This window comes from Girardinichthys multiradiatus, chromosome 11 (genome assembly GCF_021462225.1).
Source record: "Girardinichthys multiradiatus isolate DD_20200921_A chromosome 11, DD_fGirMul_XY1, whole genome shotgun sequence".
NCBI lineage: Eukaryota > Metazoa > Chordata > Actinopteri > Cyprinodontiformes > Goodeidae > Girardinichthys > Girardinichthys multiradiatus.
Window position 1 is genome coordinate 19425851 of NC_061804.1, and position 52660 is coordinate 19478510.

Genomic DNA, 52660 nt, shown 5'->3' on the forward strand with positions numbered 1-52660 from the left:
ACTGCAGAATACAATCATGTGAAACATGCTGAGAGTTGCTTTATGAGTAACAAAACATTGCCAATGCCAAGTGTGGGATGCTCTGCCCGGGGAGATTTATGCCATTTTTTATCTTGAAGAGCGTCTGGTGCACTTCATTGGATATCCCAACAACTTGTACACATATAGGAGAGAGCCCATAAGAGTCCTGCCATGAGGAGGCTTTGTAAAGAGACCTAAACTTTTGATGTTTTTTTTATTAGTAAAAACAACAATGCTACTTCTTCTTTATTACTACTAATGCTTTGTTGCTGACAGGTGTTTTTTTTTTTTTGTTTACCCCTGGGATCACCTCATTTGCATTTGCACCCCCACAGAAACCACACCCTTGAATAACAAATTTTACTCCATCCTTGGCATGTAATGAGTAAACTTGAAAATACTTTTCTGCCGCCGCTTCTCTGTTGGTTTTTTAGGCCTTCTGTTTCATAAAAGTTCACCACAGATACATATGAGAAAAACACATCTGTGTCTGTGTGACGTCCTCTTCCTCAACTCGACTGATCTTTTTTTTATTAATGTACAACAAACTGAATTTATGTGGCTGGGATGAAAAAACAGGGTATCAGAACCAAGTTTCATTGTTCTCTTTATTTCAGAATTGTTTTTTACAAAATCGCATAATTTTCCTCATAGGCAATAAAAACAACAAATATGTTGAAACACATGTTAAGCTGAAGGATAGAATGAAAAATGCAAAGTCATTAACATTAAAGTTCATTATCAGTTATATGTTTTCTTATCCTCTAACATCACCATGATTCTTATCACATCTAAGAATAACGTAGAAAACAAATGTTTCTTACGGTGTCAGACAGGTTTGCAGCTGTTTATAACACCCACTCACATATAGGTAAATAAAATTAGGTGTTATATTTAAAAAACAAATGAGACTGAATACATTTTTATAGCTTAATTTAAAAATTCTAGTAGATGTGAGCAATGTTTTTTTTTCAACAGTGTTTATAAAGGTACAAGACAAAAATAACAGTAATCAAAACTTTGTCATTTTTCTTAATATTTCATGTTGGTTATATTTTAACAATTTCACATATAAAATCTGAAAGAAAGACGCACTGTACGCTCAAAACAACAACCACCACAGCACAGATAAAATACATTAACCAGAATTTTACAGTAAAAAGTCTTTGTTACTTCGCCTACATAAGAAGTGTTAAAAACCCCAGATCCTGACGTCTGAGTACAGTCACATAAACAAAAACTTTTCAAAGAATATACGAAGAACTGCACAGCCATTAAATCTGTTGTTCATCCTTCCCCAAAAATTACAGCTGCTGTATTTTTTTCTGCTGAAAGTTTGAAAAACAGATGAAAAAGCTAAAAACAAAAAACAAGATGTGCATGCGCAATTCAGTGTAAATGTATTAAGGCAATTTTATTGAAAAGCATCTTTTAACAGTTTGTCAGCATGCAGACAGGTCTGAAGGAGCTGCCCTGAGGAAGTCCTTGGAATCAGTCGCAGCCAAGAAGATTACCTATGATTCTCGTACAGTTAATGTCTAACACAGCATTTATGAACAAAACAGTATAATAAACAGCTTGGCCTTATTGATAGAATACAATTTGACTCGTTATTTTGGGTTCTCAGCCTGATAGTATGGTTCCACAGAGAAAATGCTCCACAGAGAAAATGCTTAGATTTGAGGACAGACTTTAATTAAGAACTAAGGAATAAAATTACTTCATTGCCTTCACTGCACTTGTTTACAACAGAAGGCAGATTTTAAGCAAGTGGGATGCTTTCAGATTAAACCAGTTCTAACATTGAAAATCAATAAAAATGTAGCTTTTGGAACATGTTATGACATTAGTTTCTAAGTCAGATAAGGTATTCACAAGCTGCAATCATACTATAGCACCACTGTTGTTTCAATGAGGTCACTTCCTTTCTCTCGGTTTCTCACTTCCTCCTTCGACCACAGTAGTTACCCTGACAGCCTCCACCTAATACCAGAAATAAACACAGTTATTCTCCAGCTGACATACAGTTACGACAACTATGCAGTTAGCGTGGTCTGATTACATGGTCATCCTGTATATTGTGATTATACTTATACTTTTGTTTCTTTTCATGTGATACATCACTTAGTAAATGTTTGTTGTTATGAACAGCCCTGAAGTTTGTTTTTGTAGCTCATTAACCAGTTGCAACAAGAAAACATTTTTTATATATCCTACTTGATGGGTACTTTTATTTCAAATGTATTTAATTGGTTTAAATACTAACAAGAGAACTGAATTGCACAAATACAGTTTATTGAGATTCACTGATAGATATACACTTACTGGCCACTTTATTAAGTACATCTGATCTATTGCTTGTTGACATAAATGGCAATTTAGCCAATAACAAGGTAGCGATTGAATGCATTCAGACATCTTGATGTCATGAAGATGACCTGCTGAAGGTGAAGCTGAGCACCAGAATGGAGAAGAAAGGGAGTTTAAGTCACATTATATGTGGTGTGGCGTTTGGTGTCAGTCAGGTTGGTCTATGTTTTTCAGAAACTGCAGATCTATTGTAATTTTCACAGACAACTATCCAGTGAGCGGTAGTTGTGTGGATGACAACGTTTTGTTGATGTCAGAGGAGACCCCTGATATCAGAAGATGAGGGTTACTTCCAGCAGGATGATGCACCAGGTCACAAAAGTCAGATCATCTCAACCTGTACCCCAGTTACCTTGTTGAATCTGTCACAAAAAATTAAGACAGTTCTGAAGGCGAAAGGGGTGGTCCAACCAGTATTGGCAAGATATACCTAATAAAGTGGCCGGTATGTGTATGAATCACTGTTATAGTAAGGTTACACAATTTGTCTGATTTTTGTTACCTCTGTAGCCTCCAGTTCCAAGTAAGGCCTGCATGGCTGCATATTTGGCTGCAATCTGTGCTTGGGCTGAAAGTTGTGAAATATGGAAACACTGATTTTTGCTTAATTACAGACAAAACACCATAAATAAATGCATAATAAACAAATTTTCAACAGTTGTTTAAACGAGATCCGATCTTTTTTTCAGTGAAATGGTTATATCATGTTTTAAAAAATGAAGTTAATATATTTTGTCCTTGAGCTAAATTTCTGAAGGAAACCTATTCTTTCTTTGTAGATTGTTGTATGCTAGTTTGTATTATGTGTACACATGCATCTGTTAATGTGGAATTGTGTTGTAAAGTACTGAGGCACAAAGTAGAGTACAAAGGAGGTTTCCTTACATTTTTGTCCACTCCCTGCATATCCTAGGGAACAATAGCAGGAAATGTCATAGTGAACAATAGATACTGTTAACAATCGTTTCATTGAGACATTTTTGTTTTATCAGTGATGTCACTGTTAATATGACGCAAATTTAAGATTGAGACAATAAGCAGATTTCTTCATAAGAAAGGACAGTTTGGGGACATTTTACCTGCATAACCTCCTGCCACTCCGCCATATCCAGGGCCAGCTCCCCCTCCTGGCACAACACACACATGACAAATTAAAACACTGGCCGAACTGTTAAGACAGGATTTTTGTGATTTGACTCCAAATGTGTTTTAAATGCTAGTTATTATAATGTGATTAATAACTAAAGTGGGATTTATTTTCAATGCTCTAATGAGCGAACCTGGTAGACCACCTGCTCCTCCAACAGTTTGACTTGTCCCTCCAAGGCCTCCTGTTCCTCCAGCTGCACTACCTGAGCAAGCAAGTTAAAATGAGTAAGTTATTTATAATGACTTAGATTTATCTGTGTGATAGAGCATATTACAGCTTTTTACAAAGTTGCAAATAAAATTAGAAGAACGTTAAGTTTAGCAGCATTGTCTTCTTGAAAGTTGCAGCTCACCTCCTCCACCTACAAATCCTCCAGTTCCTGCACCTGGACGGCTTCCAATTCCTGCAAAAGGTAGGTAATCTCGTTTAGATAAATGACAGGTAATTTCAGTTCCAGGTCACGTCAAGTTATATCCTCTACCAGAGATGTTGCCTTTAGGTTCTTTGAAAAACATGAGGCAAAAGCGACCAATGTCCGAATGACCCACACGCTCAATGATTTTTCTTTATTTCATGTCTGTTAAGGGCCTTAATGTGGTGTACTTCCAGAACCCAACCCAATGCAGGAAACTGGAGCGTTCTCAGTGATTAAATGTCAACATTTGCAAGGTTAGTTTGTCTTGTTATTTAGTGGATGTGTGAAAGGGCAGCTGCAGACAATGTTCAGACCTGAGGCTCAGTACATTGTCAGGAATTCACGTGTGACACTATCCTTAGTTCAATCTTTCAGGATTTTCCAGTTATTTTCCATTATAATAGGGGTTCTTTTTTATTTTGTGTTTTTTAAACAGCATATAGGAACATTTACCTTGTCCATAGCCAGTTCCACCCAGAGATGAACCATAACTAGACTTAGGGGGCTTTCTTGATCCAAGTGTTTGGCCACCAGGTCCAAAACCTCCTGTCACACTTCCAGCACCACCTGGCCCAAATCCACCAGTTCCAGTTCCTCCAGGACCAAATCCACCAGCTCCAGTTCCTCCAGGACCAAATCCACCAGCTCCAGCCCCTCCTGGACCAAAGCCCCCGGCTCCGGTTCCTCCTGGACCAAAGCTGCCAGTTCCAGTCCCTCCTGGACCAAAACCAGTAGATCCAGCACCCCCAGTGCCATAAACAGCAGGGCCTGTCCCAGTCCCACCTGGGCTGTATCCTCCAGAACCAAAACTACCAGGTCTAGCTCCAGTTCCACCAAGGCCAGCTCCTCCAGAACCTCCTGTCAGGAGAAAGAGTGTGTTAAAGATATAAACATAGAAATGAACAATTTATTGTGGATTAAAATTAAATTGGATTACCTGTTCCATAACCAGCTCCTCCATAACCTGAGTGTATGAAGATGAAAAGATGTTGGATCAAACAGTGTTTTGTTATTTTTTATTTCATGACCCATTGTTCTAGTTGTATGATCTGTACATACCAGATTTAGAAGGTTTTCTTTTTCCTAATCCTTGACCACCTGGTCCGAAGCCTCCAGTTCCTGTGCCAGCTCCACCTGGTCCAAATCCTCCAGTTCCTGTGCCAGCTCCACCTGGTCCAAATCCTCCAGTTCCAGTCCCAGCACCTCCTGGTATGAAGCCTCCAGTTCCAGTCCCGGCACCTCCTGGTATGAAGCCTCCAGTTCCAGTCCCAGCACCTCCTGGTATGAAGCCTCCAGTTCCAGTCCCAGCACCTCCTGGTCTGAAGCCTCCAGTTCCAGTCCCAGCACCTCCTGGTATGAAGCCTCCAGTTCCAGTCCCAGCACCTCCTGGTATGAAGCCTCCAGATCCTGTGCCAGCTCCAGATTTGGAAGGCTTCCTTTTCCCTAAACTCTGGCTCCCTGGTCTGAAGCCTCCAGTTACTGTACCAGCACCTCCTGGTCCAAATCCTCCAGTTCCTGTGCCAGCACCTCCTGGTCTGAAGCCTCCAGTTCCAGTCCCAGCACCCCCTGGTATGAAGCCTCCAGTTCCAGTCCCAGCACCTCCTGGTATGAAGCCTCCAGTTCCTGTGCCAGCACCTCCTGGTAAGAAGCCTCCAGTTCTTGTCCCAGCACCTCCTGGTCCAAATCCTCCAGTTCCTGTGCCAGCACCTCCTGGTCTGAAGCCTCCAGTTCCAGTCCCAGCACCTCCTGGTATGAAGCCTCCAGTTCCAGTCCCAGCACCTCCTGGTATGAAGCCTCCAGTTCCAGTCCCAGCACCTCCTGGTCTGAAGCCTCCAGTTCCTGTACCAGCACCTCCTGGTCCGAATCCTCCAGTTCCTGTGCCAGCACCTCCTGGTCTGAAGCCTCCAGTTCCTGTACCAGCACCTCCTGGTCCGAATCCTCCAGTTCCTGTGCCATCACCTCCTGGTATGAAGCCTCCAGTTCCAGTCCCAGCACCTCCTGGTCTGAAGCCTCCAGTTCCTGTACCAGCACCTCCTGGTCCAAACCCTTCAGTTCCAGTGCCAGCACCACCTGGTGTGACTCCTGCAGACCCAAAACCGGGTCCATATCTGCTAGGTCCAGTACCTGCTCCACCACCTCCTACTCCTGCACCTGGAAAATTGCAATATTGTGATATGTTTTGTGCTGCCTTGGCACTTTGAAAGCAATAAACTTTAGATGCTCTTCAAAGCCTCTGAAATAGTAAACATTCAATGCAATCAGTTTTCTCTTCCATCTTCATTATTTAATTAGTACCTACTTTTAGTAAAAGCAGACCACCTTTAGCAACATCCCTTAAAGGTTCATGCTTTACATGCAAATAGAGGGGCTGTTCAGAATGACCTGCACAGTAATCACCAACAAACGGGGTCAAACTGGGATTTTTACACATGCAAGAAATGCAGAAGAAGCATCTTTAATTCTAACATCTACTCCAAATTAAGTACAGGATTAGCTTTTTAAATGTTATCTATTGTATGTTGTCTATAGAGAAAACCGTAAATATGTTATTTTCTAAACAAAGGGAAGTGATGTTACATGATAATGTCTTTCTTAGGGTTGAGGAGCTTAATATATTAAGTACATTTCTTAGAGTTGTCATGGATTCTACCTTATTGAGTTGAAAAGTTCCCTAAACAATTACATTTCCTAAAAAAAAGTTTGATTTCATATTTTTAAACACATAAGATGGTATCAGTTGGTGCTGCTAGGATCCACAGGGTGTTAGAAAGTGTTTGCCCCATTTTAGGATTCGTATATTTCTTTAATCCATAATTTTTGGCTCAAACTTTCGTTGTTTGTTGCACATTTTTGGTGTCAGTTTCTGTTTTTTGGTATAATTAGACTTTTATTTATTATTTTATTTATACCATCAACCCGTCAGGGACTACAGATGGAAATAAGTTTACTGGTTAAATCTGACACATTTACTGGGTTTAACAACGATTATTACTGTGCATTTTCCTTTTTTATAACAATAAATAAAATGAAATTACCTTGTCCATATCCAACTCCACCCAGCGATGATCCATAGCCTGTCCACAAAGTTTAATGTTTTGAAATGTGTCACATATTTGATAATTAAATGTTGCTTTAGTGTTAAATGAATTTATTATTATACCTGGTTTTGATGGTTTTCTTGTTCCCAGTCCTTGACCTCCAGCAGTAAAAACACCAGGAATAGACCCTGCTCCACCAGGTCCAAAGCTGCCTGGACCAGTCCCAACACCACCTGGTCCAAAAGTACCTGGTCTAGTACCAACACCTCCCAGTCCTGTGCCAACAGAGCCAGGTCCGAGTCCAGCTTGACCAGTACTGCTGGGCCCATAACCACCACCAGGGACCAGGCCACCTGGACCAACTCCACCTGATCCAGTTCCATAGCTGCCGGGTCCAGCTCCTGCTCCATAACCTAAAATCAAATACTGTTCAGTCCCAGTTTTCTCCTTCTGTGAATAATCTTTATTTATTCAGTGCTGTCCTACTTTTTGAGAGTTTGCCAGTTCCAGTACCGGTGCCATATGTAGAACCTGGTTAACACAAATTACAAACAGGTACCCTGTTAGTCTTTGAACAAATCCAACTGTTTTATTAGACCTTTCAACGTTTGTAGTGAACCTACCATCAGGTCTTACACCTCCACCATATCCACCCAGTCCAACGCTGACTCCACCTGAACCTGGTGCTACACCTCCGGGACCCATTCCAACCCCAGGAGTCCCAACACTTCCAGGACCACCACTGGGTCTTCCATAGCCTCCAGGTCCGGTTCCAAATCCACCAGGACCAGTACCATAGCCACCTGGCCCTACACCATAACCTCCAGTACCATAGTTGCCAGTACTGGGGTAGAGTAGACCTGAGTTGGAAATAACAAATATGTTGTAGAGCAGTTCAAGCGATCAGTGATCGCCTAACTTCAGGGTGTAAGTTTACAAACCTCCACCTGGTAGAACTCCACCTGGACTGTATCCTGCAAGAAACAATAAGTGAGACATAGTGAATTACAGACGTTAGTTTAAGATGAATGAAAACACATTTTATAACTAAAACATGGTTGCTCCTTACTTTTTCCAGGCTTTGCAACTGCTGTTCCTATTCCACCAGAACCACCCGCTCCAGGTACCACCCCTGTGCCTCCAGACCCGCGTCCAACCAACCCGGTCTCACCTCCAACTCCTCCTGCCACCCCACCAACTCCACCAGGTCTCACACCTGCACCGCCTGTTAGAGTCCCTTCTTGTCCATATTCTATGTAAAAATAAAAAAAACTGTTTTCCTTACTTTATTTGGATTTCTGGTCCTTTGTGACATTAGTTCATTAGCTTGTTTGCCGTATACTTGACAAAACCAACACCTTTAGGTGGTTTAGCTGTTCCTCCGACTGCACCAGCTGATCTTTCTGGTTCGATTCCAGTTCCAGTGGCTGGAGTGTCCCCTCTTCCCACTCCCGTCTCTCTGCCTGAAACATTTCCTGCTCCCCCAGCCCTGGTCGGACTCCCTCCGACTCCTCCTGGCCTTCCATCACTGCTTCCTCTCCAATCTCTCTCCCCATCGGGACCTCCTTCCCCATCTCCCTCACCTGGTGTGTCACCTCTGGGGACACCTTTAAGACAGAAACCCAAATGATGACCAGATCTATTGTAGTTGTAGGATGACCAAACAGATTCCACAAACAGTGTCTTGCAAAAGTGCTCACACCATTTCCCCACTTTTGTAACATTTTGTTAGAATTGTATGTGTCATAGACCAAACAAAAGTAGTTCGTTATTATGAATTGGAAGGAAAATGCTACAGTTTTTCAAAATGTTTTAAAAAACAATCTGAAAAGTGAGACGTGCATATACATTCAAGCCTTCTGAGTCCATATTGTAAAACCACTTTTTACTGCAATTAGAGTTGGAAAGGTTTTTAGTATCTCTTTCAGCTTTAAACAGAAAAAAATGCAAATTCTTTTTTATAAAGTAGCTTAAGCTCAGTCAGATTGAACGGAGGTCATTTGTGAACAGCTACTTTTGCAGTATAGTTCTGCTTGAATGATTGTCGTCCTGCTTTAAGGTGAATCTCCTCCCCAGACTCAACTCTTTTGCATGTTTCCAATATTGCCCTGTATATAGCCCCATTCATCTTTCCATTAGCTCTGACCAGCTTCCCTGCGCCTGCTCAGATAAAACACCCCTACAGCCCACAGTATGATGCTGCTACCACCAAGTATTAGTGTGGGAATGGTGTGTTCAGTGCAGTGTTAGCGTTCTGTCGCACATTGTGTTTTTACATGTAGGCCATAAAGATAAATTTTAGTCTAATTTGACCAGAAAACCTTATTTGACATGTTTTTTACCCCAACATGACTTGCTGCAATCGTTAAACAGAACTTTTTTAGGCTTTCTTTTAGCATCGGTTTTGTTCTTGACACTCCTCTTTAAAGGCCAGATTTGTACGGTGTATGATTATTAGTTGTTTTAACAGATTCTCCTCCTGAGTTGTTGATACCCACGTCTCCTCCAAAGTTAACAAGAATCTCTTGGCTAATTCTCTTATTATCTGTATTTGTCGAGAGATTAAATAACACACATCTGGTGTGTGGAGTCTGTTTACCTTTGAAAAACATTGATTGCACTGAGGTATCGTAGTAAAGGGATCTGAGTACTACTGAGTACTATGTAAAGCATAGTTTTTTAAAAATTTTATTCATAAAAATACAATTATAACACAATTGTCCTTTGACTTTACAATTATAAGCTACTTTGTGTAAGTCACATTAAATCCCAATAAAACGCATTAGTTTGTGATTGTAATTTCAAAAAATGTCAAGAAGTTCAAGGCATATGAGTACTTTTGCAACGCACTGTTCTAATTGGATGGAGCCTGGTGCTTTGTATTTTTTACTATTGTATTTTTTTAGGGTATTTTAGTGCTGGAAATGCAATATGAATAGCTAAAAAGGTAACAGTCGTGTTTGTTACACCTAAACCTGACTTATTAACATCAAAACACCATTCTGTTCACCTGGAGGTTTGAGAGGTCTGGCTTGTGGGAGTACTCCACCTGAGAGACCTCCACCAGAACCTGCATAAATATTAAAAAGGGAAATCAAATCAAAATTTTCCTCATGGTTTAAGCTACACGTTGCTTGTTGACAAAATGTCCAACCTGAGCAAGGCAATATTGTATGAAGCAATTAGTGTGCACTGCATTGGTTAAAGCTCACCTCTAGGGGGAAGTCTTGTTCCGCCTAAATTTTGGAGAAAATATAAAGAGCGATGCCACAGTGACAAGATTTTACAAACTATTAACAGGTATGTTTTCAAGACTGATGCCTAATAGATCAACTTACCAACTCCTGTTCCTCCTGTTTAAAACAAGAAATATTTATAAAAATATGTTCTTATAAGTCATGTATGTAGTCGGTTCATGGGGCGATACCTACCAGCTGTTTCTACAGCTGCACCACCAACTGTGAAGGCAGAACATATTACATGTTACTACATACTACATATTATTTAGTAAGTATTAAAGTTTCCACATCTAAATACTTGGCACTCCTAAAGATATTTTTTTAGGCTTTGGTGAGATTATTATGTGGTGCAAGGAGGAAAAGCTTCAAGTCAAGACACTTTCATAAAAATTAAAATGATGTTGGACAAGATCTTGCTATCACACTTTCGTTTTTGTTCTGTTTTTAATTTTTTTTTAAAGCTAGTATGTGGGGGTCTGTCACAAATCAAACCTGTGTCCATTATCCCTAAAGCTAATTTACCAGGAGGAGCTCCAGTAGAATCTGTGAGAGATGAGAACAAAAAGTGTTGGTGGTTTTCTAACAAATGCTGTACTTAAAAAAATACATTTGATTTCTTGTAGATGTTATTTTAAGTGTTCAACACAGCTTCCCTGAGATGTCGCCAAAGGGGAAGAGATTTATTTTTTATTATATGATATGTAAAATTACAAGAGATGCACCAACAAATCAGCCAGAGATCAGAATCGGTAAATTTTCCCATAATCTGCACTAATCGGATTTTGTAAAAAAAAAATACAAGTAAGGTATTTTTTCCCACTTGCCATTAAATGCCTCCTTACTTATAATCCCACTATTTGTGTTCAATATATGCATCAACCAAGAACATTTAGTTTTTTAAATCTTAATTTCAAAAACAAAACAGTCAGATAAACGTTAGGAACATGCATTTAGGTATAAATGGGAGGATCTAGTAATTCTTTCATTTTCTTTTGGACCAAAGAACCCACAGCATAATATTTTTCTCGTTTATGTATGAATAAAAAACATCTATGTTAGTAAAAATTGAAATCAGCAGGTCAGACCTCAAAGAAAACTGGAAATATGTCTCTGCCAAGAAAAGCCTGATCAGTATGTCTTGTAAACACTGTCCGAGTCTCCTTCTTAAAAGACAACGAATATGTTTTTAAAATCAAGTCATATCCTGAAATTTAAAAATGTGTTAAATCTTAAGACTTCATCAATGCATGGGCTAAATGTGTCAAAACTATGATGGTGTGAAAGTCACAAAGATCATTTAATTTAGGGTGCATTTATATTGATCCAGCTTTGCATTTTCTGCTTTTCTGAAACTTATTTTATCCTCATCTAAATGTCCAATGTGCAATAACTTTATAGCCACACAAAATAAAAGTTATGTTTGAATCTGTACACATACGTTTTACACATTAAATGAAGGATATTTATTGCAGAAATGTGAAAAAGGTTGATACATTTTAAATGAATTTCTGTAAATGTTTTACTTTGATTGTATGAGTAAAAAAAAATTAAAATGTCCTGTAAATGTCACACAGAAACACTGACTGATCAGTCTACGAAAACACTGCTCATGTAAAGTGGATTTGTGCCATTTGATGGTTAGGAGATGCCCGCAAAGACTCTTAAGATGACATCATAAACTGCCTTCACTTGGACAACAATGAATAAATATGCAGCTCTTGAAGATGAACATGAAGAATCTCACCTGGAATTGTGGTCCCGTTAAATCCTATTTTAGAAAAATGATTCAAAGGACACAAATGAATTATAGGTTTTTTCTAATATTTACAAAATAATGTGTTTAAAACACCCAAGCATATGTTTCATGTGGTTTTCGTTTAGGGAGGTAAGTTATGGAATTACCTGGTTTTGCTCCAATAATGGGGATACCTGTTACATTTAAACCATCTCCATCTGCTCCCACTGGTCTGCCACCTACACCAGTCCCTCCTATTGATATATCACAAATTAACATTTTAATCTAGACAGAGGCACATTTAATCCAAATAATTGAAAGATAATAAGAATAAGATGCAAATGATTTTGTGTTAAATGTTTGATTTTCTGAGGTCTTGGCCTTGTGAAAATGGGTTTTCTTTGGTAACCAGTGAAAGATTACATCTGTTGACCCAAAGTGTTGTTTTTAAATTGGAAGCACGTGTCAGTTTAGCAAAATATATTGATGATGTAAAAGGTTGTGAAATTTCACACACCATCTCCTCCAGGAATTCCTGAGCCTTCTAGCACAGTGCCGGCACCACCGTCACCTAGACAAAGATAAAAATAAAAAAAAATGATAATAATCAAAAACAGAGGAATTAAAAGGGAAACAGTTGAGTTGAATCATGTTATAATTAATTTTTGTGTGTATGCAAAAACATTGTAAATACCTTCTGGTACTGGTGTTGGTGTGCCACCTGGAGCCCCTGGTACTCCTCCTGATCCAATGGACATGGTTTATCACAGAAAAATAATCCAATTACTGATTTAAAGTGGCCACAATAATTGTCCTTCATCTTTAAAAGAGAGGCTCACCACCAGGCCGAGGTGTTGTACTTGCTCCGCTGACACTTATGGTCCCATTTACTGTAAAACCGGTTTCTGCTCCTGTCCCAGGTCCAGCAGCACCTGGCTGGCCTAGAGTTTAGGGAGAAAAAGAAACTTATTAACAAATTCCTGTTATATTCCATTACATTTTTGACCTTTCTCTATCTATTTACCATATTTTGCTGCTTTATTTCCAGCTGTTCCATATACTGGGAACAACACAATAAAAATATTTTTATTTCTCAAGGAGATAGAAAAACAAAGTTTTAGTCATCTTTATATGATGAGTGAAATATTTTTTAAAACACATCCCTTTCTTTTATTCCTAAACTGCTGTCAAAGTCATGAGTGGACAAGATAACTGTAATTGTTGTTCACTGAACTCTGTAATTTGAAAATATCATTGATAATATGATTTGTATTGGCTGCTTTTAGCAGTAGTTAATGCAGCTGCACAAAAACATTTGACGTGGCAACAATGAAAAATGTGCAAGTTCTTGTATTTCTGGTCTGGTAATGTCCATTCAACATGTTGTGTCTGAGAATAGCAGCTGTAAAAGGCTCTGGTCTGGTCTATAACCAGACCCAGTGGATCAGTATTCTTTTTTACTTTTACACATGATCACTGAGCTGTACTAGAAATACAGTTACTTTAACAGTGTATCATTAAAGCAGCAAAAGACTGTTGATTGGAGCCATGACATACTGATATGTTTAAAAACAGACCAACATGTGAGACCTTACAAGAATACAAAAAAAACCAAGGTATGATGGGAGGTGTTGTCTTAAAATGTGCTTAGGCTTGTCCAGCCAGCCTATCTCTGACTGAAAAGGCCTATGTTGGTGGCACTGATTGTATGGCACTTCTGTCAGTCTGCCCCAGGGCAGCTGTGGCTACAATGTAGTCTACCACTGTCAGTGTGTGAATGGGTGGATGAATGGGTGGATGACTGTAGTGTAAAGTGCTCTTTCTCTTTCTGCTCTCTGTGGGGTCAGACGCTTTTCCACTCTCTCCTTGATCCTCCCCCATTTTTTGCCCTGCTTCAGCATTTTGTATGTTTTTCTTAGAGCCTCTGTTCGCATATCCTCCTAATGTTCATTATGGATTTGGTCAGCTGGTCTCTCAACGCAATCGATCAAATTTTCTCGACGGGAAGACAGGGTAAAGGGGAACCCTCATCCAGACTGGACGCTCTTCTCTGGATACGCAATGGATTCCTGGCAGTGGAAGATTGTGTGCCTGACAACAATGTCAGTCGAGGACGTGGAAGATTTGTACATAATTAGATTTCTGATAACAGGATTTCTGCTTTTTGGAGTTGGCGGTTACCTGGCTTATCGAAAGATTTGTAAAACATCGGCAGCTGTTCAAAGCACTCCAAAGATGCCTGGGATGTTTGAAGGGATCTTTAGAGTTCTCAGCACTCAGACTGATATGTTAAGAGAGCAGAATCGCAAGCTGGACGCGATCCTTGAACAGAATCGCAGGCTGGCTGCGTTTCCCGGACTCAAAGGTGATATGATTTGATCTTGGAGAAAGTTGTTTGCTCAAGATCTATGGAAGTACCAGAAATTTGGCTATTTGGATTTGAAATTGAGAATGCCAGTAAGACTTTGAAGGCAGGTGGAAAATTACAGCCAGCCTGAACCAAAACATTTATTGTTTGTCTAATTCAGGCGCCCCGATATGGCCTCCACAGGCTTCTTATCAAAACATTTCTCCTGGATGTTCTGTAAACACGACGCTCTGCCCCAGCAACCCCCCTCATCTGTGAACTGAACTGTATGGCCGTTTGATAAAACTTCCATCTGTTTTTCAAGGACAATGGCACCTTCGTCAGTGTTGACAGTCTAATTCTTTGCACACATGATTATACTTAAATATTGGCACCCTCACAAGTCCACCATGCCCCTGCAAAAGTTTTGCTTATGTGTGTTGCTTTCCCATGCTCCTTATTTTTACCTAAATGTTGGATTTCATTTTTTAATTTCTTCTCCTTTTCATAGATTTTTAGCTCCTTTTCATAGATTTTTAGATTAACCAGTGAAAGGAAAATATAGAGGACTTAATGATATAATTACCTCTTTAGAAAGATTGGTTTAGAACCAGCTCTTATCAGTAAAACCCAAAGGAATATTAATGTTATCTGTAGATTTTTAGCTCCTTTTCATAGATTTTTAGATTTACCAGTGAAAGGAAAATAATACTAGTCTCTAAAAAATTTGAACAAAAGTTGTTTTTATACCAGTGACTCAGCTTCCTTAGTGAGAACTCAGTGATTGCTTGGTTAAATTTCAATTATGGGACTACAACTGCATTATACCAGCGAACCCAAGGATCATTCTCTCTCGACACAAGATGCTTTCCCCTACGTAGAGGACTTAATGATATAATTACCTCTTTAGAAAGATTGGTTTAGAACCAACTCTTACCAGTAAAACCCAAAAGGATTATTAATGTTATCTGTATCATTGTAATGTTGGCCAGAGATTTTTAGATTTTTCAGAAGGATTGTAGTTTTTCTGTGTCTGTATCTGTGTTTATTTTCTTTGTGATTGTATTGTAATTGTATGTACAGCGCTTTGAGTGTCTCGTTACTGAAAAACGCTATATAAATAAACTTACCTTACCTACCTTACCTAAAATGCTTTGGAGTCCTCAGACTTGATAAAGCACTGTACAGGTGCAGGCCATTTACAATTTACATCAGTGTGCTTGTGCCCTTATAGCCACCAAAATAACTATTTCAACCATTAATCTTTTGGCTCCATAAAAGAGAATGGACTGAAACAGAACTTGTTTTAGGCTTTCATTTTGACCATGAGAACACAAAACTGACTAAACCAACCTAGACCTCCAGATCCAGGACCAAAGCTACCCGGTCCATAGCCACCTGTATAAGTACATCAGACCAAAGAATAGACAAAAAGCAATCAGATTACCCAAAAATGAGAAAAAATGCACCACCAACACAAATATATATAAAAAAGGACTCACCACCTCGTCCTGCTCCCCCTCTAAGTACTCCGCCCCCTCCTGTTCCAACTTGACCTTTCCGAAAATAAACATAAAAAAAACTGCAACTACTGCTATTTCAAATTTAACTATATATTTTTTTTATTGAAAATACTTTTCTATACCGTATTTAGAGGGTTTTGATCCAGGTCCATAACCTATGCATAACAGAAGGGAGAAACTTTAACAGGTTTGAATTTAGGTTACCTAAAGCTAAAATGTAAAATATAAAATGTGAACCTGTTCCATATCCAGCTCCTGGGCTTACACCATAACCTCCTCCTGGTACATAACCAGTCCCAGCTACTGAGCCACCTCCAGGTCCTCTGCCAATACCAAGAGCTCCTCCAGTCCCTGGACCTCCGAATCCAGACCCAGGAGGTCCACCTCCACCTGGAAGCCCTGGGGAGGAGAGCATTTACACCTATTTTATCACTGATTGATTTTTTAAATATATCCAGTCTTTGTCATGAAATTCAAATCAAGACTTCCAGGATAAATATTTTATAATTTAATATATATCATAATTATTGTTGAAGCCAAAAGCTAATGTAACACACAATTATTTTCCTTGTTTAAATGAGTCAAATAAATAATAAATCCCACCATATTTGAGAGACTTTGCACCACCAGGATATCCTGTAAAGTAAAAGAGACATTTACACATAGAAAAGCTTTTTGCATCAACATCATCGGTTTATTTAACTTTAATTCTCAGCTACATTTAAAAATTAGTTTTTTACCATTTCCCTTACCATTTCATACTTCTGTAAGTTCTTTGCTTAGAAAAGTTTTGTCCTGCTTTGAGAACCAGTGATTTGATCAATTTCAAGTAACTTTATATATTCTACTCAGTCTGCTGTAAGGAAACAGAGTTTTATGGTAACACCAGCAGGAGGTATTTTAATTTGTTCCCGGTGTCTTAATCTGTCATATTTCATTGGTCTCAACTGATCCAAAAGGGGATCAGAACCACAAGCTACAGTATGGATTTATGGTGTATTGAATAGTTTTCACAAAATAACATGCAATTAAATTAAATTATACATGCACCTTGAGAATTTCTGCGTCTAATTATCTTCATAAATTAGGAAAATTAATAACTACGAAGAAAATATGCAACGTGGGAACAAAAGGGTTTGCTTACGAGTACAAAATGTAAGTTAATTAAAGCACAGTTGTTTCAGACATTTTTGCAACATACTTTTTCTGTTTTTACCTCCTGCACTGCCTGGTCCAAAGCCAGCTGGCCCACCTCCTGTTCCAATACCAGAACCAAGTGTCCCTGCTATCCCAAGTCCTGATCCAGGCCCACCACCAGTTGTCAATCCACCTCGTCCAGGAATCCCTTCACCTACTCCAAGTCCAGACCCAGGCCCAGTTCCAACTCCAAGTCCTCCTCCTACACCCAGGGTACCTCCCACCCCTCCAGGGACTCCTGTGAAGAGGATTTATTTTATAAAGAGAACGTGAGCAAACTACGTTGTCCAAACATCTCATGTCCTTGGAGAAAGATATGGTTGGACAGAGCTTTGATAACATGAATGAATGTTCAGTCAGTGATAAAGCCTGCAGGATTAATTTGCCATCAGGCTTTATCGGTGGGTAAAAACTGCATTAAATCACAAGTCTACTTCAAGGAGTAAATATATTTCAAAAAGTTGCCTCACCATATTTACGTGCTTTGGCTCCTGCATATCCTGCAAATAAATCACAATTACTCCAAATGATCTGTTTTTAGATGTGCGTCAGTATTTGACTATATGTTTGTTTTACATTTTACCTCCTGGTCCATATCCTGGTCCAACTCCACCTGGTCCAGCTCCACCTGGTCCAACACCAGCTGGTCCATATCCAGTGCCAACTCCACCTGGTCCAACACCACCAGGACCAACTCCACGTGGTCCATATCCTGGCCCAACTCCACCTGGTCCAACCCCAGCTGGTCCATATCCAGTGCCAACTCCACCCGGTCCAACACCCCCTGGTCCATATCCAGTGCCAACTCCACTGGGTCCAACACCTCCAGGACCAGCTCCACCTGGTCTATACCCAGTGCCAACTCCACCGGGTCCAACACTACCTGGTCCAACTCCTCCAGGTCCAACTCCTCCTGGTCCATAGCCAGTACCAGCACCACCTGGACCAACGCCACCTGGTCCAATACCGGCAGGACCAAGCCCACCAGGTCCAACACCACCAGGTCCATATCCAGTGCCAACTCCACCTGGTCCCAATCCTGGTCCTCCGATTGCTCCACTTAGCATGCCTACAATTAGCAGAATCATCATGTTTGCAGAAATATTTTATATATTAATATTTTATAGTTGTTAAATTTTTTTATATTCTTACCATATTTACGAGCTTTGGCACTGGCATCATATCCTGAAATAAAAGCATAGTTTTATGGACAGGTCTTTGCTAATGCAATGAGTAGGAATTACTGAGCTCATGTTCTGATTTTTCATGGTCTTAAAGTGAAATAAGAGCTAAATTAATTTTCATTAACAGTACTTGCTCATTTACCCCCAGGTCCAGTTCCTGTTCTTCCTGTTCCAGTGCCGAATCCACCTGGTCCATATCCAGTGCCGACACCAGCCGGTCCTACTCCAGCCGGACCAAAACCACCAGGTCTAACTCCACCTGGTCCAACACCACCTGGTCCAACTCCACCTGATCCAACTCCACCTGGTCCATATCCAGTGCCAACACCACCCGGTCCAACTCCAGCTGGTCCATATCCAGTCCCAGCACCACCTGGTCCAACTCCACCTGGTCCATATCCAGTACCGACACCACCTGGTCCAACTCCACCTGATCCAACTCCACCTGGTCCATATCCAGTGCCAACACCACCTGGTCCAACTCCAGCTGGTCCATATCCAGTCCCAGCACCACCTGGTCCAACTCCACCTGGTCCATATCCAGTACCGACACCACCTGGTCCAACACCACCTGGTCCAACTCCACCTGGTCCATAGCCAGTACCAGCACCACCTGGGCCAAAACCGAGCCCTGATCCAGGTCGCAACCCTGTTCCTTGGCCTCCCAGACTCCCCCCTCCTGTGCTGGAACCAACTCCCGTTGTGCCAGGAACTACACCACCTTTAAAGATTAAAGGCATTTGATTGTGTTAATAAATGTAAAATCTACATACATAAGATGTTAGTTGTCTCAAGGCCTGTCCCACCATATTTGCGTGCTTTGGCTGAGCCAGGACCATAACCTGTGTAAAACACAACATCAACGTACATTTACTGAAACACATACTTGAAAATAACATGCACTTATAAATTAAAGGGATTACTGATTAGAAAAAATAATGCCTTTTTTAGTCGTATTGATTTACCTAAACCGGATATGCTGCTGCCTCCTCCGAATCCAGGTCCAACTCCGCCTCCAAGTCCAGTGCCAGCCCCTGTTCCAATTCCTCCTGTAAATCCAGGTCCAACTCCTGTTCCCACTCCAGGTCCACCACCCGTACCAATGCCACCTCCAAATCCAGGTCCGACTCCTGTTCCAGTTCCACTTCCCGCTCCAGGGATGACTCCTACTCCACCTCCAGGAAGTCTTCCAGTGCCTAAGGTGCCTCCCTGACCAAGATGACCTCCTCCAGCTCCAGCACCGCCTCAAGAAAAAAAAGGTGTACAAAAATACAGCAAGTCAAAATTAACCTAAAAGATGGCTATAATACATCAAGTTAACCTTTTCAGATTTCACAGGTGTTACCATATTTGGCTGCAGCTTTTCCTGGTTTCTTTGATTTTCCTGTCCCTAAATTAAAATAAAATGGTTTAAATAAACCTTTAGTTTGCATGATTACAGTATGTTTTTGCATGTATTATTGTTTTCTTGTAATGTGCAGCTACATTTTCCTGCATTTTAGGTTGCAGTGTACCTGATTTTGGTGATATTAGAGGGTAACCATGAAAAACTCCAGATATCTGTTGTCCACGACCATCTAGGATGAGAATGACAAGTTATACATACGGTCCTCTGAATTACAAAATGGGACATATTTACTGGACTTGATTAGTCTTTTAATTTTGCAATAACATATGTACTTGTTAACTTTTTAAACTTTGAGACACTTACTTCCTCCTTGTCCGGCCCCGTCTTGACCAAGTACTCCGGTCCCTGTGAGAAAAGAAGTATTATTTTTATTTTTGGTCTCTTACGCCGTACCAATACAAAACAAGTTTTCCCATCATTCATAATCAAAGAACATGTTTACATACCAGTTTGAGGCCCAATTCCAGATCCTGTGGCTACTCCAGGGAGAACCCCACGGCCTCCAAAACCTTATCAGAGGACATGGAAAAACTAACAGTTTTCTTTTCCACAATACCTGTTACTATGTTATGTAACATTCTACAAGAGTTGCAACACACCTTGACCTGGTACAAATCCACCCTGAAAAAGTCCAGGTACTCCGATGCCTATGTGGTTCATATTTACATTAAGAATATTTCAAGAATAAAATCTGTGTTTTTAGTCGATGATAAATTATAAAGTGTTTTTGTAACAGATTGGTGGAGAGCACATGCAGTGTACCTGGGACCTGTTTGGATGCTTTACTACCACTCTTTCCTCCAGGTCCTACACCAGTCTGAGGCAATATTGGAGCTGCAGAGAAAATACATTTGTTGTAGGCGGAACATTTTGTATGTAGAGTTTCAAAAACAGAGCAACACATTTTCTTTAAACCCTAAAGGTTTTGCAATTGAATCATTTTTTAAAGAAATGCACAAAATACATATAGTAAAATAAAAGTATAGAATGCCTTGCAAAAACTTCCAAACCTCTTGAATTATTTCTAACTTCTTCATGTTATGACCACAACTTTAACATATTTGATTGGCATTTGATGGGGCAGAATAATTTTAGTGGGGAAGCAAAATGATATGTGATTTTATTTTATTTTTTTTTACAATTAAAACTAAAACGTGATGCTTGCATTTGTATTCAGTCCTATTAGGAATGTACACAAGCTTTATAGACATAACTTTTGGCCCATTCTTCTTTGCAAAAATAGCTTAATCTCACTTAGATTTGATGCAGATCATCTGTTAGCATCAGTGTTCAAACCACAGATATTCAATCGGATTTAGTTCTTTATGGAAGCAAATCGTTACCATATTTCAAATGAAAAAGCATTTCAGAAATGCTTTTTCATTTTAAGAATGTGGCTGCATTATTTGACCCATAAATAAAATTAGTAATCAATCATCCTATTTGCATTTTCTTCTTCATGACTGCACATTTTATGCCATAATCAAAAAGAAAACAAAGCAGACATTGCTTTTTCGTTTTCGTGGTCTGCCCGCAAAGTACTGCCCAGAACTCGAAAACAAAAAAGCATTCCGAGCTGCGGGCGCAGAAGAGTGACGTCAGCAGCCGCTCTTCCTCAGCTCCCTGCTGACCGAGCTACCCATCTTGTTCGGTGGGAGGCGCTGTGCACATCTGCATTGCGTTACATTGCAAACGTGCCGAGAAATTGATTGAATTGCAGCAGGGCCGAGGTCAATTTGTGGCAGGCAGAACTGGTAGTTCCGCCACAGCTCCACAGTTCCGGTGGCAGGCTGTGGCAGTTCCGCCACCGAAGCTGCCACCGGAACTGCCACAGTCTGCCGCAGGGTGACAGGGGATTGATTCCGCTAGGATGCCAGAAGGTGCCAGACCGGCCGTAAAACTTGCCAATGCGGTTGCCGCTGTTTTTGTGGAAGCTGATGCTGATTATCGGCAAATGGGTTGTCATTATTGCTATAGCCTGTTACCTTTACATAATGATTTCATTATTGATTATTATTTAATAAACAGCTTTAGACCCATAACATAAGGTGATTGTATTTACTTGACATGGAAAATAAATAGCACTATGTGTATGTGTGACGTGTTGAAAGGATGACGAAGATTTATTGCACAAACAGCCGGTTTATTATAGAGCATGAGCGGCTATTCTGAATTGTCACTCACAGAAAAATATAAATAAATGCTTAAAAACACGCTGGATCTCCCAGGCCATAAGGCTGCCACAAGGATGCCACAGCCTGCCACCGGAACTACCAGTTCTGCCTGTCATTGCCACAAACTGAGCTCGGCCCTGCTGCAATTCAATCAATTTCTCGGCACGTTTGCAATGTATGCACTGCAGACGTGCACAGCGCCCCCTACCGAACAAGATGGGTAGCTCGGTCAGCAGGGAGCTGAGGAAGAGCGGCTGCTGACGTCACTCTTCTGCGCCCGTAGCTCGGAATGCTTTTTTGTTTTCGAGTTCTGGGCAGTACTTTGCGGGCAGACCACGAAAACGAAAAAACAATGTCTGCTTTGTTTTCTTTTTGATTATGGCATAAAATGTGCAGTCATGAAGAAGAAAATGCAAATGCAAATAGGATGATTGATTACTAATTTTATTTATGGGTCAAATAACGCAGCCACATTCTTAAAATGAAAAAGCATTTCCAGAAATGCTTTTTCATTTTCAAATTTTACATTTCAAATTGAATTATGGTATCTATTTGCTGGGGCATATTTTAAAAAATAAATCTCAAATGTCTTTTTCATTTTAATTTAGTGAAGGAATGAGCAGTCTTGAAGAAGAAAATGCAAATGCAAATAGGATGATTGATTACTAATTTCATTTATGAGTCAAACAATGCAGCCACATTCTTAAAATGAAAAAGCATTTCTGAAAATGCTTTTTCATTTGAAATATGGTAACGATTTGCTTCCATAGTTCTTGACTATGACAGGCCAATTCAAACACAAAAAGCTAATTTGACTAAAACCATTCCTTTGTATCTAACTGTATTATTAGGGGTCCTGCTGTAAGATAAACTTCCACTTTAGCATGATACTGCCACCATCCTGTCTCATTGTTGTTTTTTTCAAAGCTCAATTTTGGACTAATCTGACTTGATGACCTTTCACACTTGGTGTGCTCTATTTGTTTTGAAGCAAACTTTGCATTTTTGCCACATTCTTTCTAATTTCAGATGTAGTCTGTTTGGTGTTCATAGTTTGGGATGTTTTTTCATCTAACCCTGCTTTAAAGTTTTTTCATTGATGTGTTCTATGATCTGAATGATGCTATTAAGCTGAGTCTTAATAAAAAGTACCTGAGCAACGGGAGCTGAATACACATGCAAATCACATTGTTGTTTGGAAACAAACAAGGTATTACTTCCATTTTATTAATGTGTTATACCCTTTGTTGGCCTATTAAATACAATTCCAATAAAATATATAAAACTTTGTGGCTGAAACATAACAACATGAAATAAGTTGAAGGGATTTGAACCCTTTAATCAAGGCACAATACATATACATTTGAATGTTGCATATACTATATTTACCGCCTACGCCTGGAAAAGCTCCACTGGGACCGATTCCTGTCACTCCAGGTCCAAGCCCAGTTCCACCAGGTCCAATCCCTGTACCACCAGGACCAAATCCTGTTCCCCCAGGTACTATCCCAGTTCCGCCTGGTCCAATCCCTGTACCACCAGGACCAAATCCTGTTCCCCCAGGTACTATCCCAGTTCCGCCTGATCCAATCCCTGTACCACCAGGACCAAATCCTGTTCCCCCAGGTACTATCCCAGTTCCGCCTGGTCCAATCCCTGTACCACCAGGACCAAATCCTGTTCCCCCAGGTACTATCCCAGTTCCACCTGATCCAATCCCTGTACCACCAGGACCAAATCCTGTTCCCCCAGGTACTATCCCAGTTCCGCCTGGTCTGATCCCTGTACCACCAGGACCAAATCCTGTTCCCCCAGGTACTATCCCAGTTCCGCCTGATCCCATCCCTGTACCACCAGGACCAAATCCTGTTCCCCCAGGTACTATCCCAGTTCCGCCTGATCCAATCCCTGTACCACCAGGACCAAATCCTGTTCCCCCAGGTACTATCCCAGTTCCGCCTGATCCAATCCCTGTACCACCAGGACCAAATCCTGTTCCCCCAGGTACTATCCCAGTTCCGCCTGATCCAATCCCTGTACCACCAGGACCAAATCCTGTTCCCCCAGGTACTATCCCAGTTCCGCCTGATCCAATCCCTGTACCACCAGGACCAAATCCTGTTCCCCCAGGTACTATCCCAGTTCCGCCTGATCCAATCCCTGTACCACCAGGACCAAATCCTGTTCCCCCAGGTACTATCCCAGTTCCGCCTGATCCAATCCCTGTACCACCAGGACCAAATCCTGTTCCCCCAGGTACTATCCCAGTTCCGCCTGATCCAATCCCTGTACCACCAGGACCAAATCCTGTTCCCCCAGGTACTATCCCAGTTCCGCCTGATCCAATCCCTGTACCACCAGGACCAAATCCTGTTCCCCCAGGTACTATCCCAGTTCCGCCTGATCCAATCCCTGTACCACCAGGACCAAATCCTGTTCCCCCAGGTACTATCCCAGTTCCGCCTGATCCAATCCCTGTACCACCAGGACCAAATCTTGTTCCCCCAGGTACTATCCCAGTTCCGCCTGATCCAATCCCTGTACCACCAGGACCAAATCCTGTTCCCCCAGGAACTTGCCCAGTTCCACCAGGTCCAACCCCTGCACCCCCAGGCAGAACCCCACCACTACCAGGTCTAAACCCAGTTCCACCCGGTCCATAAGCTGTTCCTCCAAGAGATGTTCCAACACCACCTATGGTAACACAAACACACATCAACCACATGTTACTAATAACTGATTGGGGAAAAAAGGTTAATAAAAAGTACTCACCTGTTTTAGGCGGTTTGGGTCCATAACCACCACCATATCCCCCATAACCACCTAAAGAGATTCAGGTGTTTGTAAGCTATTGTTTGTAAGTTATTAGTGATTATTTATAAACAACCTTAAGTGTTTGATTAACATTGTTATTACTTGATTCCCAATGGTCAATATAAATATAATCTGCAAAATATGACATTCGAGAATGTTTCCTAGGCTTTTTCTGACCTATTGTTTTACGCACAGGCACAATGGGTGGATTTCAGAAGGCTTATCCTGTAAGAACAGCTTTCATAGTATCACCAGCATTTTTCATCTGGCACAGGCAGCTCATATTTATGAGGGATGAAAAACAAGGAGGCCTCAACTTCCAAAGCAAATTAATCTGAATGACGTAATGACTTCCATTCTTTGTCGAGGGACTCCCATGCCTAACGCATTATATTCTTTATCACTGTATGTGCATGTAGCTGGTCCCTGAACAACAGCCTACAATGTTGATGTAATAGGAAATGAAATAATGGTATATGTACGCCGTCTTTATCTTCCAGTTTTGTGTTGATGTAGAAACAGTGTTTACATTGTTCTGGTATTGGCATGATACTGGAAAACATGGAGACAGTTTAGACTTCAAATATGTTTGTTTCCATGACTTTCACTGTATTAAATAACCAGTCTATAAAGGAGGCTGTGAACTATTGTTTAGCTCCTGTGCATGTTGCACTGTCACTAAGTTGCAAGAACTTTGTTTCATGCCTTGCAGAATATTCCAACATCTTGAAGCTTTTAACAGTTTTTTCCTCTTACAACCACAGACCATGTTTAGTGAATGTTAATGGAAATTTATGTGAAGTTGGAAGGAAACTGATTTACAGTTTCAAGCTTTAGAACTACACAACCTTCTTTTGCTGCAGTTACAGCTGCAGGTCTATTACAGTATGTCTCTACTAGCTGTGCACATCTGCAGAGTCTGGCCCATTTCTCTTTGCAAATTGGCTAAAGATCCATCAGATTGGACGGAGAGCATCTGTGAACATTGCCACAGACTATCAATTGGATTTAGCTCTGGACAACTCTTTGCAACCTCTAACCCAACCCTGCTTTAACTACTGATTGGACCAGTTTCATTATCATCATTCAGTAAGTGCTGGGAATACTTGTAGCAAAAACCTAAATAGTTCAATTCATTAATTACTTTTTTAAGGAAAATATTTTTTTCACCTGTTCCAAGGCCACCTGGACCAGCACCCCCTTGCCCAAATCCAGTTGGACCAACTCCACCAGGCCCAGATCCAAAGCCTCCAGGACCAACACCACCTGGTCCAAAACCAGTCCCTACTACTCCTGGTCTCAGTCCTCCTCCTACACCTGCAGTTCCCTGTCCTGTACCAAGCCCACCAAAGCCAGCCCCTGCAGAAAAACAGTAGGATGATGTATTTTTTTATGTTTTCAATGCAGTTGCCGCAGACATTTTTGGTCTTTGTCTATAAATCTTACCTGTTTTAGGAGGTTTCCCACCTGGAAGAAGAAATCAAACATGACAGTTCATCAATAATAAGTTCACAGACAAATATGGAACCAATTAAATATTTTAACAAGCCTTTCTTACCAGCACCAGGTACTACTCCCAGTCCACCACTGCTTGGACCAAAAGTGCCAGGCCTGAAGCCCCCAGGTCCTATTCCTCCTGGGCCAACTCCCCCTGGGGCGACTCCACCTGGTCCTATTCCTCCTGGTCCAACTCCTCCAGGACCGACTCCTCCTGGGCCAAAACCTCCTGGTCCTATACTCCCTGGTCCAACTCCCCCAACTCCTCCAGGTCCAACTCCACCAGGTATAACACCTCCCGGCCCTATGCCTCCAGGTCCTAATCCCCCGGGTCCTTGTCCATATCCTCCTAAAGAACAGAACACAAGGGAAATTAAATCAGTTTATTATTGATAAAAGTTTATTTATAAGGCCTGTTTCCAACAGGCATGTACTGTAGATCAAGGTGCTTTACAGAATCAAAATTCAAAAAGAAAAATAAAATGACATGAAAATTTGCCTAAAATAATGTAATACAAACAATAAAAACTGGCCAAATAAGTTTGAAATACAAAGTAAAAAGTAAAAAAAGTACAATAGAAATTCCAACTACAATCCAAAAGACTATTTAAAAAAAACAGAAGGCAGAGTAATAAGCAAACAACAGAGATATTAGAAATAAGTGCCAAAACATTCCCAGAGTATCACTGAGCCGCTACCATGCTTAAATAATTGCAGTTTTGAGTCATCCCTCAACAAAGCAGGATCCCCTTAAACCTACTTGTCTATGTAGCTGTGCGAAAACTAGAGCTGAGTTTACTTGTTTTTGTTGGAGTACATTCTGGTCCTTAGTATGGAAACTGAACCCTCAGTGCCTGCTGCCACCAGATTTCACTGCAGTCCTTTCCAGTCGAGACATTTTGACCTCTTGCCTCCTCAGGAATCTAGTACCAGCCATTGTTAGCTGACTGTTTCTGCCACATCCAGGTAGCGTGTAAATGGTTTCTTTAACTCTAAACATGTGAACTGTGCTTCCAATTGTATCTCTTAGAACAGTTTCTGCTATCTTTTTGTACCCTTTTCTTTATTTGTTCAAGTCGATGTTCTCTTAACCTTTTGGAGAATTGTCTTGAATTAGCTGAATTGCTAACATCCAACTAATGAAGCCATTTGTTGGTTGCATCAGATACAATTTTGAATTTTACAAGCCTAATTTGCTGGGAGGGTTGAATTATTTTAGGTGTAACTGTGTAGACACGAGACTTTTGTCAGATGCAGTGAGGAGATCATTGGTGATTTTTAGTAAAGCTGATCTGTACCATGATTAAGTCAGACTGCTTATTTTAATAATAAAAATAAGAATGACTTTTTAAGTATTGGTTTAATTATGATCACCTCCAAAGCCTCTGGGGCTAATAAAGAAAGATTAAGTCAATAATAGATAAAGCATACTTAAAGGGTTCACCTGGTATATGATCCAAACTAAGTGTTGGTGGCTTAAACATAATTAATGTCAGCGCAGATAGATCTGCAGAGGGAAAATCTGATTTTATGAAGGTGTCAGGGATGTTATAGAGGTGAAAAATGCAAAACAAAGACTTGCAGCTTTGGTTGAAATCATCATGCAGAGTTCATTATCTTTGAGGCATAAAAACACTGGCCTCTGGTAAGTGATGTTTAGGTGTCACATTGTTTAAGCACTAGTGCTAAATACTCTTGATGTGATGTATGTCATGTTTTTTTTTTTACCTGAAGTTCAACATGAACCTCTGAAATTGTCTGTTTTGCCAGGAAATGCCGTCAGAATCAATAAAACCGAGCAGAAAACAAAACCATCGTTTACCTCCACCTAGACCAGCACCAAGTCCACCTCCGGCACCAGGCTGAAAACCTGCACCACCTCCTCCAGGACCAAAGCCTGTTCCAGTTCCAGTGCCGCCTGGTCCAAATCCAGGTCCGGTCCCAGCTCCTGTGCCGGCTCCAACTCCTCCAGAGGCTGGTACGTATACACCTGGTTAAAAGGTGAAAAAAGTGGTTTGTTTCAGTTACAAACCAACAGCTGTTTGATATGTTACTCTTATCAAAGAGTACCATATCAAATCTTTTAAAAACAAATACAAATCTTGTTTTTTGTTTTTAAAAGATGGTAGATTTGAGGGAATTTATAATAAATAATGCTAGATTTGTTCTCCTATTTTAGACGAAGAAAGATTGTATTTTAAAAATTAAGACTTCTTAAAGCAGGATTTTTCTTTATCTTGCCTTGAGTTCATATGTGTGTTTTTGTAGGTGTTGATTTATCTCCAGCTGATAACAAACACTGCCTAACCAAAAAGGCATGCATCTGTGCTCATAATTCTCACATTTTTCTGCACCTATGTTGTGTATTTCACCAATCGCTGTTGCCAAAAATAGAAGCACACACAGGGAACAGCTATAAAAGGAAAGGTTTGTTAAAAACCCACAGTCCAGATGTAAAAAGCAGTCTGCAGGGATTCTTAAAGAATGTGAGTTACTGATGTCACAGTAATGCCATGTATATTAACAACACAGTAAATAACTCAGCTGCTCAGTCTCTCACCTCTGTCTGCAGACTTCGTTTTTAATGTAGTTGCTTTGGAAAACACACTGGACAGGGATAAATAATGACTCAGATTCACTACAAAGCATGTCTGTTATTTAGGAAGGATGTTTCTCTCCACTCACTGTAAAATCTCAGTAATTAAACAGTTCATTTCGGCTTTCCTAAACTATCTTTATAAAATATACGCATTTGTTCATATCAGACTGGCTGTGGAGATACTTATGTCCCTTTTGTTTAATGTCTTTCTACTCCATCATTTTAGTATAATGTATAGTAATTTAGTAATAGTTAATTTTATTGTGTTCAATATTTTGAGTTTAGTTTCTTTACATTGAGCATCACAGAGCTGGTTTATTGTGTTTTAGGTGCATTGATTTGTGAAGATTAAACAACTGGATTAATCTCTAGTTAAAGTACCTTGCAAAAATATTTACTCCCCTTGAACGTTTTTGTCACATTACTACCACATATTAGGATTTTATATTAGGATTTAATGTAACAGACAAAATAGTACATGGCTGGGAAGAAGTAGGTAAATAAGATATTGTTCTCAAAAATTTCACAAAAGTCAGAAGTCACCTCAATACTAAACAGAAATGGGATTAAATCTCAGTATGTTTGTTCTGTGATAGCTTCAGAGGTTTGTCATTAATGAACAAACAGCATCATGAAAATCAATGAACACACCAGACAGGTCAGGGATAGAGTTGGGGAGACGTTTAGAGCCGGGTTGGGTTATAAAACTATATTTCAGCCTTTAGCACAAAGCCATTTTCAATCTTCAAAAAATGGAAAGAGAATGCTACAACTGCAAACCCGCAAAGACATGGCCAACAACCTGAATTGGCAGGCCAGGCAAGCACTACAAAGCCAGAGAATTAGCAAATAGGCTCATGGTTAGTCTGGAGGAGATGGAGAGATCTGCAGCTCAGGTGTGAGAATGTGCTAAAGAGACACATATTAGTCATGCACTCCACCAATCTGGCCTTTGATTATGAGTGGCAAGAAGAAAGTCTCATTTGCAATTTGCATGTTCTGGTAAAATGAAATCAAAATTAAACCTTTGGCCTATGTGCAAAATGTGATGAAAGTTAGAAAACAAGCACTGCACATAACCATGAACACACCATCATTGCCGTGAAGCATTGCTTGGTAACATCATGATGCCACCAAAAGGCTTCACAGAGGGGATGGCAGCATCATGCTGTGGGGATGTTTTTCTTTAGCATTGATAGGGAAACTGGTCAGGGCTCATAGGTAGTTAGATGGACCTAAATACAGGAAAATCCTGGAAGACCTGCCACAATAAAATGGGTTTGATCAACTTGACTAACTTGAAATTTCTGTTCAAAGACACCTTCTATCCAACCTGTCTTAGCTTGAGCTTTCTTGAAAAGAAAACAGTCTTCAGTCTCAAATCTGAAATAGAGATTTCCCAAGAGACGTGGAGCTGTGATTGCGCCCCTTTGAGTCAATCCTTTGTAGAACCTCCTTTTGTTGCATTTACAGTTTAAAGTCTTTAATATTATGTCTCAATCAGCTTTGCAAATCTGCAGACTAAAGTCTTTGCCCATTGCTCTTTGCAAAACAGCTTAAGGCTTCTCGTTTTAATCCAAGCTTCCTCTGTATTTAGCTCCGTCCACCTTTTTAAGTACTCTGAGCAGCTCTTCTGTCCCTGTTGAAGAAAGGATCCCCACATCATGTTGCTGCCACCCTTATGTGTCACCATGGAGTTGGTGTGTTTGGTGTGATGTACAGTGTTAATTTCTGCCAACAGCTTTTTGCATAAAGGTTTCGGTTCCATCTGATTGAATCACCATCTTTTACTTGTTCATGGCTTTTATTAAACAAATATGTGTTTTGAAAGGCCAGATTTGTTGAACACATGACTAATGTTTGTTCTGTCAACAGACACCACGCCCATTGAGCTGGGGATCTCCTCTAGAGTTACCATAGACCTCTTGTCTGATTCTCTGATTGACACTCTCCTTGTCCAGCCTGTCAGCTTTGGTGGATGAACATGTCTTGGAATATTTGTAGTTGTGCCATAGTCTTTTGATTTCCAGAAGATTAATAGAACAGGGGTCATTGGAAATTGAACAGGGGTCATTGCAAGGTCTAATTAAATAACATCAGTCATTTATTCCTTATCTGTCTGCTGTGTTCCTTGGTCTGATGCTGTTTGTTCTCCATTGTTCTCATACAAACCTCGAAAGCCTTTTGAGAACTGCTGGATTTATACTAAGACCAAATTACCCACACAGGTAAACTCTTTTAACTTCAGTGTCAGAGTAATGAGAGTAAATGGGGCTGAAAACAAATACTTCTAAAATTTTTATCTGTAAATTTTTTTTAAATCTTTGTATTGTTTTCTTCATACTTTACAACTATGTTTTACTTTGTGTTGGTTTATCACATGAAATCCGAACAAAATATAAAGGTTTGTGGTTGTAAAGTATCAAAATGTGAAGGGTTGTTGGGTATGTTACTTCTCCAAGGGACTGTACAGAAGTAATTAAAACGTATTCAAATGAATGAAACAAATATTTACCATTTTGCTCAATTTCTATATTCATTTATATATTTATAAATGCAAATTACATTGAAGCCAGGTTTATATTTTCTTCTCCCAAACTAAAACTGGAAAGACTACAAATGAATCTTTTTAACTCTAAAAACAAACTCAAAGCTTTTCACAAACAGGTAAATAAGGATTTTACAGACATGGTGTGTGAAGCAATTTAGGCTATAACTACAATTTATCAACATTTTAAAGGTTTATTAGGAAAATACCCAGACATGTTGGACCTCAGACAAAAAATGCCGTTTGTCTTTTTACAGACAATAAACAATTTGTTATTCTGAAATCCTTATTTTACAGATTTAAACATTAAAATACATAATTTTTTACTGGACAGCTAGCAGCAATATCTTTAAGTATTCCCCCAAATTTCAAACATGTATGTTTAATTTTATGAGACAAGATTCCCACTTTGAATGAATGGATGCTTTTGTTTTATCTTTATGCCAAGATTGTCAACTTTAAGCCTAGCACAACATTTATCTGTTTTTACCCTAAAAAGGCTCTCCAAATACTAGATAAATTCAGTAACAATGCCAACAGCATGTCTGGTAGATATGTTGACATTTTATGTAAGTTCCTGAATCTGTGAAAAAAGTGTGAACAGCTGAACCAGTGACCAAAGCATTTCATAACATTTTATTCACTATAATCACCATTGTGGAAGGCAAGGTAGCTCACAAGATCTCCAGTATTTTTGGCAATTTTTACACATTCAGTAAAATTTAAGTGAACCCATGCATCTCATCTGTTGACCCCGTCACACAAACATTATATGACATCTGATCCACAGGTGCTGAACTGAACTGCCCTGCATGCATGCACTGAAAGGGGGACCCACCTCCTTGCTGCGATGGTTTCCACAGAGTCAGGAGAAGCACTCCATGCAGGTATGTGGCCACCATCCCTCTCGCCATCTCGCTCCAAAATGTCACTCACCCCCCACACGGTCCAGGTTTTATTCCCAGCAAGCCTATCACGGCTCACTGGGGCCTTTAGGAAGAAGGAGGGAAAATACAGAGAAAAAAGGGGCAAAATTATGCAAAACAGGACACTGTGTCAGTTGACTACGAAGGCATAAGGACAGAGATATACAGAAAGAGGAGGAGAGAGAGAGAAAGAAATAACACTGCATCACCTTGTTAAACCAAATGGGCTGTTTTAGCCCTCATTCGACTGCTGGGCTGCGCTTTATGATGTTTTACTGCCAGGAAAAGGCAGAATGGAGAGTGAAAGAAGGCTGAGAGAGAGAAATAGAGTACGAGTGAAATGAGTCCACGAATTTGAAAAAAGCTTGTTGCTGTTTTTCTCACATGCTGTAAATCCCAAACAAAAAAAACATCACTAAAGTCTGTATTACTGTAACACTTTGAGACTGATGTGCTCTTATAAATATGGTTGATGTAGCCTATTGATTATGATATGTGTGTGTTGTATAAGGTTGAAAAGCAATCTGGCAAGTGTTTGAAAATCAAACTATTTGATCACAGAAAAAAGTTAAGGAAAACCTGGAGTATTAAAGGTACAGTAATGAAATATTTCAAAAGATAAAAATAAATAAGAGAACACTTAAAAGTTAGGGATAACATTACAACATCACAAAGACGACCATCTATTGCAGGGATGCATCACTGCTCCAACACACCTGAACCAAATGAATGGTTAATGACTATGCCTCTGCAAAAACCAGCTGATTTGTCAAGGAGGTAATTCTGCCTTCTGACTGAGGTGTGGGGACGTGTCTAAAAGTTGCAGGACAGTGGCACCCAAAGACTGGAGTTGCAGACTTCTGAGCTATCGTCTTTAATTTATCTGAGATTTGGTCATAGAGCTAACAGGTCATAGAAAGAAACACAGACATCCTTGACCTCAGTGACACTTCCCAGCTCATTCTGGGGATCCAAGCTGTTCCCAGGCGAGAAGGGATATGTAGTCCCTCCAGCAAGTTCTCAGTCTGTCCCAGGGTCTTTTCTTAGTGGGACATGCCTGGAAAACCTCCAAAGGGAAGAGCCTAAAATTCAAAATCATGATCAAATGCTCAGCTAACTTAACTGACTCTCTTCAGTGATGAGGAGCAGCGGCTCTACTTGAAGCTCCCTGCAGATGATGGAGCTCATAACCTTATCCCTGGTTAGCTGCCTTTGTCCAAGATCTCGTTTTATAGTCTTGATCCATATCTCATGATCTTAGGTGTGGGTCGAACATAGGCAGACCAGTAAATCAAGAGCTTCACTTTTTGGGTCAGTGGTGGACTAAAACCCCAATACATCTATTCGCATCACACTCCATCCTACCATCAATCGTCAGCAACATAGGAAATTAGTTTAGGTCCTCCTCTTTAAGCAGAGACTGACCTCTAAACTGTTAGGAGTAAAGCCACCCTTTTCTGAGTGAGAAACACAATTTGCCGGAGCCTCTTGTCCAAAACCCTAGAGTAATCTTTCCAGTAAGGCTGAGATATTTGATCCCTCGACAGTTGGAACATAGTCTCTGGTGCGCTTTCTCAAAAAACTGGGACCCTGGACTGCTACCTCACAAGTGTCTATGAGACACTGACTAGATGTGTCAACCATAACAACCTAACCTGGTCCAGAGTCTTCAGCATCTTCAGGCAAATCACCTCCACTTATGGCAACCAGCTGCTGGGGAGCTTTTTTTCAACCATAGTGATCTCTGCCATGGTAATGGACTCTTCCTCCGAGTCCCTAAAGACTGCCTCCACCATCAAGAACATGTTGACCAGATTAAGAAGATCCTGTGCTTGCTCCACTGCCCAACAGTATCTGCAGTTCGAATGTGCAGTATCCACACAAACCATACACATGCAGAGATTCTCCCTGCTTTCCCTGTTTGAGTAGATGAATGGTTTCTGCAGGTCTTCCTTGAAGCCAACACAAAGTTTTTCTCTGTGGCCTCCCCAAATTCCTGTCCAAGTCTTTGGTTCTGCAAACCTTGAACCTGTCTGCTATTTCGGGAGTCCTAATAGACAACCAGGTCCTAAAGGCCTCCTGCCTCAGCTTGACGGTGGGTGTGACTCCCCCGGCAAATGAGTCCTTTGTTTTCCACCTTGACAGGCACCATTGACCTTCAGGCAAAGACAAAGTAAACATTATTAAACTAAGAGTTAGAATAGCTATTCAGTTTTTGTAACTCTGGTCCACAGATGTTAGTGCTCTATGAGCTGTACTTTGTGTCCAGATACCATTCAGGATCCCTGGAAACAATCAATGTTTTTATTAACCAGTGGTTATTGTTAGGGGTTTTTCTCCATGTTTGGGTTGGTCTCAGTTACTTAGTGCCGGAGTCTGGAAGGATCGCTGAAACATTTTCTTTTTCTGGAGGTAAACAGATGAGTTAATGGCACCTCGACACTTATGGAGATTGAAGATGAGAGAAACACTTAAATCCTCCTACAGGTGCTCTGTGTGTCTTGAGGGTGGGTAAGGATATAAGGTTAATAAATAAATGGCTCATGAACACCTGGATATAACTAATAGCAAATTATTCAACCTTCTTTTAGAGCAAATATTGCTAACTCATAAGATTTATGCACAAAATGAGTTACAGTTTATCACTCAGAAATGGAAAAGCAGTTTTCTGTCTCTTAAAGCTTTGACTCTCCATTTTGTGCACTGCAGCTCCGTTAATTGCTAACTGAACTGTGTGTTTGTATTTCTGCAAAAGAGATTGTGTGTTAAAGAGAAAGGAAGAGAGGCAGTGCTACCTGAGTACCCATAATTGGTCTTAAAGTGTAGCTTTATTGTTACATTTTCAGACCTGGTATGTTCTGTGTTTAGCTTTGATGGAACTGCATAGTTATGTAGTGAACTAATGCTGAAGTAATAATAATCAAAGAATGTAGAGAAAAGAAACGTACATGCTTTAGTATGCATGCTTTAGTTGTTGCCAGTAATACACATTTGATGTCAAAAATAAACATGGACCATGCATATACAATTACATTCATCCAAATTTATAATGCAAGCCATATGCTTTGTGCTTTGGATGTTTTACTGCAATTCAAATATTTGACACAAATGTCTATAGTCATTGCATTACATTAACTGCATTTTCTCTTTTTGGTTTTGCTATCAGTTTATGTATCTGTTTGACAGCATAAAACCTTATAAGATGAATTAACTTCTTTGCAGTGGAAGTCCCAAGTCCTTAGCTTAGTCTGAAACCTGAGCCTGGCAGTGAAGTGAACAGCAACATATGTTCCTCTAACAGTGGAGGGCATTACAGGAATCAGTTTGTTTCTACACAAAACAGGACTGTTTATACATTCTTAGTGCAACTTTTCCACAACAGTCAGTTCATAGTGGTTCATAGTTCATAGTGGTGACATAATGACATTTAAAACTGCGTACAGACTAAAACATTATTCAGTAATGTTTTAAACAGTAATTTTGTTTGTGCAAGACTTTACCAAACATCTGAGGACAATCAAGTATCATCATAACTGCACTTTTGAGTTTAACAGTCTTGTGATGGACAGAGCATCATCCCACATTGCTGCAAATCCACACCATAGTAAAAACTGAAACAGGAAGATGAGAGTCTTTTGACTGTGGAATGTAGTACTTGACTTTAACATACCTATAACAATTCACAGGGTTCTAGCATACCAATAGAGGGCTTTTTGACTTTTCCTCTTTGGACAATTTGTATAGATTAGAGTCCTCTCTAATGTTTTCTATATTTTTATATGATTTAGCTCTGAGGACAGAAAAGGCCATGGAAGAAGGTTGATTTAGCGTCTCGTGAACCATTTTCTTCTTGATTTTGACATATGTTTTGTATCATTATCTGAATGAAACACCCATTGATGTCCGAGTCTTATCTGTGTTCTATTCAAAATCTCCTGGGGTTTCAAAGAGTTCAGGATCCCAAACACTAACAAGTTTTACAGGACATGTTTAAGACTAACAGGCCCACAGCATCACACATCCCCCACCTTTACTTCACAGTAGACATGAAATGCTTTTCCACATCTTCATTCGTTTTTTTAAAACCTGACGCATCTGGAGTGTTTAGTACAAAAATCTTCAATCTTAATCTGACCAAAGCACACCATTCCAGTTAAACCACCGATCAAGGACATGATATCCTGCATACCTGTGAGCTTTCAAAAATCAAGCTGGCATCACAGAACCAAAGAAGGAATGGAGGGCTGATGTAGAGCATTATGCAGAAGATTTGTATCTGACGTCTACAATTTTAAAGGTTAAATACATCGGTGGAGTGTGAGGCCTGATCAGTTGTCTTGTATTTTTAAAAAGTGTCTCTACAAAAAAAACTACCCATGGCCGAAGTCCAGTGATCCTTTCTGTTTTGGTTCACCTCAGTGTAAACTCTCCAGTACTGTATTTATAGCAAGAAATTATGTGCATGACACACTGTTCTGCTGCAGGCTAGGTGGGGTTTCAACTTTAATCCCCAGGCCAGCTGTTCAAGAAAACTGTTATAACTATGCTCAAACCACTATGCTGGGTAACCCTTTCAAAAGTCAGTCAAAGCGGGACTGTGACTTCCTCACTTGGTCTATTAAAGGCTTAAAAAGAGGGGGTTGACCTCAACCCATAAGCTCCTTTTAGAAAAACAAAACAGACTGTGAAAATGTGTTTAAGTTACTCTTTTAGGCATTTTGTTAAAAAACTGGTGTCTCATCGTAGTTATGGAGGCTGGTGACTCCACTTTAGCCACTCTTTGCTGCAGCTCTCTAACTAGTGAGCTTTGGAGATGTTTTCCTTCTCTTTCCATTTCCTCCTTTCTATTCATTGTTTCAAGATAAGCATAGATGTCTGTCCAGCCATGTTTGTCACAGTCCCAATAGTTTGTGGGTTTATTATTACTCTAACTCTAGAAATTAGCAAGTTCAGTTTCAAATTGCTGACTTGGTAAGGTCAGCTCAAATCTGCCTTACTTTAATGGCATGTGCTCTTGTCTTGCCCATTTTGAAGAGTGGTTAGAGAAATAGCCCTCATTGTCACGGATAACTAAAAAAAGAGCTTGGACCAGGAGGAAGGCGTGAGACTCTGCGTTCAGGCCACAGCAGGTGATCTGTTCATATTTTAAGTGCAGTCATTTAATTTCATTGTTTATATGTAGTTACATGTATTCATCTGGTTTATCTGAATTCTCTGTTCAACTTGTTTGGCCTTAATAGTAATTAAAATGAATAAAAATAAAATTATCATTTAAAAAAATAAAGTGACATGAAAAATAGATTATGACAGGATATTTTTGACACTGTTGGTCAAAATGACCGACAACATAAAAGTATATCGCAACGTCTATTCCAGAGACGTATTTTTGCTCAAAGTTTTTTTATTTTTTTTATTTTCTATTTCAAATTATTCCAGAAGAATAAAAATGAATGATTTATTTCAAGGTTTTTACACATTATTAGTAGGTGTGCCAGGAGGTGTGGGAAGTGTTATACTTTTATATTGTAAAATCTGAACTCAGATCATTTATAATCCTGCTTTACCATATAAGGTATGCCTGCCTGATTATCACTCTTCTTATGGTTACTGTTAAATTATATTCCACTGCAGTTAAACTGAAACTGTAGACATTACATCATGTTGTCTCAATTTGGTCAGTTGTCCTGCTGTAATAAGAAGAAATTACCATTTATAAGAAACTGGGCATAGTGTCAGAATCTATTGCCAGAAACCTTTTCAACATGGTTCAGGTTGTTATTCTTAACATGACTCTAGCATCAGTGTGGTAATGTGTGTAAACAGAGTGATTCATGCAAACCCTGACAGCCATCATCACTGCAAACACGCCTAGTCTCTCTCATCCACCTGTGGTCCACTTCCCACATCCATCTACTCAACCTGCGGGGCCCTCATTCATGCCAACTCAAAGAAGTGTATCAGTGTAACAAAAAAGCTGCTGACTGAGTAGTGCCTGTTTTGAGTTTACCTAATGTCTACCTTACGTTTACCTAATGTCTGCTGTCTATATATGGGCTTCTGTGAAATGAGGGGCTGCACACCCCCTTCAGGCTGCTAATTTACCCCTCTAGGAGATGGAGGCAGGGTGAATATGTGATAGAGGATAGATATAAGGTCAGAGACAAAAATCCAGAGAATAATGACACACTTAACCGTCCCATCGGTTTGAACATCCAGGGCTGATTGATTTGACCTTTAGTCACTGACTCAAACTTGCAAATACACTAACATTTGCTAATAAGCCCACACAGGCGTGAACACTTTAAAATGTGTCATGATGAAAGTATTTTATTCCTCTCTGCACATAGGGAAATAGTGAGGTACATCAGGCATCCACCTGGGAATTTTGTCTCCTTGTAAAACTCAGCAACATTAATTGTTCATTTTAGAGTATGTGTGGTCGCAACATGCATCTCCAATTAAGCTGTCTAATCTGTCTGTAGAAGGGTTGGCAGTGTAAGCTTGAGCTTGTAGGTATGTGACGATTATTGTTTCTATAAATCCACTTAAACCTCTGTGTAAGTACAATTCGAAGAAATTGAGCCATATTTACTTGTAATGTTGTAAATATGTCATGAGTAATACTTCTGCAAACATTGCAGTTTAAAAAAAAAGCATTGGAAACCACCTTGTTGGTGCAAAAACACTTTTTCATGTCTGTCAAAGTGTTTGCTTTGGCTGTTTTCTGAGAAGTAACAATAGAAATAGAAACAGTTTTTAGTTTTCGAGGACTTTTAGTTGAAATATATTGTGCTTATTCTAAAGCACTTTATGACATCGGTCTGTAAAAACGTGTTATATAAACTTTTACTAACTTTATATCTTTAATAGCAAATAATCTATTAAGAAATTAGTTTTTTAGATTTTCTGTTGTGTTAAAAACAAAATTGGTCCATTGGTTAAATTAGGTGTCCCAATTCAAGAATTAATGAGTATTTAATACATTTCTGGATAAGTATGACAAAATAAAACAGGTTGGAAAGATTACTGTTCCTGACTTTATCCACTGTCTCATTGTCTCTCGATGTCGCTATCATCAGTCCATCCATCAAATAGATTTGTCCTCTCTATCTTTCGTCCTCTCTGTCTTTTGCAGATTGTGGCATTAAAGCCTGAACTCTGTCATTCATGGTCAACATTTGTATTTATACCTTAAAAAAGGCTTACAAAATAGACAGAGAACTTTGGAAATCTGAGTTAGAAAGTCAATTTTGACATAAAAACATGTAGGAAACTTGAAAATTATTCAGTGTTAATCTGCTAAGCAAATGTACGGAAAGATCCTCATATTTTTAATCACGATGTACGACAGACAGAACAAAAACTAATGAGAAAACAACCAAAATAAAAAAGAATTTGAGGGACCTTCAAAGCTTCTTCTGGCTAATTGAAAGCAAAGTATAAAACAAATTGAGTTGCTCAAAACACAGTAGCACCAAGACTAATAAAAAAAAACCTTATGAAACATTTTTATAGGACCCATTATTTATTCCTGTTGTTTCTTTTCTGTTTGCAAAAACAAATTATTATTTTCGGCGAAGAAAGTTTTGGGAGCAAACTTAAAGCACAGAAGATTAGAGTGTACTGTATAGTATCAAAAGCATTTAGGCAGAATTGCATCATGTTAGCCCTTGAACCCCCACAGAGTGTTTTCTTATCTAATATAAATAGACACACAGGCAAAAAGAATAGTTTATGTGTAAGCACAAACAACAGTGGTTTGTAATCACATATGTTTTATATATAAAAGAAAGCCTGGCTCAGTAATGTCTTTATTATTTGCAGGCCCCTTTTCATGACTCATGGTGACCCCCCACCACAATGGGGAGCAGCTTCGCCTCCCTGGAAGGTTGAAACAACACAAAATCAAGAGCTGTGCTGTACATAAACACTGCCGTGCTGTGATATGCGGCTGGTCCATTCATCGGTGTTTAGTGAAGAGAAAATAAAAAGAGACTGAAAACATGAAGATTTCAAGAACAAACAGGATAAGATGTGCAGCAAAGAGTTAGAAGCCTTAAAGGTTAAGTCACTATGTGTCTGACAGAGGGAGAGGGGTCACTGATGTCAGTTTTCCATCAAATGTCACCCTTTTGGTTGTGCAGGAGTGTCAAAGTAAGACGTGCTCTGCAGTGAGGCCGTGAGCTCAGCATAAATCAGAAGGTCACTCTGTGATGTCAGAGATTGGATTTCAGATGCAAGAAAGTGAAACCAGACTGTCTTTGTTTCCTGAAAAGTTTCCTCGCTCCACCTAGTGTCACTCTTGTTTTCACATGTTTTAAATGTCGTTAGGCAGACTAATGTAAATGAAGAGTGAGGTCAGCGTTTTACCTCACATCAGGTGTTCATTGACACATAGCACACAGACAATAAAAACACACCACAACTGCCTCATCACTTATTACAAAAATAATAAATACATCCTGAGTATATTCTAAAGCCATTTCCATTACTTTTAGCTTTCTTGTTTGTTCCATTAGATATTTATTATTTTTGTTTTATGTTGTTTGCATGTTGAAGCAGCATTTTTCCCAAAACTCCAATCACAGCACTGCATTCATTTTAAGAGAATCCCAAAATTATAACCTGAATCTATTAAGTTTCCTGCAGGATGTCGGTAAGTTTCTCTTTTAAGTCTGCCAAATTTTTCCATCAAACTGCTTCTAGAGCTAAACCAGAAACAGTGCTTTCTTTGTTACCATTCTTTGTATTTCCACCAGCACAGCACCATCTTTAGCACCAACAGGTAGCTCTCTGTCAGCAACATCTCTTTGCAGCTCCTGCTTCATAACAGACCATAAATTATCTTCCTTACATCGTCAAACGTTGCTCTTATCTAAAGCTGAAACTTGCATTGTCACAAATGGAGCTGATATTAAACTGTGCCATTCTCAAGCTCTTGTTATTAATTCTTGAATAAACTGGTACTTAACACTGCTACCGTCATGTGCAAAAAGTTATTTATTGATTTTTAAATCTTCACATATTGATGCCCAATCATTTTTTTTTTAATCTCTGGAAAAGAAAGTGATTTATTGCACCTAAACAGCAAAAATTGCCCCTTTTTTTACTCATTAAACAAAATATTTGTTTTTAGATGAGGAAAAGGTTGGGACACCATAATCTCTAATAGCTAATCTTACCTCCTTCAGCTAAAAAACTTTGGAGAGACACTTTTTGTAGCCATCTACCATTGTCTGACATCATTCTGAGGAATGTTTGCCCCTCTGCTCAGTTTCAGCTATGAGATGTTTGAGGGGTTTCTTACATGTACAGCCCGTTTCAAGTCACCCTACAAACCTTCAACGAGATCAAAATCTAGGCTTAGACGCAGCCCACGATTTTCCATTTCTTAATTCTCAGCCACTCCTTGCTGGATTTCCTGCTTTTTTAAGTCATTGCCATGTTGCTGAGTCCAAATATGATTCAGCTTTTATGTTTTTCTCCCATTTTTGTAAAGCCCCCTCTGGTTCTCCTGCAGTAAAGCATCCCCAAACCACAACACTTCCACCACTATGCTTCGCAGTTTGTTCAAGGCTCTCCTCCTGGATTGCTGTGTTTGGTTTATGCCAAACATGTCCTCTGTTGTGGTGTCCAGATATATTAGTTTTAGACTCATTATTCCAGAATTCACAGTCTTTGGTTACATTCTCTCTGGCAAACTTTAGTCTGGCTGTGTGTTTCTTAGAGAGCCAAAATTTCCTTCTCACACATTTTCCAATCTGAAAGATAAACTTGTGCAGTCTCTTTCTGATTGTACAGGCATACTCTCTCATAGCGACGATAGTAAAAGGATATATAGGCCCCGTGACAGAATTTTAGGGTTTCTGGAGACTTCTTTTAGCATCTTGCAGACTGCTCTCTGGTCTTGGACAATCTGACCTGGACATGTTGGCTGTTGGTTTGAATGTCCTCCGCTTATAGACTAATTCTGTACAGTGAAATGGCTGATTTAAAATTATTTTGAGACCTTTTAAATCCCTTATTACCAGACACATTAGCTGCTACAATCAACAGCAAGCTCTTTCAGTCTCGCCATGGTGTTTGCTCTCGCTTCAACATCCAGGAGCACAACAAACCTGATGTGATACACCTATGTTTGATTTTATTTGTTTTCAGGGGAATAGAACCACATTTATTGCTCACTTTCATTGCTCAATTTTGTTTTAATTACATTTTACAAAAGGTTTTAAAAGGTCTTTGTTTTTCGTCTTTTAATCTACATAATAATTGATATTAAATATACATATAGATGTCTAAATATATTGTATATGCAACTATATGTTCCATAGATTACCAAAATCATTAAGTTAGCCAATAAAAACCTCAACACACACAATGTGTTACATAAACTTTGTTTTGTTCCAACAAATGGCCCCATAGCACAGTCTGACTTCATGTATCTTCCTGTTTAGGTTAGAATAACCAGCCTGAGCAGATATAGATGAGTACATCTGTCAGCACAACTATATCAGGACCAGATGGAGACAATTATCAGATGGAAATCATCTCATTTTCCAGTTCAAGTCATGAGAGGGCTCAGATTAGCAAACAACCTCATCTATCAACTCTCCTGTTCAGATGTTATTGTACAACACCATATTGGTGCAAGGAAACCTGATACAGCCTTTGCTGCGTTTAATAACTGTTAGATTATTGTCCTGCCGGCTTCTCGCCTTGTTCTATGAGACTGGTCTCTCACAGCTGAGTGAAGCCGACACCCCACCCACATTAAAAATTCATGTAAATAGGCTAAACGCTTATTGCTTCGTTTGTGCCGTTACAGTTATCGTTTGCGCTGTTATGGTTTCTGAAATATTGCCACTTTTAATTTCAGATGGCCACATGACTTCCCCTTAATTTATTATGTCTGTGGTCCGCGCCAGACATCAAGACCACCGTCTGTGGCAATGGATTTCAACAACTGCAGTCTGCACATGCCATGACCAGAACTGATTAAATGTATAATGGTCTGTGGCCGCTATAACTTAATGTTCAAATCTTTTAAAAGAACTAATATTGTCATCGGGCAAAATTAAAACTAATAATATCTTGGAAACCACTGCAGCACAAACGGAGGACTGACCGCTCAGCCTATTTGCCTGAATTTTTCATGTGGGTGGGGTTTGTCTCTCCTCAGTTAGGAGCTAAAAATGCAAATCAGATTTTGTTAATTACCCTCAAAGCTGCCATATTTCAGGTAGAATGAGGGAAACACTGACATGTGATAGCCAGTAATTTATTGTATTTTAGGATCTTGCTTGGAAAATCATACCTTAGACTGTTGGCACTCCCAAAAACACTTACAGAACCCTCATGCAGACAGAATATAAATTATTAGGCCTCAACACACAAACACACACAAGGTTTATTGTGCAGTTAATTTTGTGTCTAATTGTTCAGCTGCATACCAGAGGAGGAAGACATTTTTATGTCTTTTATCATTGTTTTAAGAATTTTCACACTAAATATACCTTTCAGCATTAAGGTGGCAGTCATCACATCATAAATAGTGCTTTTTAAGAATTTATCACTCGGTTATGATTTATGATCCCATTGTTAAAGGCTTTGTTAACAAAACTGAGCTCATTGGTTTGGTTATGTACTGTTAAAATATACAGAAGTTTGTGTTACTACGTTAAACCGCATCTCATAGCTGGACTGAAAGTAGCTATGCTTGTTCTCAGTGCAGCAACAGTTAATTCGTTGTAAAAGGCTTTTTGTATTTCTTCAAATTGCTTTTCTAACTTTTTGAATCCTGTTGCAATATTAAAGTTCTGTTTTAGAAAACTGCATGCTTTAAAGATGTTAGCAAACATCGAAATCACAAACAAATATTCAACATCAAATGGTTTAAGATGCTCTACAGAAGATAAAGGTATTTCTTTTTTATAAACCCTTCCACATGTAACCTGTGTGTTACATTTCAAAATGTGCATACAGAAGTTACTTTTTAGCTACAAAACACTCTTTCTAGGAAATCTGAACATTTCTTGTGAATAAACATCTGTATTTAAGTGGCCAAAGTGTTTTGGTAGCCTTAGATGGTTCTTAATAAGTTACGCTTTGTAAAGGTTGTGGAATGCATGAACTATTTAGATGATACATTGCATCTAGAAAGCATTCACAACACGTCACTTTTGTTTTGTTACAGCCTGATTCCACAATGGATTGAATTCAGTTTTTTCTTTTAAAAAACATTCTTCTTTTTGAAGCACCTTTGGCAGCAATCTCAGCCTGTAGTTATGTTGGGTATGCCTGTGCAAGATTGACTCAACCATTGTTGGGAGGTTCCTACCGTGACTCTCTGCAGCTCCTCTCAAGCAGGTTGGATGAGGAATATCTGTAGACAGAAACTTTATGGATCTTTCTGGAGATGCTGAGTTGGATTTTAATCCAAACTATCAGTGGGCCGCTTGGGTCATTAACGGCTTCCACATGAAGCTACTCTTGGCTGTGTGTTTTGGGTCTTTGCTGTGTCAGATGATGATTCTTTAGCCAGGAGCAGTTTTTTTTTTTGTAGAATTTCTACATCTGGCTGTGGTCGTCTTACCTTCTATAGAAACAAGTTTTTCTGCTCCTGACATAGAGTACATCCCCATATCATGACACTGCCACGGCCATGCTTGACAGCAGGGATGGTCTTAGCAAAGTGATCACCAGTGAATGTTTTTCCCCAGACATGACACTCAGAGTTGAGGTCATTTTTTTCATCAGACCAAATAATTTAATTTATCCTGGTCTGACAGTTGTTGAGGTGCATTTCTGCTAAGATCAAGCTTGGTGACATGACCATCTGGCTACTGTACCATAAAGGCCTGATTGGTGGAGTGGATTAGCAACTGTTGACCTCCTGGATGTATTTATCTCCAGAAGCGAACACTTGAACTCCAGCATTGGGTTTTTGATCACCTCTCTGACAGAGGTCCATCTTCACTGATTACTCAGTTTAGTTGGACAACTAGATCTGGAGGGTCTTGATGGTTCCAAACTTCTTACATTTCTGGAGACCCGAATACTTTTCAGGACGTTCAGTGCTGTTGAACGTTTTTTGTATTGTATTAACTGGTGCTTTGACACAATCAAGTTTTAGAGGTCTCCAATCAAGTTGTAGAAACATCTAAAGAATGATCATTGGAAGTAAGACCCACCTGAGCTCAATTTTAGGCACCATGGCATTCTTTAGATTTTTGCTGTTATTTCTGATAAATGTTCATTTCAAACAAACTTTTCACTTTGTCATATTGGAGTACTATGTAAAGACCTCTGAAGACAAAAATAATTAAATCCATTTGGCTTTTATTATTTTATTTATTTATTTTTACTGATGGGTTTGCACTTATTAGGCCATATTCAGCAAGATGAAGTGATTTTCTGTCAGTCAGACAAAAAACTGGTTTATGGCATCACTGGACATTCATTTTAGATAGAATAGAAATATAGGAACATCCTTGGTTGTACTTCGGTGGGGAAATTCAGGTGTACCAGCAGCAAAGTGACAACCAAGTCGAAGAATGCAGATTCACACAAAGGTAAAACTATAAAAACAGAATGTGAGAGACTGTACAGTAGGAGCAAATTTACAGCATATAGAAAATAATGTTGTTCAGTTATTAAAAGTAGCATACTCAGAGTCCAAGAAATTTGCAACTGAGTAGGATCATTTAATATTTAAAAAAATGTACAAGTATATTTGTGCAAAAGACTATTTAAAAATTGAAACACTGCAAAAAACAGCAGGATAATCCAGTAACTGAGTATGACTGTTGGCTGTATATACTCACATTAACCGTGTGACCTCCTTCAGTCACCTCCTTATTGATGTGATTAATGTCAGATAAATTCCCCGCCTGGAGAGAACAGGTGGGAGGCCGTTTGGGTCCAACACCCGTGATGTTATCCAGCCACACAGCCTCTCACAGCGTATCTCATCCAGACAGCTGATCTTTTACACATCAGATATGCTCAGCATATTTTGGTTGGCACTGAGATGTTTATTCATTTCTGTTTGAAAGCATCATAAGTCTTTCAGTGCAGCTTGTGGAGCAAGACGGCCACAGTTACAGTCCTGGTTGATGGGCAACTGTGGTCCGCGGCTAAAGGACAGTTTGCTTGTTCACCAGTTTGTACCCCCAAGTCGTACGGAGCCGCTAACATTTGTGAGTGATTCTTTATTCCAGTCTCAATCTTGAGAAACAGATCAGCTCTGTTGTAAAAAGATCCGTTTTAAAACGGAAACTTTTATCCAAAGTGAAACCTTTTTAATCTTTATCTTGTGATTCACACTCTTACTAGCTCCCAACCTGACTACTGTAATTCTTTGTATGTTGGTGTTAGCCAGGTCAGCCTTTCACGACTGCAGCTGGTTCAGAACGCTGCAGCTCATCTATTAACACAAACAAAAGAGCAACAAACAAATCTCCCCAGGGCTCGCTTCGCTTCACTGGCTTCCTGTTCGTTTTAGAACTGATTTTAAATATTTATTGCTGACCTATAAGGCCCTGAATGGCCAGGCTCCTGTATATTTGTCTGATCTCCTGCAGCCTTATGTACCCTCTAGATCCCAAAGATCTAATGTTCATCTGTCCTTAGTTGTCCCAAGGTCCAGGTTGTTTCATAGAGGTGATCGGGCCTTTTCAGATTTATCGCCTAAATTGTGGCACCAGCTCCCTCTTCGTATTACACAGTAACTCTTTGTGTTTTTAAGTCACTTCTTAAAACACATTTATACTCACTGGCTTTTAATACAGTGTGAGAGACCCTTCTGGGTTTTTTTTCTATTTCTGTTTTACACCTTGTCTGTATTTTCCTTTATGTTGGAATTACTGTTACTTGTTTCTATGTGTAGCATTTTGGCCAGCTGCAGTTGTTTTTAAATGTGCTATATAAATAAATGTGATGTGATATGAAATTTTGATTTGGTGTAAAAAAAAGGAGGATCTGAGATGGGAAGTGGAATGTGAAATAAGATTGTAAAACCTCACATCTGTGCTTGTTAGTGTGCATGAAAGATAGAACTGTCCACCGTACCTCTTAGAGGTAGGAACAATAAATAATCTGAAAATGACTGGCTACTATTCACAGTGAAAACTGCTAATAAACATGGAGAAATAAAGTACAGATAAATAAAGTGGCAGATCTGCAGACAGACAGCAAAATGAAAAGACATGGAAAATTTGGACTATTTGCTGTTATTTTTCAACAAAATGTGTCTTTACTCAGGGGACTTAATGACTTATTGTAACTAATAAAACTGATACCTTAATGCTGCAATTACTCTACTCTATCTCTTTCCACTCTATAATCTAAATATAAAAGATGTAAAAACACAGTAAAACTCACTTTTTCTCAGCATGCATGCACTTGCGATCCTGAACTATGTCTGTCCAACGTGTGTGTTGCCAGTGCATGCCAGAGCCATGACTGTTAGGAGCTTGAATTATGTCCAAAACGCAACAAGAAAATTTAATCAGTTTACAAAGGACAGGGAAAACAAAAGAGTCCGAAGGAGAACGGCGGAGGGAAAGACAATCAGGCAATCAGAGGCGAGCTGCCACTCAGACTCTTGCAGCTGAGTTTGTGGGTTCTGCTTTCTGTGAATGCCTGCAGTGAGCCCTGTCTTTGTAACCATACATAGAATTGGACACAATCTGGCAGCTCTGACATAAACAATGACACATTTTGGCAGCTGAAACCGTCATCTAAATGCTAAAACTATGAATACGGCCGTTTCTTAGACACAAGAGAGAGAACAAAAACCTAATAAAGTTACTGTAATCTTTTTTATAGACTATCAAAACTGTCTGCTGAGCTGTGCCATCAATCATACATGATTATAGAATAAAATATGATTCAGTAATCAGTTTGGTTTTGGTTTGGGGAAACGTATTTGCAATTAATATGTTTATATATTGATTTCTCTATTTTTATTTTTAGACTGGTTTGAAAACTGTTCATATACATTGAACCCCCGCTGAATTAAATTATGCACAATTAACAATCTAATCAAACCCAGATGTTGGATTAAAACATGTGCAGCCTTTCTCTGTAGACTTGCTCCATATTAATGGACTGACTTGTCTTTGTAGAGCAGACAAGTCAGTGTAGGCTGGATGTTTTCTTTATGTCTTCAGAGATAAAGCTCCATTATCTCCAGTGGTCTCTGCAGACTTCAGGCCAAAAAATATGACCTCACTGCTCTGTGGGAAATGTCCATGTGTACCACCTCCATCACTGTTTAATTTAATCATGTTATTCTTGTCTTGGTGTGGTTTTAGTGATTTATAAGGAGTTTGCTGGGATTGCCGTTGAGTCTTAAAGCAACACTAACTTTAAATCTAAAATGTGTGGAGGGCAAACCTGTGATAACTGAGTTAGTCACCCAGGTAATGAAACTGCCATTGTTGAACATGCATGTAACTATCAGCTTGTCTCTCCAGAACTCTGGCAGGTTTCTGTCTTTTTTCTCCATGTCATCATATCCATGATTGTGATGAACTATAAACTACGGTAATGCCAAACTGAGACTGATCACTGAACATGAACCGATACCGCCTTCATGACGCCAGCCGAGGCCTTCCACTTACACCACTCCAAACATAGCCAACTCTGATATGGGTTTAACATTTGGGTTTGCATGTTGCTGAGACATGGTGCTGAAAGAAAATCTGTTTAGTAGAGTCTGACACCAGTGCTTGGAAACGCAGGTACAGATGTATCTGGGCTCCTTATTGGAATACGATGATCGTGTAATCATAGCGTGATCTGTGTTGGATGACCAGAACCTTAAAGACATGTGGGATCCCTCACATACCCACTAGTTCCAGAACTGGACCACTGCAACATCTGTACATCCAGTATGGAAGTCAGTTGCACCATACACACACCGAGCCTTAGCAACCAACAGATTGTGACCCCTATCAAACTTCCAAATAGTTGTAATGCTATCTAAGCAGATCATTTTCATACCCATTGCTGGTCTGCACACATGCAAATTATGTGCAAATAGGACCATTCCCTCTAGGTCAGGGGTGGGCAAATCAAGTACTTGAGGGCTGGTGTCACGGACACATCTAAAAGTTGCAGGACGCTGGCCCTTAAGGACTGGAGTTGCACACCCCTGCCATAGGTGCTTAGCCTTTTTTCAGTGAGTGCATGTGGTTCAGTTTATAGTTTAGCTGTTCAGCTCATATCTCCCTGCCTTTATCACCTTATGCCCCTTCTCCATGGGCTCTACTTTGGTCCAGCTCCTCTCCACTCCATGTGCAACTGCTTCCATTACTGGCTTTCCTGATGCCTGCTCGTCAACAGGTCCCATCAGGGCTGACCAGGGCTGAACTGTGACGTAAACTGCCTGCAGTTCACTGATTGGCCATGAGCTTGGCCAGCCTTGTGTCAGTGGCATGAGAATGTGAGGGCCTAGGTAGCGGAGAGAACGACAACCACAGATTTTATAGCACGACACAGTGCCCGACAAAAGCCCAAAAATAGTAAGGACCATAGTGGTCGGAGCAGGTCTAACTGAAAGCCGTGCCAGTGGTGAAAGCGGTGGTAAAAGCCACACCTCCAGCCATCAGCGAGTCAAACAATCGATTAGTCAATAGAAACATAACAGGTTTTGTGCTGAGAGCGAGGTAGAGAAGGGTGGAGCCATGCAGTGCTGCAACTGTGAATGGAAAAGAGGCAATACTCGTACTCCTACTCATACTGGACTTCTGCTTTATCCGGGACCGGGTCGCGGGGGCAGCAGACTCAGCAGAGACGCTGAGACGTCCCTCTCTCCAGACACCTCCTCCAGTTCCTCCGGGGGGGAGCCCAAGGCGTTCCCAAGCCAGCCGAGAGACATAGTCCCTCCAGCATGTCCTGGGCCGTCCCCTGGGCCTCCTCCCGGTGGGACGTGCCTGGAACACCTCCCGAGGAAGGCATCCAGGAGGCATCCAGTATAGATGCCCGAGCCACCTCAACTGGCTCCTCTCGATGTGGAGGAGCAGCGGCTCTACTCCGAGCCCCTCCCGGATGGCCGAGCTCCTCACCCAATCTCTAAGGGAGTGCCCGGCCACCCTACGGAGGAAGCTCTTTTCAGCCACTTGTATCCGGGATCTCGTACTTTCGGTCATGACCCAAAGTTCATGGCCATAGGTGAGGGTAGGAACATAGACCGACCAGTAAATCGAGAGCTTCGCTTTTCGGCTCAGCTCTCTCTTCACCACAACGGACCGGCACCGATCCGTCTGTCGACTCGTAAACAAGACCCCGACTTAAACTCCTCCACTTGAGGCAGGAACTCCCCTCCAACCTGAAGAGGACAAACCACCCTTTTCCCGTCGAGAACCATGGCCTCGGACTTGGAGGAGCTGATCCTCATCCCAGCCGCTTCACACTCGGCTGCGAACCACCCCAGCGCATGCTGTAGGTCTTGGCTAGAGGGGGCCAGCAGGACCACGTCATCTGCAAAAAGAAGAGACGAAATCCACTGGTCCCCAAACCAGAACCACCTCCGGCCCTTGGCTGCGCCTAGAAATCCTGTCCATAAAAGTTATGAACAGGACTGGTGACAAAGGGCAGCCCTGCCGGAGTGCAACATGCACCAAAAAGAGGCAATAGTTGTTACAAATTACCAACTATACAGCTGAACTGGCTATCTGGAGTGACTATACTATATATTTTCAGTTCTCCCGTGGATGCCATTTTTACACAGTTTCTTTCTTAAGGCTCCCATTCTGCTGACGGACACGTCCGCACAAAGCTCAATCATCATCACAATAAACTGCTTTGTGGAAAAAGTCTCCATATCGAACTGATTTATATGAGCTCTGAACAACCAGTCGCAAGAACGCGCAGTGTCACTGCCTCTCTCTGAGACGCACTGACAGGTGTATTTCCCTTCTTCATCCCTAGTCTGGTGTAATGGCCTTGTATGCCACCTTTTCTTTTTGTTTTTCCAAAGGTACAAGGCAAATTTGTTCTTCGTTCTTGTCCGATGATGCCATGGCAGAAAGTGGGAAATATAGGAAGGTAACGTATTTGTGTTATTTCTCTATATCGGTTTGATTATAAAACGGTAAAGTTGAATAAAGCACAACCACATCTAAACTAATTCCTCTGCACTGAAGGGTGAAAATATTGAGGATAAACTCTGCTCTAAAGGTGTCTATTCTGCTTTTGACTGTGAAATAAAGAGGTTGAAAACATGATAACATTCTGTGATAAAGTCTTTATGAACCCAATCACACTGTTCAACCATGAGCCTTTACATGTCAATATGAACCACATTGTGGTCTGACATCCAATAGCAGAGGTTTACAATAACATCCTTTCTGCACACACTCTGCCTTCCTTGTTACTGAAACATATCTTAAGCTTGTGTTAATCCAAAGTTACTGACAATCACCAACATCAAACCACAGAGTCCCATTTCAGTGGCTGCTGCAGAGGGCCAACTGTTTGAGTATTCACTTTAGCAAGGTCAGGTGCCGGCGATATGATGGGATGGATAATGTCATGGATGAGGGAATATCTCGGAGTCTTTGCTCGAATGCAGATGTTTAATTCGCAGCACTTTAACCAAAGTGAGACCACATTTTTACCTACGACCTGTTCTGTTATATTTAAAGGTTAAAGTTGAAAAGTATGAAGTTTTTGTGTGGCCAAACGTGCGGCACTGAACATGATCCGAAGGAAATAGCTCAGCTGCCTTCCACCCTGCTTCAGGGTTGTTGTTTTTTTTTTGGGGGGTTTTTCCTCAGCAGTATGAAACCTGCTGTGTTAATATGACTCTTTCAACAACATGTCTGTCATTTTATGTCAGATGGACTCTAAACAGTGGAGGGTTGAAACATAAACAAATACTTCCACCTTGCAAAATTATTCATACCGCTTCCAAAACCTTTTCACATTTTGTCAAAAGAACCACAAACCTTTATGGACTTTGGGAGGATTTTATGAGAAAGACCAACATAAAATATAACATTATTGTGAAATAGAAAAAGAATTTTACGTGATTTTCACCTGTGTTTTTTTACTTTTTGAATTTTGAAGGGGAACAGTTTTTCACAGAAAAGGAGTAATTTTTCTTTGTTTTGCACAATTTTATGTCAGAGTCTGATTGTTTTGTTATTTATCTCTGTTTATGTGTTTATCTATATTTATTTGCTCCTGTTTAATGTGAACCAGTTTTGACCATCTTACTTCCTATTTAATTTTCTACGTGTTGTTTCATGTGGTCAGTTTCGGGTCTTCTTTCCTCTGCACACCTGCTAGTATCACATTAAGCACACCTACTTTTCAATTAATGCAATTGGTACAAAACACAAGTAATACTACAACTACTGCACAGGTGTTATTTTATATGACATTGTTCAAATCAGTGCTTCAAGAGTAAAGTGAGAAAAAGACAGAGAGACACAGAGAGCATCCCTATTTTCTCAGTATGTAGAT

The 52660-nt window shown here is 40.0% G+C and overlaps 1 protein-coding gene across 15 annotated transcripts; it reads right to left on the bottom strand.

Moving 5' to 3' along the window:
• Positions 1–611: 611 nt before the first annotated feature.
• LOC124876112 (fibroin heavy chain-like) lies at positions 612–32225 on the bottom strand. Of its 15 annotated transcripts, XM_047378630.1 has the most exons (55): positions 32098–32225; positions 27935–28102; positions 26174–26461; positions 26062–26082; positions 25786–25974; positions 24574–24624; positions 23191–24495; positions 20390–20461; positions 20227–20274; positions 20074–20136; positions 19931–19972; positions 19734–19796; positions 19565–19609; positions 19185–19463; positions 19026–19061; positions 18362–18940; positions 18188–18220; positions 17619–18104; positions 17506–17535; positions 17055–17273; positions 16442–16474; positions 16076–16237; positions 15961–15993; positions 15818–15871; positions 15669–15713; positions 12993–13028; positions 12808–12909; positions 12663–12710; positions 12486–12539; positions 12136–12222; positions 11978–12001; positions 10756–10776; positions 10426–10452; positions 10333–10347; positions 10207–10230; positions 10005–10064; positions 8353–8601; positions 8064–8246; positions 7936–7968; positions 7618–7854; positions 7481–7525; positions 7117–7407; positions 6992–7030; positions 5664–6107; positions 5451–5555; positions 5355–5414; positions 5016–5318; positions 4894–4920; positions 4410–4814; positions 3894–3944; positions 3672–3743; positions 3471–3518; positions 3277–3300; positions 2894–2959; positions 612–2004 (listed from the first exon to the last, which is right to left on the bottom strand). In XM_047378630.1, exons 1-55 carry the CDS (start codon positions 32171–32173, stop codon positions 1961–1963), a joined length of 7644 nt encoding a protein of 2547 aa, XP_047234586.1. In that variant the 5' UTR covers positions 32174–32225; the 3' UTR covers positions 612–1960. The 15 variants fall into 15 exon arrangements, with proteins under 15 accessions (XP_047234586.1, XP_047234587.1, XP_047234588.1 ...); XM_047378631.1 differs by having other exon boundaries at positions 5016–5555; positions 18362–18406; positions 18524–18940; XM_047378632.1 differs by lacking the exon at positions 5355–5414 and having other exon boundaries at positions 5016–5339; positions 5484–5555.
• Positions 32226–52660: the final 20435 nt, after the last annotated feature.

What these genes read in the sequence shown, in the direction of transcription:
- LOC124876112 (XM_047378624.1), bottom strand. Translation starts at nt 32,173, where the DNA reads ATGGCGAGAGGGATGGTGGCCACATACCTGCATGGAGTGCTTCTCCTG. An exon ending in TCCTGGATCTGGAGGTCTAG is followed by an intron (nt 13,029 to 15,668) that starts GTTGGTTTAGTC and finishes TGTTGTTCCCAG; the next exon opens with TATATGGAACAGCTGGAAAT. An exon ending in CAGACCTCTCAAACCTCCAG is followed by an intron (nt 8,602 to 10,004) that starts GTGAACAGAATG and finishes TCTGTCTTAAAG; the next exon opens with GTGTCCCCAGAGGTGACACA.